General features: G+C 41.2%; 1 protein-coding gene across 2 annotated transcripts; it reads left to right on the forward strand.

Annotated features, from left to right (window-relative positions):
- Positions 1 to 5,480: 5,480 nt before the first annotated feature.
- Positions 5,481 to 59,099, forward strand: AP1S3 (adaptor related protein complex 1 subunit sigma 3). 2 transcript variants are annotated; one of them, XM_074963931.1, is made up of 6 exons: positions 5,481 to 5,564; positions 19,167 to 19,345; positions 20,885 to 20,993; positions 21,933 to 22,070; positions 46,127 to 46,224; positions 59,058 to 59,099. In XM_074963931.1, exons 1-6 carry the CDS (start codon positions 5,538 to 5,540, stop codon positions 59,068 to 59,070), a joined length of 564 nt encoding a protein of 187 aa, XP_074820032.1. In that variant the 5' UTR covers positions 5,481 to 5,537; the 3' UTR covers positions 59,071 to 59,099. The 2 variants fall into 2 exon arrangements, with proteins under 2 accessions (XP_074820032.1, XP_074820033.1); XM_074963932.1 differs by lacking the exons at positions 46,127 to 46,224; positions 59,058 to 59,099 and adding an exon at positions 23,275 to 27,255 and having other exon boundaries at positions 5,494 to 5,564.
- The last annotated feature ends 12,990 nt before the right edge of the window (positions 59,100 to 72,089 follow it).

Raw genomic sequence — 72,089 nt, forward strand, 5'->3', positions numbered from 1 at the left:
GCTCCTGAGGCCCAGGCCGGGGAGGGGGTTGTGAAAACTCCCCTTGGCCCAGCAGTCTTAAAAGTGAATGGTCTGGTCCTTGCTGTCCTTTGTATCTCCAAGATAGCTCCATTCACAGGTTGACAGTTCTTGTATTTTCATTCTTACCAACCCAGACATGCCTGCGTGACCAGCACCCTTCTCTGATTCCCCTGTCATTAAACCTTCAATCTGAGTTGGTGATAATACAAATGTGAGAGGGGATAACTGAGTCATGCATATTTTCCATAAAAATATTACAGAAGTTCTCCATAACAAACATTCCAAGGAAAATATCTTAAGCTCTTAGCTAGTGTTCAGTTTTCCATTCTAAGTTCTAGAAATGCACTTTCCTTTTGTATTAAATTTCAGCCATTGTAAACTCTCAGAACTACTAATTGGAGCTGTTGTGGAGTATGAATGACTCTCTATCTTATGGGAGTAACATCCCTACTCTGTCAACTCTCCTTCTCAACCCAGCCACTCCCCAAAAGCACTGCCCAAGAGGTAAGCCTTGTGGTTTGCCTAAAATTAACACTTCCAGGTCCTGACAGACCAAAAGGGTGTGTAAGGGATAAGGAACCAAACTCCAAAGTTGAGGAAGGATAGTCTAGTGGTTTTGGTGCTAGCCTGGGGGGCCAGGTTTGATTCTCTGATCTACCCCACACTTCCAGTGTCACTAGTCTCTCTCTGCCTCAGTTTCCAATCTGTAAAATGCAGCTAAACAATAAAGTGGGAGTCGGATTAGAGTGTGTTGCAGATGGAAGGTGAGAGGGGCTGTTATTTGATTTAGTTCAATCTGAATCTGTGCTTTTTAATTATGTAACTGTAAGATGTAAATTGAAATATCTCCTTTAACATGAAGAACTTTGAAACTTGTGTTAGGACAGAGGGTGAACTGGAGAAGGGAACAAAGGCACACCCTTCCCTGTTAGTCTCATGTCATGACTCATGAGGCTGCTGGATGGCTCAGAACATTCTTGTTCCACCAGACACTGATTTCCTCAGGCTGAAATATTATGCCATCAGCTGGGTGAGAAATCATTGAAACTTGATAGTTTTTAAGTGCCTCACATCCCCAGAACAACAAAGTGCTTGGTTTCCTGCAGGGTCAGAATCAGAGGAGGGTGCTGGGATTAAATTCCCAGGTAGCAGGGCTTTCCTTTGTGGTTGTGCTGATGCAGATAACCTTGGATATGCTAAAAGTTATGGGGACATTTAAATGTGCTGTGACAGAGTGCAGGGGCACTATCCGCCACCACAAACATGGGCTTAATTTCAGATCAGTTTCCCTCTCTGCTTGCACATGTATTCAGAGAAACAGCTATTAGAATAGCTGCCAGTGGGGTAGGGAGTATAGAATGCCCTGGAATTTAGGACTCTGCACTGAAGGTTGTAGGACTGGGTTGAACCTCTAGATATGGAATTTTGTGCTCAACTTACTTTAAGTTCTTGGTATAAACATAATTTCTTAAGGAAAAAGCCTGGCTGACCAAGAGGTTTTTTTCTTTCTTTTTCTGCTGAGTCATTTCTTCGTCATCTGTGGCCCTTTCAGATTGTTGTTCCATCATTCACCCTTAGCTTCTCTCCTTGTACATATGGTAACTGAGCAGTGGCTATTTTCAGAAGTGTACGGACAGTTACAAAAGCAGACCTCGGAGACCAGGAGGGCAGAGAGAGATGCCATTTTGTACTGACAGTGAGCGTCTCTGTGAAAGACTCTAGCTTGGGGTCAGACTGCCATTAAAACTAGTTGACTGGAAAAGAAGGGTATGATTGCATAGTTAATTGTTCTGAATGTCTTAAATGCTGTTGCTTCATGTAACCTAAGATAATCAATAGCATCACCAGAACCATCTAGGTTCTCAAATGCTGAGGTTAAAATTTATCACCCTTAAATGTCATCTTCTCAGATGTACAACAAATATCTCTCTTGTTTTAGCTAACTGGATTTGAACCCTTGTAATTCAGTCACAACGCATTCTATGATTGCTAGCCAGGCCAGTGTTCAGGGAGACTTTAGGCCTGATTCTCCTCTCACCTACACTAGTGTAACTTGGTTGGGAGTAACTCCATTGAAGTCAGTAGAATTATATAGGTGTAAGTGACAGGAGAAGAACGAGGCAATATTCTTGTGATACTTGGGAGAGCAGGCTGTGTTTAGTCTTTGAGCCTGAGAGAATTTCCAGGGACTGTCTTTGCCCAGCTATTTGAAAATAAAATCCCCTTTATATTCATTACAACCACATCCTGTCTCTTCTCTGTTGAAATGCTATGAACCCAAGCGTCTCTCTGGAGAGAGGAGACTAGCCTTGCTGCTTGTAGAAAGGAACATTGTGAACTGCCTGTATGTTCAGGAGGAGGTAATTAAGAGAGAATGTTATCAACTGATGAAGTGTGGGATTCGGTCGAGAGGACGGGGCACATCTAACCTGTCCTGGTACAGCTTTGGTGACTGAAAAAGGGCATAGACAACAGTGATGATAGCATGTCAGTCCTTGGATAGGGAGTGAGATTTAAACCCCTGAGGAATAGTTCTAGTCCAAGTTGTGGGTTCTGTAAAGTGGCTTAGAATTTGTAATGGTTTTCTTTTAAACTTATCTGAGGCCATTGTGGTCAGAATATTTTCTGAGCTGGTTCAATGTTAAATGGTGTCAACATCCTGAAGCCTCATCTAATAAATGGGGTTGACATTTGCATCAGAGACAATAATATAATTAAAATGACGATTGTGCATTATACTGTCCTCCCGTGTTACTAAACTTCTTGACATAGATTTTTGCCTTGTTATAGGAACTAGAGAGTTTGATCCTAGGAGCAAAAGGAAAAAATCACATCTATGAGAGAAAAAAAATGTAGTTAACTTTGCCAGTGGTTGTGTGTTTCTTGCTATTTTTCTGTGTATTTGTGTTTGAATAAAAGCAAATCATCCCTACTGACAAAAATATTAATGTAAATGGGGAAAAAACCCTTTCATGTCATAAGTTTTTGTCATTGTGGGTTGAAAACATTTCTGACCAGCCCTACTTGTTGGTAAATACAATGTTTATTTAGCATAGAAAATAACAAACAATAAAAGCTAAGCATAATGTGAACCCCACTAACCTGAAACAGTACAAAAAAATAGTTAGCTAGACTTCAAGTTGTGTTAAATGAAATATTTGGCTAAGCAAGATGAAAATCTTACATTTGAAAGAGACAAGTTGGGTGAGGTTATATTTTCTTCATTGGACCAACTCATGTGAACAACAGAAGTGGGTCCAGTAAAAGATGTTACCTCAACTACCTTGTCTTTTTCATAACCCTGGGACTAACATAGCTACAACACCTTGCAATTATATCTCAAAGTCATTTTGTCTCAGCCAGCTGTGGCCAGCCTGTCTGCTTTCTCAGTGCTCTGGCAATGTGTGTGTCATATCATAACAATGACAGGTGTGTCTCTTAATTTCTCCCACAATCTTTTATAGTATGTGAATTTGTATTATGTCTTTATTAGCATGTTGTATGTGACCTCATCCAATTGTTGTAACATCAGTACAAAGGTACAATTGTCATTGATAAATAAAATAAATATGATTAAGTTCCATCAGTCAGTCTATGTTAACACAATTTCCCCTTTCACCAGGCATACAATCTTTTAATTTCCTTCTAATTTGCAATGATGTATATCCATGAATTCCAGAAACCTTTCACCATTTTCAAAACTTTGTGGGATGAGTGAGGCTTTTAAGTTGGATGTGTAAATCTTCTTCCTAAAGCCCAAGTAAGGAGTCTAGAATTATGCTATTGAATGGCAGAGCATGATCAGGAAGTGAATCACACTCACCTGTTGAGGAGAAAAAATCCTGACAAAATGCCATGAACTCAGCAAGAACCTAGGGAGAGGAAGTAAAGAGAAGTTTGCTTTCTTTTCCACTCCTATGGTTGCCCCACCTCTGTTCCACCTTCTCCTGCACCATAGCCAATAATGATGGAGCTCTCCCATGTCCACACTCTTCCCACATGCGATGCCCTAGACAAAGGAAGTGGTGTTACTAGATGTTATGTGGCTGGCCTGACATCCTCTGGAAACAGTGCTGCGCTGGATGTGTATGTTGTGTGGGAGTGGGAGAAGCATCTCTGACATCAGCACCTTCATTCCCACAGCAGCATTAAACCCACATGCCCAGAGGAATTGCTCACAGTAGGAAGCACTACACCCTTTAGGTGTGTGCAGGATTGGGCCAGAAGCTTGAAAAATCAAGCTCTCAGAAGTCAGGATAAATCAGTTCAGGTGTAAAGCTCAACCTTAACTCTGCCCCCTTATGCTTATGTCTTCACCTATAGTTTCTCTCATTTTATATCTTCATCAATTGTTAGATCCTTAAGTCCATATATAAAAGAATATAGACTGGAATTTTTTATGCAAGCTTAAAGTAACATACAGTACATTCCTATGTGGCCAGGTTTGAAACTGTGAGATCTACAAAACATTCCAAGTTTGAAACAACTTGACTGATTTTCTGTGAGTTAGAAATGTTTGAAGTTGAATGGCTCAGAGTTTGGGTTGCCAAACCTCCCGGTTTCACCGGGAGTCTCCCGGAATCGGGCTCTATCTCCTGGAGGCTACTGAAGCCAAACTGGGAGATTTGAGGCCGCTAAAAGTCCGGCAGTGCAGCAGGGCTAAGGCAGGCTCCCTATCTGCCCTGTCTCCACGCCACTCCCAGAAGCGGCTGGCATGTTTCTGCGGCCCCAGGGAGGGACAGGGGGTCTCTGTGCGCTGCCCCTGCCCCGAGTGCCAACTCCACAGCTCCCGGGAACTGCAGCCAATAGGAACTGTGGGGGCGATGCCTGCAGGCAGGGGCAGTGCGCTGAGCCCCCTCTACCACCCGCAGGGATGTGCCAGTCACTTCCAGGAGCGGCACGGGGCCAGGGCTGGCAGTGGGCCTGCCATATCCCTGCTGCGCTGCTGACCGGGAGCCGCCTGAGGTAAGTGTCGCCCGGCCGGAGCCCTCACCTCCTCCCGCACTCCAACCCTCTGCCCCAGCCCTGAGCCCCCTCCCATACCCAAACTCCCTCCAAGAGCCCACACCCTCTCCAGCACCCCAACTCCAACCTCTGCACCCCTTCCAGCATCCAGACTCCCTCCCAGAGCTTGCACTGTGCACACCCTCCTGCACCCCAACCCCTTGCCTGATCCCAGAGCCCCCTCTCACACTCTGAACCCCTCATCTCTACCCCAGAGCCTTCATCCCCAGCCAGAGCCTTCACCACCTCCCACACCCCAACACCCCGCCCCAGCCCGATGAAAGTGAGTGAGGGTGGGGGAGAGTGAGCGACGGAGGGAGGGGGGATGGAATGAGTGGGGCAGGGCAAGGGTGTTTGGGTTTGTGTGATTAGACAGTTGGCAACCCTACGCAGAGTTTCAGGTATCTAAATCTAAATCATCAATCTATACCAAACTGAAGCTGGAGAGGATGTTGACTGTGGGAAGGAAACAATTAAGGTAACGAGGTCACACAAATCAGCACCACCAGATTATGCCAACGCCCCACAACCAAAATGAGGTAAGTGAGATGTGGTTTTTGTATCTTTAGAAAGCAGTAAAGGACCCACACACTACCTATTAATCTGTGTGTGTTAATTTTGAGCAAGTTCAAAAAATGAAAAGAAATGTTTTGATCTTTTCCAATTTACTGTGAGAACGTTTGGATTGTCAAACTCTGGGCCATTCCACTTTTAAACATTCATTTTTTAAAACTACTGCCATGACTTTCTTCCTCCAGGGTTGGGTTTGTAGATTTCACTGAGACTCTATGAACTGTAACTGCCTGCAAGACAGGTTATATAAGAAATTCTGGTTTGTACTTAATTATATATTTTATTTAATGGCAATAGATAAATTATAAAGATATGTGGAAACACCATATATAAACGTACCATGAGAGCAAAGTTAAACCTTAACTTTCTTTGTTCTGTATTTTCGGGTTTTGAGAGCTTAATTTTGAACCATAAGATTACATAAATTATAGGTTTCTTTGGACTAGAATGAAAATATAAAATCACTGTTTACAATATGACCTTTTAGTTTTTTCTAATGTTTATGGAGACCATCCAAATACAGGTTATCTATTGCTACATGTTATAAAATGGATCTGATTGACAAATGGCAATGTCAATAATTAATTTATTAATAAAGTGATAAAGCAAATATGTTTTCACTCTCAAAGAACACTGCATAGATAGGATATTAGTGTTTTGTCTACACATTTCAGTACTTCCAAGTCCATCGGTATAAAAAAATATTCCTTTACGGCAAGGGTCTCAAACACACGGTCCGTGGAGCACATAGCCTGCGGAGTTGTTTCCTGCTGCCCACCATAGGCACCAACTCCAGCGGCTGCCAAACTCCCTTCTTCCCCAAGTGCGCTGCATCCCCACTCCTCTGCCTACCTTCCAGCGCTTCCCGCCGCCAAACAGCTGTTTGGAGGTGCTTAGGATTTTCCACGGGGGAGGAGCGGGGATGCGGCATGCTCAGGGGAGGAGACAGAAAAGAGGAATGGCCAGGGCGGGGATTTGGGGAAGGGGTTGGAATAGGGGCAGGGAGGGGGTGGAGTTGGGGTGTAGACTTTGGGGAAGGGGTTGGAATAGGGGTGGGAAGAGGCAGGGCGGGGCGAGGCCTCATGGAAGGGGTGGAGTGGGGGCGGGGCTGGGGGCAGAGTGGGGCTTTAACCAAAGTAATTCTAAAAGTAAATGCGTGTTTTGTCATTTGAATGAGGAGCATTACTGAGTGTTTATATTTTACATTGACTTTTAATAGCATACTATATTCTTTTTTTTTTTTTCATTTTTGACTATACTTTTATATCGTTGTATGAAAAGGTTTCAGTGATGTGGCCCTCAGGCCAGTGTACTAGTCCCCATGTGGCCCACGCGGTGATTTGAGTTTGAGATCCCAGCTTTACGGTATGCTTTCATGAACATATTTGTGAGGGTGAGCAACATGCTATACTGTGTCAATACTTTTGAGAAGAGCAAAGCTGAAGTGAAGGAAGCAGTGTCTATCCAATAGTGACATAATAATGCCAGCTGCAGTTTGGGGTCTATGGTTCTGGGAAGTAGGACTGAGCTCTTGTGGATGTAATATTGCTGTTTGTTTCCCTGAGGATGCTCCAGATTGCGTGAAATTTGGAGACTAGGAAAAGGGAGGAGAGGGAATAGAAAGAGAAAAGACAAATGGTTTCTCCTCTTCTAAGTATAATTGTCTGCTGCTTTCTCAGAAATTGCTTCTGTTAGAGTAGTAGTGGAGTGGCCAAATCTTTGCAATAAGCTTGAGCTTAGTGTGTACTATTTTACTGCGAACTGTAATGTAGGAGGGGGACAGATGTAGAGACTCTCACCTATCCTCTCACTGGAAATCTTTTGAAAGTATAATAATAAAGTTAGTTTAGTTTGTATACAATTACATGCTGCATGCACACAATAATAGAATAATGGAAATATAGGGCTGGAAGGGACCTCAATCGGTCATCTAATCCAGTCCCCTGCACTGAAAAGCCATTCCTGATAGGTGTTTGTCTAACCTGCTCTTAACAATGACGGAGATTCCACAACCTCCCTAGATAATTTGTTCCAGTGCTTAATTACCCTTACGTTAGGAAGTTTTTCCTAATGTCTAACCTAGATCTCCCTGGCTGCAATTTAAACTCATGAATTCTGTCCTGTCCTCCGCAGTTAGGAGAAGAATTTGTCACCCTCTTTTTTTTATAACAACCTCGTTGGAACTTGAAGACTGTTGTCATGTCCTCCCTCAGCCTTCTCTTCTCCAGACTAAACAAACCCAATTTTTTCAATCTTTTCTCAAAGGTCATGTTTTCTAGGCCTTTAATTACTTTTGTTGCTTTCTTCTGGTCTTCAGTTTGTTCACATCTCTCTTGGAGTGTGATGCCCAGAAGTGGACACAATATTCCCCTTGAGACCTTATCTCACAACGTGTATGTATAGAATGAAAAGCCCAAATGTGCCCATACTCACACATTTAAGAGCATATATAAACCACAAGTGGTTGGGAATTTTTTTTGACAAAATTGTTTCAAAAAACACCGATTCAGTAAAACCAAAATTTTTCACTGGAAAGACTCAGTTTCAATGAAACATTTGTATGGAATGTTTCTCAGGTCCAGGGTGGAATTTCTGGGAGGGAGCCACCCAAGAGTAGCCAGTAGCCTGGTGGTAGGGCGTCACCTGCATGTCGCGAGATCCACGTTAAAATCCCTGCTACGAGGACTTGGCCTTAGGTATCTCAAATCCCAGGTGAGTGCCCAAACCACTGGGCCATAGAGTCAATCTCTGTCAATGAGTATTTAACTATTTATAACAAGTGGAACATCTCCAACAGGAGAGATTGCAAGAGACCACCAGCCTATAACCTGGTGGTTGGGGCACTTGCTGGGCATGCAGGAGACCTGGGTTCAAAGTCTCTGTTTCAAATCAGGCATAGCTGGAATGGTAATCTGGGTGTGTCTCTCTCTCTCTTTCAGGAAAATAATTTCCTGCCAAGCTCTAATAAAACATATTAGTTTGCTACAGAAAAATATACAATGTATTATTCACTGAAATCTCCTCAGATTGGAAAAAATCCAGTAGTGTGTGTTTAAAAATAAAGTTTACAGACACACAATCGTGGCTATAATTTTTTCAATGTTTTATATGAGAAGCAATAAGCTGCTGAAAAAGTAACTGCTTGAGAAGAAGGTTTCACATTTGAAAGCAGCTGATGAATGGAAAAGGAAAAGAATGGTCACAGTTACTCCAGGTGACTGGTTTAAAAAAAAAAAAGATTAATTTTTAGAGGTATTTTATTGTTCAGAGGTACTCGATTTTAAGACCCAAAGGAGATAAGTTATGTAAACAGCTAAATATAAAATAGAACCCCCTTTCACTATTCTGCCATGCTAAATTGCTCTTTCAGGCAACCAACTTACTTTTCTCCAGATATAAGAAACTATCTCATTGGAAATGGGTCTGTGATGAACATCAAACGTTAGGCTAGGACAAACACAGTAGTAAAGCTCATTTACGTTAAATGCTCAAAATGAAAGCCCTATCGTATAAGAAAATATAAAGAAAAAGAAGCAAAATAAAATAAGGAACAGATGTGAAGGAGGCTGATAAGGGGCAAGGGAACATTTAATAACGTGCAATCCTTTTGCCATGATGTATTATTGAAAACTGTTGTTAAATAATTTGGCCCCAATTAGGTTTGCTTCGTGTAGCATGAGGAGGACTGTCCTAGGGTTCTAATGTAAACTTACTTTTTGAAAGACCACAAAAACAAAATGTGAGCTCAAGCTGCTGGCTGTGCAGCAGGAAAACAGCTTAGAGCTGTGAAAACATCAGTGGGCAAGTGCACCCAACAAAAGAGGTTCACTTCCATTTCTTTCAAACATTTTTCCTACCCTTTGTTTGGTGAGTGAGTGAGTGAATGAATGTATAAGTGAACTGTCTTGTGGGTTTACCATTCCACTGGGATTTAGCAAGCAGTTCAAATACAGCTATTGAATGTGGGTAACTTAAAGGGTTGTTTAACACCTCATGTCTGATATACACAAGTCCTCACTGAAGAACGGGTGCTTTGCAATGTATGAAAAAAATGGTTGGCATATTGAGATGTTGCAGACTAGCTAATTCTATAATGAACATTTTCCATGTTGATTTGGTTGCTCAGTAATGTAGTGTGCAAGGCCACTTCTGGTAGGTATGCTCAGAAGCTGCCTGTTGGATCAGGTCCCGTTCAAAATTGGGCTGGGGGGAGGAAGAGGTGGTTCTGGTGCCTATTTTATAACTTTTAGCCGAACGGTTAGATCAGGGATCAATTTTCCTGAAAGGGGGCAGGGGAGCATTTAAACAGGGGTCTCCCACCTCTGAGGGGTGGGCTCCAACGAGCGAGCTATGGAATTCTCTTGCTGTGGGACTACTTCTATTGAAGCTGTTCATCTGCTGACCCAGTGCGCCAATTGCCTTCATCCTCTGAGAGTTAATGCTGTGCTTTTGAAAATACAAGCATCTTAACAAAGGCTGCAGAGGTAACTTGCTATGCAGATAGCAAAATAACCCTTAGCCCACCCAACCCCCGGGTCAGCAGACAACTCTATGTACAGTGAGCACTGTGCCTGAATCTCTGTGGAGGTGGCCTTTACAACTCTAGAGAACTATTATAACCTCATTATGTCAAAACAAGTTGATAGTACAAACAGAGCCATGCTGGGACATAGTTCTTTGATCGTAATTGGGCTATTCCTGCTGAGCTGCCAGAAACTTATTTTTTTACTTAGGTAACTCATTGGAACACCATTAAAACTATTAGATTTTCAGCAGCTACAAAATCCCGTTCATTTTATCAAGCAAACAGTCCAGTAGTAGCAACGGCCATTTCCTGGAGCTTTACTAATCCTTCCACAGGGAGAATAGAATAAAACCTTTCACCTTCCCCAAAATGATCACTTTTTGAAACCTTCCTGATTAATTCACAACTTTTAGTCTCCAGATAAGTCATTTGCCTACCAATATGACAGACACGTTATCAAGGTGTGAATGCAGTACAGTACTTTCAGAAGGCAGGAAGGGCCTAGAATCCATCACAGAGTATTTCAGGCCATTGATTTCTCATACAAAACTACTAAAAAACAAACTAGTTGTAGTTCAGATCCATTGTGAAATATGAATGCTGTGAATAAGATACAGTATTTTCTTCTGTTGCCAACAGAATTGTCTGTTAATGCTCTTAGAAAAGGATTTTTCATTCCATGTGGGGACATACAATGTGTGTGACTTGTGCACAGCAAGCCAATTTTTATTCTCTAAAGATTTACAGCTAGAAAAAGCAATTTGTTATATCCTGAATAATCTTAAACAATTATTTCTCTCTGCTGGTGCTACTTGAAATATTTAAACAAATCATTCTGAAATTAAGAAAACATGATCAAAGGTTTTTTTCTTCCCACTGAGCGTTCTTCAATGTGGAATATATAAATGTGGGCTTTTATTAGACACCAAGTAGTTCTGAATTATGAATAAATATTTTGTTTAAAAACCAGCTGCAGAGAGATTAGAAGCAGGGTGGTGTTCTCTGTTTTTTTTTTAAAGAAGCTTCACTGGTGCACTTCTGTTTGCTGGATGTATTTATAATTTACTATAGTGCAAGGCTTTCTTTGCAGAATCCTTAATTCTAATCCTGAATCTTAACTATCATCTGAATTTTAATACTTTAATGTGTTTTAAATTGTCCAGAGATAAGACGTGGGTCCATGGCACATCCTATTAGATCTTCAGCTGATGTAAGTCAGAGTAGCCCCATTGACTTTAGTGGAACTCCACAGATTTACACCAGCAGAGGGCATGGCTCAGCATTTACATCTGGAGTCTGAGCATTTCATATCTGAAATGTCCCTGTCTAGAGCCTGACTCTTGCATCCACTCCTGCAGTTTAAAGGAGTCAGAAACCCAGCAAATTCAGCCTCTTCACGATTCTCCCTGTATGGAAGGAATCCCCAGGTAGTGTAAAGCCACCTTGCACAACTGCCTTTCAAGTAGGGTGACCAGACAGCAAGTGTGAAAAATTGGGACGGGTGTGGGGGGTAATAGGTGCCTATATAAGACAAAGTCTTGAATATCAGGACTGTCCCAATAAATTCGGGACATCTGGTCACCCTATTTCCCAGCCCACAGCATGTGGGGATTCTTGTGACGGAGAAAAAGCGAGGGGTTGTGTGCTGTTCTGTCTCATCAATCCTCAGCTGACAGAATAGCCTCTTGGGGCTGTGGGCAGCTGGGCCAAAAATGCTCTTGACCTGTGATAGGGCCAGGTTGGTTCCTGGCTTGGCCCGTTTTCAGGGGGAATGCAGAGGTGGTGCAAAGCTGCCTTCTCCCTCCAGCTACTGAGTTCTGTCCTAGAGAATCTGTCCCAGCGAATCTGGACCCATTTGACTCACAGTAAAGATGGGACAGTTTATGGAATTCAGATATAGGGCCTGCTTTTGAACAACCCCAGAGTCCAGTGGTGTTTGGATCCAGGAATTTGGTTCTGGCCCATCTCTTTTTTTTAATGTGGAAATGAAGTTTTATCAAGGGGGGAAAATGATGGTTCTTAATTTGAACCAAGGTGCCATAGTCCAGTTTTTACACATGTGCTTGGTGTTCTTATTTTAAAACTAATAGTTTAGATTAGAGCTGCCAAGCGATTAAAAAAATTAATATTGCGATTAAACAAAATAGAATCCTATTTATTTAAATATTTTTGGATGTTTTCTACATTTTCAAATATATTGATTTCAGTTACAACACAGAATACAAAGCGTACAGTGCTCACTTTATATTTATTTGTGGTTACAAATATTTGTAGAAAACAAAAGAAATAGTATATTTCAGTTCATCTAATATAAGTACTGTAGTGCAATCTCTTTATTTTACATGCCAGATGCGCTAAAGATTCATATGTCTCTTCATGCTTCAACCACCATTCCAGAATACATGAGTCCATGCTGATGAAGGGTTCTGCATGATAACGATCCAAAGTAGAGCAGACTGACGCATGTTCATTTTCATCATCTGATTCAGATTCCACCAGCAGAAGGTTGATTTTCTTTTTTGGTGGTTCTGGTTCTGTAGTTTCCGCATCAGTGTTGCTCTCTTAAGACATCTGAAAGCATTCTCCACACCTCCTCCCTCTCAGATTTTGGGAGGCACTTCAGATTCTTAAACCTTAGGTCGAGTGCTGTATCCATCCTTAGAAATCTCACATTGGTACCTTCTTTGTGTTTTGTCAAATCTGTTGTGAAAGTGTTCTTAAGTGTTCTGAGACGGCTATAACATGAAATATGTGGCAGAATGTGGGTAAAACAGAGCAGGAGACCTACAATTCTCCCCCAAGGAGTTCAGTCACAAATGTAATTAACCCATTATTTTTTTAACAAGCATCATCAGCATGGAGGCATGTCCTCTGGAATGGTGGCCGAAGCATGAAGGGGCATATGAATGTTTAGCATATCTGGCATGTAAATACGTTGGAATGCCAGCTACAAAAGTGCCATGTGAATGCCTGTTCTCACTTTCAGGTGACATTGTAAATAAGAAGCAGTCAGCAGATTCAGCCATGGGTAGGAGAATGGACATAAGGAGGAAGGGCAGTGTGGATACAAGTCTAATGGGTCATACTGGCTGTAGAATGACCATGCCTAATCGGGTATAGAATGTGAGCGAGGCCAAACAGCAAAAATTAAGATGTTTGTACACCAATGCGAGGAGCCTAGGTAACAAAATGGAAGAACTAGAGCTACTGGTGCAGGAAGTGAAACCAGATATTATAGGGATAACAGAAACATGGTGGAATAGTAGTCATGACTGGACTACAGCTATTAAAGGGTATGTGCTGTTTAGGAAATACAGAAATAAAGGTAAAGGTGGTGGACTAGCATTGTGCCTCAATGATGAGGTAGAATGTAAAGAAATAAGCGATGGAATGGATAAGACAGAGTCTGTCTGGGCAAAAATCACACTGGGGAAGAAAACTACTAGAGTCTCCCCGTGATAGTGCTTGGGGTGTGCTATAGACCGCCGGGATCTAATTTGGATATGGATAGTGCCCTCTTTAATGTTTTTAATGAAGTAAATACTAATGGAAACTGCGTGATCATGGGAGACTTTAACTTTCCAGATATAGACTGGAGGACAAGTGCTAGTAATAATAATAGGGCTCAGATTTTCCTAGATGCGATAGCTGATGGATTCCTTCATCAAGTAGTTGCTGAACCGACTAGAGGGGATGCCATTTTAGATTTGGTTTTGGTGAGTAGTGAGGACCTCATAGAACAAATGGTTGTAGAGGACAACCTTGGTTCAAGTGATCATGAGCTAATTCAGTTCAAACTGAACGGAAGGATAAACAAAAATAAATCTGACTAGGGTTTTTGATTTCAAAAGGGCTGACTTTCAAAAATTAAGGAAATTAGTTAGGGAAGTGGATTGGACTGAAGAATTTATGGATCTAAAGACAGAGGAGGCCTGGGATTACTTTAAGTCAAAGCTGCAGAAACTATCGGAAGCCTGCATCCCAAGAAAGGGGAAAAAATTCATAGGCAGGAGTTGTAGACCAAGCTGGATAAGCAAGCATCTCAGAGAGGTGATTAAGAAAAAGCAGAAAGCATACAGGGAGTGGAAGATGGGAGGGAACAGCAAGGAAAGCTACCTTATTGAGGTCAGAGCATGTAGGGACAAAGTGAGACAGGCTAAAAGTCAAGTAGAGTTGGACCTTGCAAAGGGAATTAAAACCAATAGTAAAAGGTTCTATAGCCATATAAATAAGAAGAAAACAAAGAAAGAAGAAGTGGGACCGCTAAACACTGTGGATGGAGTGGAGGTTAAGGATAATCTAGGCATGGCCCAATATCTAAACAAATACTTTGCCTCAGCCTTTAATAAGGCTGTCAAAATTCCTTCCCCACTCTGAACTCTAGGGTACAGATATGGGGACCTGCATGAAAAACCCCCAAGCTCATTTTTACCAGCTTAGGTTGAAACTTCTCCAAGGTACAAACCATTTTAACTTTTGCCCTTGGACTTTATTGCTGCCACCACCAAGCGTCTAACAAATATATAACAGGGAAAGAGCCCGCTTGGAAACATATATTTCCCCCCATCCCCAAATCCTCCCAAACCCTACACCCCTTTTCCTGGGGAAGCCTTGATAAAAATCCTCGCCAATTTGCATAGGTAAACACAGACCCAAACCCTTGGATCTTAAGAACAATGAAAAAGCAATCAGGTTCTTAAAAGAAGAATTTTAATTGAAGAAAAAGTAAAAGAATCACCTCTGTAAAATCACGAGGGTAAATACCTTACAGGGTAATCAGAGTCAAAACATAGAGAATCCCTCTAGGCAAAACCTTAAGTTACAAAAAGACACAGAAACAGGAATATACATTCCATTCAGCACAGCTTATTTTATCAGCCATTTAAACAAAACAGAATCTAACGCATATCTAGCTAGATTACTTACTAAGTTCTAAGACTCCATTCCTTTTCTGTTCCCGGCAAAAGCATCACACAGACAGAGAGAACCTTTGTTTCTCCCCCTCCCCCTCCAGCTTTGAAAGTATCTTGTCTCCTCATTGGTCATTTTGGTCAGGTGCCAGCGAGGTTATCCTAGCTTCTTAACCCTTTACAGGTGAAAGGGTTTTTCCTCTGGCCAGGAGGGATTTAAAAGGTATTACCCTTCCCTTTATATTTATGACAAAGGCTAATGAGGATCTTAGGGATAATGGTAGCATGACAAATGGGAATGAGGATATGGGGGTTGATATTACCATATCTGAGGTAGAAGCGAAACTCGAACAGCTTAATGGAACTAAATCGGGGGCCCCAGATAATCTTCATCCAAGAATATTAGAGGAATTGGCACATGAAATTGCAAGCCCATTAGCAAGAATTTTTAATGAATCTGTAAACTCAGGGGTTGTACTGTATGACTGGAAAATTGCTAACATAGTTCCTGTTTCTAAGAAAGGAAAAAAACGTGATCCGGGTAACTACAGGCCTGTTAGTTTGACATCTGTAGTATGCAAGGTCTTGGAAAAAATTTTGAAGGAGAAAGTACATTAAGGACATTGAGGTCAATGATAAATGGGACAAAATACAACATGGTTTTACAAAAGATAGATCGTGCCAAACCAACCTGATCTCCTTCTTTGAGAACGTAACAGATTTTTTAGACAAAGGAAATGCAGTGGATCTAATTTACCTAGATTTTAGTAAGGCGTTTGATACGGTGCCACATGGGGAATTATTAGTTAAATTGGAAAAGATGGGGATCAATATGAAAATTGAAAGGTGGATAAGGAATTGGTTAAAGGGGAGACTACAGCGGGTCCTACTGAAAGGTGAACTGTCAGGCTGGAGGGAGGTTATCAGTGGAGTTCCTCAGGGATCGGTTTTGGGACCAATCTTATTTAATCTTTTTATTATTGACCTCCGCACAAAAAGTGGGAGTGTGCCAATAAAGTTTGCGGATGATACAAAGCAGGGAGGTATTGCCAATTTAGAGAAGGACTGGGATATCATACAGGAGGATCTGGATGACCTTGTAAACTGGAGTAATAGTAATAGGATGAAATTTAATAGTGAGAAAAGTAAGGTCATGCATTTAGGGATTAATAACAAGAATTTTCGTTATAAATTGGGGACGCATCAATTAGAAGTAACGGAGGAGGAGAAGGACCTTGGAGTATTGGTTGATCACAGGATGACTATGAGTCGCCAATGTGATATGGCTGTGAAAAAAGCTAATGTAGTCTTGGGATGCATCAGGCGAGGTATTTCCAGTAGAGATAGGAGGTGTTAGTACTGTTATACAAGGCACTGGTGAGACCTCATCTGGAATATTGTGTGCAGTTCTGGTCTCCCATGTTTAAGAAGGATTAATTCAAACTGGAACAGGTACAGAGAAGGACTACTAGGATAATTCAAGGAATGGAAAACCTGCCTTATGAAAGGAGACTCAAGGAGCTTGGCTTGTTTAGCCTAACCAAAAGAAGGTTGAGGGGAGATATGATTGCTCTCTATAAATATATCATAGGGATAAATACCGGAGAGGGAAAGGAATTATTTAAGCTCAGTACCAATGTGGACACAAGAACAAATGGATATAAACTTGCCATCGGGAAGTTTAGACTTGAAATTAGATGAAGGTTTCTAATCATCAGAGGAATGAAGTTCTGGAATAGCCTTCCAAGGGAAGCAGTGGGGGCAAAGGACCTATCTGGCTTCAAGATTAAACTCGATAAGTTTATGGAGGAGAAGGTATGATGGGATAACATGATTTTGGCAATTAATTGATCTTTAACTATTCATGGTAAATAGGCCCAATAGCCTGTGATGGGATATTAGATGGGGTGGGATCTGAGTTTCTACAGAGAATTCTTTCCTGGGTATCTGGCTGGTGAATCTTGCTCAGGGTTTGCCTTATCAATTGGCTGAATAAGAAGTAGGTCTGAGTGGACTTGTAGGCTCTAAAGTTTTCCATTTTTTTGTTATGTAACAGTGCAGTTATGTAACAAAAAAAATCTACATTTGGAAGTTACACTTTCACGATAAAGAAATTGCACTACAGTATTTGTATGAGGTGAATTGAAAAATACTATTATCATTTTTCCAGTGCAAATATTTGTAGTAAAAATAATATAAAGTGAGCACTGTACACTTTGTATTCTGTGTTGTAATAGAAATTAATATATTTGAAAATGAAAAAAAGTCCAAAATATTTAATAAATTTCAATTGGTATTCTATTGTTTAACAGTGTGATTATATTAATCACAATATTTTAAATTGAAGTTAATTTTTTGAGTTAATCGTGTGACTTAACTGCAATTAATTGACAGCCCTAGTTTAGATCTGACTCTGACTGCCCTCCCTTACAATAAGTAGAACTCATGAGTAATCCCACTGAAATCAATGAGACTGTTTACACAGTAAGGTACTGTGATGGGTTCAGTCACAGAGATCCTCTTGGGACTGTCACCTGTGTGCTGAAATTATCTCTGAGCCCATTTTCCCTGTCATCTTGGGACTCCAGAACCCTGCCTTGTTGAGCCAGACATGCTAGCCTGCTGCAACACAGACCCAGGGTCTGGTCCATGCCCACAAAGCAGCAGACTTTAACTAAAAACAGCTCAGCAGGTTACCTGTCTCCAGCACCCAGACACCCAGCTCCCAATGGGATCCAAACGCCAAATAAATCCATTTTACTCTGTATAAAGCTTATACAGGGTAAATTCATAAATTGTTCACCCTCCATATCACTGATAGAGAGAGATGCACAGTTGTTTGCTCCCCCAGGTATTAACCACCCACTCTGGGTTTATTAATAAATAAGTGATTTTATTAAGTGTAAAAAGTAGGATTTAAGTGGTTTCAAGTAGTAACAGTCAGAACAAGGCAAGTCACAAAGTAAAATAAAACAAAACACTCAAGTCAGCCTAATACATTAAGAAACCGATTACAGGTTATATCTCACCCTCAGAGATGTTCCAATAAGCTTCTTTCGCAGACTAGACTCCTTCCTTGTCTGGGCCTAGTCCTTTCCCCGGTAAAGTCTTTGTTAGATATTGCAGACATCTCAGGTGGTAAGGAACAATGATTGCCATGAGGGTTTGAAAATGCTGTATGTAAGAACCTGAAACTAGAAACAATGCAGGTAAGTAGGGGTTTTCTCATGACTGGCAGCCCCTTTTGTCCTGCTCCACTCCCTTCTATAGCTTTGGCACAAGGTGGGAATCTTTTGTCTCTGCTTGTTCCGACCCCCACCTTTTAAATGGAAAAATACCAGATTTAAGATGGATTTCATCCCCATGCCCAAGTCTTTCTTTAAGTACCCAAACAGAGAAGAATGGTTGGAATAGCACAGACTCTCATTATTTTGTCCACCAATTAGGCCTAATATCTGACACCCCAATTTTTGTTCATTAATTTCCGGACCCACATTTTCTTGTCTGCCAAGCATGATCGTAACACAGTCCTTGAGTTATATCAGTGGGCCTTTCTGTTTAGATTAATTTTAGTCTGTCTCCCTTTCATACCTTTTCCCATCAACATTTGTTGTTATAGGTTATTCTGACAACTTATGAATTTTTACATACTTTTTACAGTTGAGCTCAGAATTAGGGTAAATTTGTAGGCTCAATTATCAGAATATTCCTTCCCTCTAATTAGGAGAGGGGTGGGACTGTACTAGTGCCTTGGCACATCTGAAATATTCTAATATATATCCGGGTATCTTTCATTATATAATGCACAAAACTCTCAGAGATATTTAGATTAGCCCTTAAAACCTCTTGATAAAATAAAAATCATGCATTTGATTGCGTCTTCATTTCTTTCATATACTTAAGTGAGGAATGTGTTTTACTAGGGCAGACATTAGATGTGTACGGTAATAAGGAAATTCTTGAGAGCTTAGGTGCCATAGGCATTATATTGGTCCTCTGCACATGGGTGAATTGTTCTTTTGCCAGTTGCCATGTTCCTTTATAATAAAGTAAAGAATGGCAGTTGAATTGCTGCTTCCTGGAAAAACAATTGCATGTAACCTGGTATTAACATGTTGCTTTGTTTACTCTAGATACGCTTTATACTGCTGTTCAGCCGACAAGGGAAATTAAGACTTCAGAAGTGGTACATAACGTTACCTGACAAAGAGAGGAAAAAGATCACACGGGAAATTGTTCAGATTATTCTGGCTCGCAGTCAAAAGATGAGCAGTTTTGTCAACTGGAAAGACCTAAAGCTAGTTTACAAAAGGTGTGAGTAGTTTTATAAGAATAAAGTGTGTGTGTGTGTGTGTGTGTGTGTGTGTGGTATGTGTAGAGAGAGACACACACAGATCTCCCCACCCCCCATCTTATAAATGCTACTAGGACGAAACACATGAGGAACAATGAGTGCCATGAGGGTTTGAAAATGCTGTATGTAAGAGCCTGAAACTAGGAATAATGCAGGTTGATTTTAAACAAAATCAGCTTGCCTTTTCCCCATTCCATAAATTGACACAGTAAATTGCCATTAGAAAAATACTGGTATTGCTTACCACTGAAGAAAAATGATTGACTTGATTGACAGTTTAAATGATAGAAGATGCTATGCCTAGCTAATCTTGCTAATTTAAAGGTATTGTGCTGAAAAGCATGTTGTGCTTTGTCAGTGTATTGCAAGGTTACACGCACGGTATGGAGGAGCCTTCTGCCAAATCATATCTTTGAAGTATTTACCATTCTGGAACTTGTATCTTCCCCAGGTATATGAGCCTTAGTGATAACAGGCTTATCCCTGCCTTTATAGTTACAAGGGAGAAATGAAGGCCCTAAAACAGAAGTCCACTCTTATTCAACAGAGCACTAAAAATAAGTATGTTCTTAAGAGCTGCTTTGAAAAGGGATAGACGGACACAGGTTTAGATGCTTTGCTGAAATGGTGCTCTAGCCACTACCCTGGGAAGAATGCTCAGGTGGTTATTCTCCCCCCCGCCCCCCCATGAAGCTGGATTAACTAAATATAAAACTCTGCTACCAATCAGTAGAAAGAATTGATCAGCATGAGTAGTTACATGTAATCTGTTTCTTGAAATATATATAAATTACCCTATTAACCATTTGGTAGCCTGAATAGTGGCCCAAATGTTTGTTCTTTCTGTGCATATTTTTTTTAAAGCACAAAATTATTCTACATTCCAAAACAATACACCTACAGTAGGGGCTACTGCAGCATTTGGGGAGAGTTTTGTCCCTTACCAGTTGTTGTTTTTATGTGTAGTCCTGAAACTTAAACATTGAAGAGGTATTCAACAAATCCGCTCAGCTTTTTTACAAAAAGAATAATTCTTTCCTGTTATTAATATATTCCTTTTAAAATAAAGGTGCTGACAAAGGAAAATCAATTCACCTGTTAAGCCACAGCTGCACTAGAGAGTTCACAGCAGCAGAGTTGTACCAGTGCAGCTGCACCACCATCAGCTCTCTGATGTAACTGCTCTAAGCCAGTGGGAGAGAGCTCTCCCGTCAGCTTAACTGCTCCAGCCCCATGAGCAGCTGTAGCTATGTCGGCAGGAGAAGCTCTCACAATGACCTGCGCTTAGGGCAGTATGACTTATGATGCTAAGGGCGGATGGCTTTTTCCCACCCCTGAGCAACATAAATTATACCACAGTGAGTGCTAGTGTAGACGTAGCCGTACTGTAGCGAACAGACTTGCATAGGCAGGGATATGAACCAAATTATTTCTGTGATTGAGTTATTACTTCAGGTTTTACCAAGCACTAACCCATTTTCATTTTTATTTTTGTAGGTATGCTAGTTTATATTTTTGCTGTGCAACAGAAGACCAGGATAATGAGCTGCTGACACTGGAGGTTGTTCATCGTTATGTAGAACTACTGGACAGGTATTTTGGAAATGTAAGTTTCCTTTTCTTCCTTAAGTTAGTTATGACGATTTTTGCCCTTTAGTTGTTTACCACAAAGTCAGGAGTGAAAATCTCTGTAGCTGCTCTTACTCATCCTTTCCCTCTGCCTTGCTTGCACCATGTCCACACATCCAGCATTAGGTGGATGTGACAGTAAAATAGTGCCCAGGCTATTATAAGCAGTTAACGTCCCATAATATGCCCGTCCCAAAAGAGAAGCCAATCCTGACATTTCACATGCCACTTCTCTTTCCAGGGGAGATGATATCTAGAAAGTTTGGGAAAAATCAGCAAAAGAATTTTAAAATGGTGGGGTGAGAGGGGAGGATTGTTTTTTGTTTTGTTTTAAATTTTCAAAAACGACCTGACTTTTTTTAGCTCATATCAAGCAACAAAAAACATTGCATGAAGGCAAGAGATCAGCAGGGTCGTGGTGGTTGTGGGGGGCATAATGAGGGTGATATGAGCCAGGGGACATGGAGATGGTCCATTGGAGGCATTAGGTGCTACAGGAGACCCCCTTTTATGAATGTTTTCTACCATGTTCTCTTGAGCAGTTGATTTATCTGACTCCTCCTTAACATAAGTCATTGTGCTGTGTCTTCCATTGTCTTTTTGTTTTTGGTCTGTCAGAGACTGTAAGATGTTTGGGGCAGGGAATATGTCTTACTCCATGAAACGACTTTTTATAAGTATTCTGTAACAGAGTGTTTAAACAAATCTGTTTATACTTGGTCTCTGTGCAGAGAAGAATATGATTTCACTAGAGCTGAAGTTGTGATATCATTTAATATTCGTATTTCTATTTCTTTCTTTACTGTCTGCCACAAGAGTGCATACGTTGAATAGGTTTGGCAATCTGTATGCTCTAGGAATGCTAATACATATAATTCTATAATATTGTGCCTAAATGTGTATTTTGCTTCATCAGGTGTGCGAGCTGGATATTATCTTTAATTTTGAAAAGGCTTATTTTATTCTTGATGAGTTTATAATGGGTGGAGAAATACAAGAAACATCAAAGAAATCAGCAGTGAAAGCCATAGAAGATTCTGATATGTTACAAGAGGTAAGGCAGAGGCAGACAGCAGAGGCGCACACCTCACTACAGTTGTTTTGTCTGACAGGACTAGTGTTTGATATCCCAACATGTCTGAAGTTTAGTACTATGAGGTACAAAATGTATAATTACAAAAGGTGGCAACATATAATACTCTTAGTTCAACCCTCTGGCATCCTGTGATATGGTGTTAAGTTATTCATATGCTATCCCTGGCTACTTTGCAAGGAGAATGGTTGTTAATCAGTCATGTCAGTTGCTAGATATTAGACACTGCATTAAGGATTTGTTTTATATAATTTTTAAATGATGTTTAACACGTCAAGGTAGAGAGCCTGAATGTTTAAGTTTATTTGGTTTTTTTTTTAAATTGTTTCACTAATAAATTGACAGATGACCTACATGGTCATATCAAAATCAGCACAAGTATGTGCTGGTAACCTCCACTTTGCCCACAACTAGACCACGTAATGGTTCCTACAAGGAATAGGTGTGAGACTTGTATTCAAAAACCTGCAGGAATGAACTTCATTTTCTTACATTGTAAATTATCTGAGGAGCCGAGAATGGTAAGAACTGGCAAACGCTATGGGTGATTCTGTTTTCAGGATGATCATTAGCGTGGAAAAAATGAGGCTGGTAGAACTAGTTAGGGAAATACTAAGTGAATAGGCCCTTTGCAGTTTTTTCCCTGCCGGCTTTTTTCAGTACAAGCTGGTATTTGCACATGCTCATGGGGTAACAGGGTGAAACAGCAGGAGAGGGTTGAGTGGCCTGTGCATAACTCAGCATGGATTGAAAGGGGGTGGGGTGAGAGGCAAGGGGAAAGGCGTCTGCTTTGGTCAAAGGAAAAGCTTTTTTTTGTGTTTGAAGAATACTCTCTGCCCTGGAGCAAGGGCCTGAGGGAGGCATGGGCAAGACACTGGTTCTTTCCTGGGCTGTTGAGGAGCCCACCAGCTTGCAGTAGTGGCACGTACAAAAGGCCAGCTAGATATGGCAACTACATGTGCAAGTTAGATGTTCAGTCTAACTGGGTTTTAAAGTATTATTATTGTAGCTATTTAATTGATTAGTGTTTGTTCACAGGGCCTGGATCTGATGGAAATCAATAAAAAATTCCAACCCTGTTCAATGGGAACAGGTCAGGTCCTTACTGTATTTCGTAGTATTTTACAATCTGTAATACCTCACTTGCTATTTTTTTTTTTTCCAGACAATGGAGGAATATATGAACAAACCTGCATTTTAACTTTAAAATCTCCTGGAGGGACAGAGATGCTGCTTACTATCTGTAAAATTCACTTGTTGAAATTGCTTTTCTATGTGCCAGATCCTCTGAGAAATACCAAAAACCAATAACTAAAGGGATTTGTGTAGTAGTCAAAATGAAGGTCAGCTCCAGTAGTGTATATTGTTCTACATAGGAGTTTCTTAAAACTGTTATTACACTTAATCTAGCCACTATCCTCCTCCTAGACTTAAAAACTAGTTTTATACAATGGCTTTTAGCTATGAACTTTTTCAGTCTCAGAAAATATTTGCAAAAGATATTTATACTAGTTTTGATCCATCACTGATTGCATCAGTATACTTTTGTAATAGTATATTTTTTGAATGTAATGATTATTCTGGTCTAATACTAATAATTTTTCTTAAAAGCTGAGTTGTTTTTTTTATGGAGTCTGCTTTGAAGACGTGTTAACACTTAAAATGCATATGCATCTCTTCAGCTCACCCTCTCCTGCCACTTCCTAGTAGGAGTACTATCTTCCTTCTACCACCGGCTCTTCCACCCAATAAAAGGAGAGCTCTTCCACCCCCTAAGCACACCACCTCCACTTAGTACTAGAAGCCCACATTCCTAGTCTAAGTAGGATTCTGTGATCTTCTATGCCCTTCATGTTTCTATGTGGCTGTTAGAGCCCTCTCTGCTGTTATGTTCTGATGGCTTATTTATTTCCATGTTTTTCCCCCACCCCAGCCTGACCTTCTGGTATAACCTTCCCCCTTGTTAGATCCTCGGACCAAAGAAGAGACTGACTGATAGACCCCACTGGGAGGGCAGGTCTTGAGAGGGAGAGATTAGTCCTGGCAAGAGGGACTGTTGGTGTCTGGTGGAATTTACTCCTCCCTCGAGTACCAGCTTACTATACCTTTTAGTGTCCAGAAATGGCTACTCCTCTCCAGCACAGTCCCCTGAAAACTAGCCTGTCCAAAGTTGACATACACATAGAGATTAGCCTGTTTCTTAAAAGTTGCAAGTGGCCTAATGTTGATAAGAATGGACACTATAATAAACCCCATTGTAATTTTGCAGACTACACAAAGATGGAAGAGACCAAGAATAACAAGAGAGATGAGAAGAATCAAATATTTGGACTAACTTTATAATAATGTTTTGATAAAGCATTTCAGGAGAGGGGAAAAAAATAGCATGTTGCCTTGTCTAGTTTCCTTCCAATGATGTATTTTTTCCCTTTGGGTTGATCTTGAGTGCTTTGACCTGTCTGTAGTTTGACTGAACTCTCATCACTTGAGTGATTATTTCATTCTAATAGGCTTCTAAGTTAAGAGACTTTTTCCTAGTTATTAAATTTTCTTTTCTCTATTTTATCACATTATTCCTCTCTAGAGCCTTTCCAAATTATGAAATTGTCTTCTATATAATTTAGGGAATTCTTTAATCTCTGTGTATTTGTCACCAAAAAGTACAGGTTTGATTTCCCCAATAATGTATGGTTTTTTTCTCCTTCACTTCTAATCTTCTTGGCACTATGGTAAAAGCCATATTTCAGTTCCTTTTTCATCATTAAACTTCTTGAATTATTATTCTAAATATTTCACTGCTACCCCCTTCAGAGTCTATTTGTATCTTACTGGTTTTCTAAATACTTTGACATACAGCACCAACTTTGTTAATTACCAGCCCACTTCTTTTCTGTCTGTTATCTAATTTGTTAGTCAAACTTGTGATTAGTCAGTTGGTAGTATCATACTGCTCACTTGTTCATTACTGTAGCCATCTGTTTTCTCCATATTGATGTCAAAGTGATACTTCCAATACCATGGAAAAAATGAAAACACTGAAGGCTTTAAATAGCTTCAGAACACTGGTTTTAACATTCAAGTACGTGAAACTGGGTGACTGCATATTATTTCATCGTGGTTTGAAATGCAGGAATTTAACAATAAATTCAGTATTTTTAAATCAGTTCATACTGTATACAGATCTTTTAAAATACTGGCTATTCAGATTAAGTGACTTTAACTTTGAATCATAATTAGTTTCCTTTCTTCTCACTTATTTTATGCCAATTTGTGATACTCTTACTCACATTGATTAGTACTTTATTCCTCAAGCAGTCTCAGTGAGATCAAATGGAGCAGCTAAATGGCTAAGATACTCTTACACTGATTCAGTAATATCAAAATCTGGCCCTTATGGTCATTCTAAGAAGGAACATAAGGCTTCACCTACTGCTTTACTTTATCCCGTGTAGCAATAATAATAAGAGACCTGGAGGGATGCTTATGAAGAAGTATTAATCTCACTAGTAGAGAGTTAGGTGCTTGTATAGCCCATATCATCATCATATCTGAGTTAAATAATGTGGCCCAAATTCTCTGCCATGCCCAGTTTGGGGGACTGCAAGAAGGCTGTTTGTGGCTCCCTTACTGTCAGGTTGCATCTACCCTAGACATGCTATAGACACTGCATAGATTAGCACTTCATGAGGTGCTGGGGTTTATGCTAGCTAACTGCAGCTCCCCAAGGGGCCAGCTGAGGGTTGCTGAAGTGCAGTGTGCTCCAGCCTCAGTCCCTTCCCACCAATATACCCTGTACACAAGGCCTACAGAGTGGGAACAATAGAGGCTGCAAATGCCTAGCTCTCTGGCCTGCTGTGAACTCATCAGCAGATGGAAACCAGCTACTTTCCACTGGTGCTAGGAGCCGAACTTTGTCCACATGGTGTGGCTAAGTAATGATTAATGGGGAGGCACAAGTCTACAGCTATCAGCATATGAAGGTTTTAAACAACAAAGAGGACGAGACCCTATTTAGAATGGTATAGGTGGGTTACAACTGGATGGAATTGGAACACGTTATTTTTCAGAAGGATTATGGAACGTTAGATTTATTTCACTTTCTGTACAGTGTCAGTAACTCAGATGACTTAATTCATATTGTTACATAATAGCAAAAAATCCCAAATACATTGTAGAATCACTTTTAGGCCCTATGCTGCAATGCTTTGTGGGTAGGGGTGTCCCTCTTCCTACAGAGAGCCCCACTTCAAAGGGACCCTATACAGATGCAGGGACTGGGCTGCACTCAGTGTATTGCAGGGTTGGAGCCTTAATATCTCGTATTAGATTTGATCTTGGTTATTCTTAAAATAGCCAAGGTACAAAATTACAACTGTCTTAGTGTTGCCCAATTTGACAGTATTGGTAGTTACCCTACTAAATTTCAATCTCTCTGTACGTTCCATCCAATAGAAAATGTCCGATTTAAACTTTACTAAGTCTATGAGAGACTGTTTGGTGTCATTACTGACTGATTATCAAACAGTTATCAATAAAACAGGAGATAAGTAATACAAATACTGCTTGTAATAACCAGCCTAAATACCAAGATAAAATGCAGTTATCTGAATTCTCCATACTGAAGAGCTTAGCGCTCATATAGCTTCAAAATAACCATTCAACACGGGCATGTTTTAGCATAGATTTCTTTCTTTGCTGTTGCTGGCTGTGTTGACTATAAGCTTTTCCATTTTCTTATTAGCATTCTCTGCCTGTGGGATTCTTCCTGTGATCTGTTCACCTACCAGTGGTGACAGGGCTGGTTCTCTGCTATGCAGCTAATTGTGACTGGTGGGTTGGGGCATCAATGAGTGTAGCAGGGCAGTTAGAGTTAGATATCAATAACAGATATATTTCCGTATTAACAACTGACAATTAAATGCAATTGGGTGCGGGGGAGGGTGCCCAAGTATTGCAAGACCTCATGAAATCTCATGGATTCTTATTAGTTGTCACTGAATTTGTGGTTGGTATTTTGTTCCTCAGTTTCTAGCTCATTGAAGTATATTGACTGTTTACACATATCTGGGTGGGAATCACCTTGATAGGCTACTTCCTACAAAGCATGTGTTTAACAAAAGGCCCTTTCAAATGGAGCTGCACCCCCCCCCCCCCGCAAAAAAAAGAAAAAGGCTATGTGAAACAAAGTCTATGAAATGTGTACTCTTTTAAAAAAACAACCAACAACCAGGAGGGAAAATATTTAATGTTTGGGTCCAGTTTTGGCTTTTGAAAATATTTGTTGGCGAGATGAGTATGAGGACTGAATTAATGGTTGGTTATTTATTTTATGGTCCTTCCAACAGGAAATGTATGGCTGAGCACTATCTTGTATAGAAGAAATACAACACAATAAGGAGATCAGAGGGTGGGGGAGAAATGATTTATGAAGAAAGAATAAAAGCTAAATACTGTAGCTGAGATTTTCAGAGCTGCCCTATGTGATTTAGATGCACCATTCTCATTGAAAATAATAGGACTGAAAACAATTCTTCAGGAGCAAAAATCCCCTGCCTATGCTGGTCATTAAAATTCTACTAGTCTTCAACAAATATGTTTTGAATTTTTTTTTAAAGCACAGCTTCAGATGCTAGTGGAGATTTGGGGGCTCTGCATGAGCACAGGGATCCACCCAGCTGGAGCTCATTACAAAGTGAATGCCTGACATGGGGTGGGGGAAAGGGGGCTAACTGCTGCCAGAAATCTGTGAGGTAGAACCAGGTAAAAAGCATCTTTCTGGAAAGAAAATGTGGAGAATTTGGCAACCTTTACTGAATTCAATAGTGTATGTTTTCTTTAGCAATATCATGTATAAATAAAGTCCAGTTGTTGTATTAAATGACTTTTGATAAAGGAAATTTTTATAAGGTCGAGGTTGAAATATATCAATGGAAGCGAAATAAAGAATGAATTGCTGCATTGCACAGAAACTTGCTGTCATGGAAACCTATTGACTCAGACTATGACTAATGGGATCCAGGCTAAAAGAAATGATGTAACTATTCAGCAAACCCTAAAAAAGACCAATGTTTATGATGATACAATGAAGTTACATTTATTCTAAATTCCACTGGCTTATCTATTAAAAGAAAGAAGGATAACAGCTTTCATAACAGGATGTTTTAATATACAAAAAATTAAAAAAGTTAGAAAACAAGAATTTCCAACAAAATCATTTCTGTATTTGATCTTTATAAAAAAGACATGTTCATACACACAGGACAGATCCTCAGCTGGTATAAATTGTTCCACTGAAATTAACAGAGCTATGACAATTTACAGCAGCTGGAGATCTGCCCCTTACTAGAGCTAACAGCATAGGTGACCCCTTTAAGTAGAGCTGATGTCTTTCTAGTAACAAGCTCCATCTCTGCTACTTGACCCCGAACATTTCAACATACATAAGCTCATACTGAGTACTCAGTTACACCTGTATCAATCCAGGTATTGATATTTTCCACTGAATGCATCCGATGAAGTGAGCTGTAGCTCACGAAAGCTTATGCTCTAATAAATTTGTTAGTCTCTAAGGTGCTACAAGTACTCCTTTTCTTTTTGCGAATCCAGCAAGAATTACTTTCCGCTAATGCTGGATAAAGGAGAGTTATTGAGAGGCTAAAGCATTTGAAATATATTAACAGGTGAGTCAGTTTATAATCCCAAATGGTGATACTGATGTAATAAATAGCCAGTTTCCCAAAAGTCTTTTCAGGGTTCCCAGATTGTCTCTAATGAACTCCACTTTGCATCTGGTACACTTCCCTGTAAGAGGCCAACTAGTCCAGAGATGAAGGCTCTTTGAATCCATTCTTCTAGCTTCTCACAGAAAACAAGCTGATAGTGTCACTACCCAGGTGGGCTTTTCCTTGGATGACAGGTTGAGGAGGAATGCTTTTTGAATCTTTGACCTCCAATCATCACACACAATGACCAAATGTTTTGAAATGAGCACTTCTCTGTTAAAGTTCTTCATTTGTATTCCACAAGACTTCTTTCTCCTTTGATGGGGTTATTTAACTACAGGAGTAAACACAATGTAAATTTTTACTACTATACTACATTATAACAGGATATAGATTTAAGTGAAAACAATGCAAATAACATCTCACTAGTTTTCATGAAGTTTAAACACCAAATATACTCTTATGAATGTAACAATCACTTTGATCTATATTATACACAAGTGAATTGGCTTTGGCATGAGCTGGCATCTGGCCTGTCACAGTCACACTTATTACTTTGAAGAGGTTGGAAAAGGGTCCTGGGAGAACAGTGTGCTGGGGAGTAGCGCTGAAGGAAATAAACAAAAGAAGATCTCAGTTCAGGAACTTTCCATGAGAAGAGCTAAAACAAGAGTGCCAGGTGAGGCTGTAAAATGATTGCTGATTATGGAATCAAGACAGAATATTTCCAGGAAATATTGTCCATGACTAAGGGATAACAGGGATTCTGGTCTTTGGAGTAGGGCTCTCACAATCCGTTTCCTGCTGGCTTTAGTGGATGCTGTTCCCTCCCATCATGTCTCTTGCAATTGATGGGATAAATTTAAACTTGTGGAACTGATATTTTGGCCTTATCCAAAACACTAGGTAAAGAATGGATTGTAAATCTACTGCTGTCAGAAAAGTGAGTGTGTGCAGAGGACTGAATGAAACATGAGAAAACAGATTTAAAAGGTAACAAACAAAAGAGCAAGTCATTTTAATGGCTTCCCAACTGGATTACGCTGGGGAAAATATGACAAAGTTTAGGATAACAGCACTGTCCCAATAAAGCTGAAAAATAATCAAAGCAAACCTAATCTGGTTGTACTCTGAAACAGCATTCTAAAGATAGCATTGTGGGATTCTGTGCTTAATGTCTGATTTCCATGTAATATGCACAGTGTTGAAGTATAAAGAGATTTCTGTGCCTGCCCCCCCACCATCCAAAAGCCCCAACCCTGCAAACTTACCCTAGGAGCTGATATTCAAGCCATGTTCACTGTTGGCTAACTAATAGCGCTGGTTAGACAAGGGAGATGAAGAATAAATTGTTGGAAAACCAAAAATGCAATTCTAGAAAAATTCTTCTCCTCCTCCATTTTCTAGCTATATCTAACTGCTAATAACAGCCTGGCAGTAAGGCCAATCTCTTCAGTATAGGCTTACCTTTAAACATATGAGTAGCCCAGCTGACTTTGATGGGAATTAATGCAGGCTTGAAGTTAAACGTGATTATGTGCTTGGTTGAACTGGGGCCTTGGAATTTAGGTCCATCATTTGATGTGTGAGGCAGCAGACTTCAGTTCACTCTCCCATAAGTGTTGATTTTAGAGTGATAGGAGTAAAAGTTTACTTAGAATTAAGCAGGTAAAATAGTGAATACAGGGCATAGATTTGTTTAGACAGTTCCATGGTCATTTTTTTCCTGAACATAAGGCAGGAGAACTGTTTGCAGCAGCAATAGCCTGGGGAGTTGATTGCGGGGAGGGGAAGAAAGCTAAAGCTTTAAAAGTGGCTGTATTTTTGAGTGATACAGTAGGTAAAGTGAGACATGGTCAAGGCAATGATAAGCAACCCATAGCTAGTCAAATAAATAAAGGCAGAGGCTTCCTAAAGCTAGGATGCAGTATAGCAATGCTGAAGCTCTTTTCATAGCCAGGTGTTTTAAATGAAATCAAGGCTTTGTGCAGCCAAAGTTTAAAACATCTCATCCATTTCTGGTAACCTCTTTTTAGAAAATACAAGGGGAAATCTATGGTATTTTCTGGTGAACTTTCCCCTTCTGCACAGGGCTGGTCTGGCTCCTGTGACTGGAAGGGCTAAGTTAAAAGATTCTCTAGAGCACAGTCCTTCTGGGGATTCAGTAAAGCACTCCAGTTGAGCTCAGTCATGTTTTCCTTTGCATTGGGACCCTGGCGATCCCTGCACTGCGGCAAGCAGCAGTGGGAATTACCATGCTTGAAGATCAGGGAGAGACGCAACCTTCTTCCTGCATCCCCACTCCCTGCAGCAGATATTTGTTTCCTTCTGCTGTGGGGAATGGAGATTGCACACGGAAGTCAAAGCAGGAGCAACGTTGTCTCTGAATGACAGTCCTGGTGGAGAAGTGGGGTTCAGCACCAGGACAGCTCCCTATGAGTGTGGCCCACTTCATTTTACTATGCTAGATACCTCAGTTCAAGGAAGAAGTCATCCTTGCCACCGAAAGCTTGCTGACTTACTTCAGCCATGCCCCCAACAAAGTGTGTGTGTGAATAGCAACAAGAGAGCTGTGATGTGTCACGAGAGATGAGACAGGGCCCAGATTGTGTGACTGCTCAGTGAAGGCTAGTCCACAGAATGAAGGAGTGACGGCTGTTCTTGATTTAATAATCAAATGTCTTAAGCAGCTAATGTCTAGTCAGCACTACAGAAGAAGTAGACTCACTAGAAGGAGGTATTTGACTAAAGAGAGGCCCTGGCCTTGTGGTGAAGCTCTGGAGGGGCGGTTCATGAGTAGAAATTTAACTCCTGCTCCCTTCGTTTTGCAAAGTGATGTCCGATCAGCCACAAAACAAGCAAAGCTGGGATATCACCAATCATAAAAAACAATAACACTTCTGCTTAGGGGAGATGTTGGAGCTAATTCTGTGGTACACCAGCACTCCCCTCTTCCCTGGTCACATGGCAAGGAGAAAGCAAAGCCTGATCTCCTGGGGCTGGTGCTAATCCCCAGAAGCAGCAAGTTCTTCCTTAGCAACAGACCTCTGGAGGCATCCGCTTTCAGGGTTCAACAAGTTTCCCCACCACCTGGGATGGGAGAAGCAAAGGAGAACCTGTCCCAGGAACAGCAATGGTGGGGGGGAAGGGAGAGGTCCCATCCAGGGACACCAACCTTCACAGCCCTTGGAGGTGAGTGAGCTCAACAGGGAACTAAGGATGACTTTTATTTGTTAGCATATTGTTTTCTCCAATCTCCTCCTGCTTCCCCCCACCCTCCTAAGTCCTTCCTTGGCTGGTCTCCCTCTCTGCCCTCCATGTTCCTTTCCATCCTCCCTCTTCCTCTTCAGTCATTCTCTCCCCCCGCCCCCAAGTCCTACTTACTCCCTCCCTCTGTCATTTCCTACTCAGTCCGCTCCCCCACCAGAAAAAAATAAAGATCTGGAATCAAGTATGCATGTGCCCCTCCTCCCTCTGATTGCTTGGTTTGTATACTTACCCCTTTCCTTTGCCCTCCTAGAGATTAAACGTTTTATCTCTTTCACCTGTAAATTCTGGGAAGGGGCTTGCCCTTCTGAGTTTTCACGCTTCCTAGTATGGTTCCCAACCTCTGATACCGTATTATGAGTAATCATGGAATCCAGTCTACTTCACAGGCATACAATGAGATGATTAACCTTTTAGTTATCAGATTAGCACTTCGTGCAAAGCATATGTTAGGTGAACGGGCCGATGGTTTCATGATTTGATGCTTAATCACACTTTTTAAGTACCAAGTACATGGTTAAAATTAAGCACATGCTGATCTGGGACCAAGTCAGTGACCTATTTGGTTTTTATTTTCCTTTGGGATTGCCATTACTAAAGCATTAGTGGAGACTCTAGTGTCCATGGTTATGACAGAAACCTCCAGGGAAAAGCCTCATATCCTTTCGGAGTGAGAAAACAGCACATTGACCTCTAGGGATACAAGTGCTCCAAATGCTGCTAGGAAAATAGCATTGTAGAAAATCTATGAGAGGATGGCACTAAGAATGAAGTTAGTGCTTAAAAGGTCAGCTTGTAAAAGCATCTCTGCTAAGTGACCAAAAGACTGGGGGAGGTGTGCATCAGTTTTGTTAAACAACAACTCTTGGTTCTGATGCCATGTTTTCTGCACTGAGTATTAAACACATCCTGATACTGCCATGTGGTTGGGCAATTATCCTTGGTTCTTGCATTTAAACACTAATGCAATTAACCTGAGCAAGAAACACTGGAGACAGACTAATGCAGGAAAAAGCAAATGTGTGCATATCAGGGCATTTGCGTTCTGTTACAGAATGTGACCGTTAGTGTACCACTTAACTTCTCAGTGCCATACTGCCTTTTCAGACCTTCTCTGATCTTTCCAAACCTATTTGACTCCCTCTGAAGAGACTGAGCCAGTAATTCCAGTACTCCTGCTTCTAGCATAACTGTTCTGAGGAACTGGTGAATTGCTGTTTATAAGCAATACTACCTTCAAGGCAACCCTGAAATACAACTAAATTCATCTTTCAGACAGAAGCTCTCTCTTCTCGCCTCCCACCCCGCATTACAGTTACATGTCTGAAGAAAAGGGGAAAGCTTTCTAGTTGTGAAGGACTGTCTAAGGGAGCTGGGGCTCAAATTATCTTAGTGAGGCTGAGGCTCAAATGTGGTGGATACACGCTCTGTTTTCAGACAATTTGAAGTCAGACAACACAGAATCCTATATAAAGGCTGAATCTCATTTGTTTCTCTTTCCACGGCTTTATCATCTTTGTATGCAAAACGCCCCCACTCTTATTCAGGAAAGCAAGCCTTTCTGGCAGAAGAATCTGCATCTTACATATGCTGTTCTTTGCAGTACCAGTTTTGCTGCTGACTTTTGATGGAAACAGGATCAAAACCTAATGTTTGCACAAGAGGCTGAAGTAATGGTTGTGCATTCAACTGTAACTCCCATTTTTTGAGTTAATATTGCACTAGTGCAGGGTAGGTGTTTTGCATTTATTATGAAGCATTTGTTGATCCTTCATAATATTCTTGTAAGGGCTCCCTCACTTGTGTGTATTTTGAGCCTGTAGAACTACTTACTTGAAATCTGTGATACCTGGTATCCTGCAACCATCTTATGAAAATTCTTTATAAGCACACAGCGGTCACTATATTCTGCTTTCAGTCTTCCTTATATCAGTTTCTTCTGTTTGAGTTATTCTCCCTTGGAAGACACTGAACACTACTTAGAGATGAAGCATACACATGCAAAATATGTATGTGGGTTTTACCAAGGGGAATAATGCTATTTTGTAACAGCTACTGTGTAATTAGCCAGTTTTTGTGAGGAAAGATGTTTTATCAGCTGACACTTTAATAGAAAAGCAGTCTCCCACTCAAAAGACCAAACTAGATGTGTGTAGTCTTCTTTTGCTGGATTTTTTTTTCATGGCCACTCGGATGATATATGACCAAAGCAGTGATTGTTTGGGAGGAAGTTCAGGCTGTTTTGTTCCGGTGCCTTTTTTCCCCTTTCTTAATTAAACTTCATTTATTTATTTATTTATTGCCATTTCAGAAGAGTGGAGAGTTTGACGTCATGTGTTGATGAGTCACTGCTTTTAACAGGGCAGCCAGCAGAGATGGTGTACTCTGTGTGCACCAGCTGCTCTTAGTCATTCACAAAAAGATCAGAGAAAGCTCAAAGGACATGCCTGTGAATAATTAAATTTCTATTTTCATTATGAGGATGTGGTTGATTTATGGGAAGGATCTGTGCGAAGCCAGGTATTGACAAAGAGAATTTTCAGATAGTTCTCTGTTGATGCTTTTATAAATAGCTTCTGGGTTGTCATCTATGCCACGTGCAACTGTGCACGTGAGTTACCAGATTCATACAAAACAGATTATGTAACTTTTATCAGCACAGTTGTCTTGCTTGTAATGAGCACTTTATCCATACACATACTTGCTAAGAAAGAGCCACAGGATGAAGGTGTTGGGGGAAACTAGTAATTGTACTCTGTATGAAAAGAGATCAAAGGGTTTCTTTTAGCTGATAAATTGGGCTGGCCTAGACTAGAAAGTTAGGTTGACCTAGTTATGTTGCTTCGGGGTATGGACAAACTCAAACCCGTGAGAAATATAGTGAAGCTGACCTAAGCCTCAAAATAGACAGGGCTACATCAGTGGAAAAATTCTTCTATTAACCTAGCTACTGCCTCTCAGGGAGGTGGACTTACTACAGCAACAGAAGAACCCCTTTCCTCGCTGTAGTAAATGTCTGTGTGACAGTGACACAGCTTCAGTGCTGCCGCTGTAGTGTTTCTAATATAGACACACTCTGACTGGTATTTATAGCCTGCAGCCATACAACCTTGAGCTCTCAAACTAAGTAAGGTTGGTCAGATTTGTTTGTTGGAGGGCTCCCTTCCAAAAACACCCACAGGTGCTCCAGGAAGAGATGTTGCTCTCTGAGTTAATACTGAACCAATGCCCCAGTTATGGTTTTAGGGGGCACCATACTGCTTTCTGCTGGATGAGAGAGAAAGAGGAGGTGTTGACCACTTGTGATCATTAGAACCCATCCTATGGGGCTTCTTGGAAGAGTGGATAGAACTGTTATTCCAACCTGGTAAGAACATCCTGCATATCTAAATTCCACTGATGGTCCAACCATATATAGCATTATCCATCTCTTTGTCTTGTCTCTGGGTATTCAACAAGAGCTGGTGCATTACAATTGTAAGTAAAGTGATTCCTATACACTGACCTTACTGACTTCTTCGGGATGGTGGGAGTTGTATTGAAACTGAAACCAATCAAAACTCACTTTATTCTGAAGCGAGAGCAAAGGTCACTGAAGTTGAACAACAGGCTGGGTGAATTGAAACAAAAAGAACAATTCAAATAACTTATTATTATTTTAAATAAAAAAACCTTTATTTAAATAATTGGTTTTAAACTTTTTTCTTTTTCGCAGTTTTGATTTTTACTAAGGAGAGGTTGATTCTCATTGGTTGGTAACTATGACAACATGTTTAATTGCAACTAAATATAGTATTTATGCTACTTATTACTACTTTTTGCTAACTAGGAGGCTACATTGTATCTATATGCTTATTTAAGCAATTATATAGCTTAAAATACTTATTTGAATTTTTATGTTTACATGTTTATGTTAGAAAATAATGAGTGATGCATTTCTTACTAAATTAACATTTTACTTGTGATTTGGGTCAAGCTCTATTTGCATTAAAATTGGAATGCATTAAAAATGCACACTTTAAAAATCACCTTTAAATGGACTGATAAACTTCTGTATCAAAACATATTTAGCAGTAAAAATGAACTGATTTTATTAAAGGAGGCAGTATCTGTATTTAGCTAATTGAACTGATTTTGGTCCCCATATCTTTCAAGATTTTAGAATTGGTAGATTTCATCCTCACACCTCATTTTTATTCACAAGTTGGAAGAGGAAAAACAAGCTTTCCTGCCTCTTCAACTCCTAATCAGTTTGCTAACTTTGAATGAATTAGTCACTGAACTGAACAAGTATAATATTTTCTTCATTTCAGCTTATTCTCTCTGCATTTGCAGAAGAGACTACTGCTGTCAAAAGTTGGTTCCAGGTGGTTAGCCAGTGGCTTCCACCAATTCAGTAGTCTGACTTTCTTTAAAACTTTGGCAGCAAGCATGTACTGATTAATTGAAATTACTTTTAATTTAAGAATTTTGTTAAAAAACTACTTTAGTTTTTGAAGTGATGGAAACCTTGGTAAGGCCTAAACTTACTATGCTCTATTCAATCATTTACATTACATAAAAATACCAAACCATCATTTTTTATCTGCTAGACAGAGTCAAAGGATGTCACTTTCCTTCTGTAGTTGGCTATCACTGCTAAAATACAACAGTTTCCAACTATAGAAAAGGAGACAGAGGCTGTTAGGCCACATCCACAGAAAGAGTAAACTAATGAGGCTTTGTGAAAGAAAGGGATAGAATTTACTTCCTTCAGCATGGTGGCCAATTACTGTAGATTTACCACTTCTAATTGCCTAGTACATCAGTTTAATTGGCAATATAATCTTCTGAATATCAAAATTGTCCTGCCCTCACTCTAAAGCTTTTCATCACGTTAAAATGTATTCTGTAAGTACTTAGCATTTTCAGTGATAGAACTGAAATGTGTGGCATTCTTTGGAACTGAAGTGGAACAAAAAGACCTACTCCCGGCCCTAAAAACCATCTTAAAAATGTCATTCTACCTGAAAAACACGTGAGAATGGCCGTGTGGTATTCCATATTCATGATTTGCTGATTTCCCTAGCAAACTTTCCTCAATTTGCAAGTACAAAAATACTTACTTCTTTCTAACTACCAGGCCTGCAAGCTCACCCTGGGCTTTGATATAGTTTAAAACTGTTTCTCCCACTGCACCCCCTGCCAATCACACATAGCAGTAAGGAGTCTTCAGGCTGAATATAACTCTAGAGGTATGTCTCCACTGCAAAAAAAGACCTGCAAAAGCCAGTCTCAGACCCCAGTCAACTCACTATTTTTAGCCAGGTAGCGCTAACCCTGCATGTCTGTCAGTTGACCCGAGCCGTGAGATTCACTGCCAAGGGTCTTTTGTTTGCAGTGTACACACACTCCAAGATACCAGTGCTACTCCATTGTCTCCCTTCAGATTGTGCCTTTAGTGACATCTGTTCAAACCTACTTGGGGCATAATCTGGAGACAATGGGGTTTCATAGGTGTCATGTCACCAAAGGTCTGACGTTGACATATTGAACGTTTATTATTGACAGCCGTATTGAAGCCCAAGTGTTCAAAAATCATGAGCCAGCCCAACCACCAAGCCACAATATTTTAAAAATAAGAAATTTGGGTGAAATAATTGAAGTCAAATTTCACTCTTGGAGTTTATTTGCCTTCTGGCTTCTGAGACTTTTGGGAGTGTATTTTCAAGGAGTTCTTTTTTTGTCTCCCCCCCCCACCCCAGCCCCCGGCAACCATGAGAGCTGGAACTTTTTTTTAAATGGAAGCTGAGATTTTGGTGTAATTGTGTGATGCCAAACTTCACAAACACCAAATATTGTGAGACTTGCTATAAAACCAGCAGGGTTGGCAAATCTGTGACATGTCAATAGAAAGAGTCCAGTGTGACTGTGAATTGATTGGACTGGCAGGGGAATGTAAATAAGCTAACTTTTTTTACTTGCAAATGGGGCAAATTTTATATAGAGTCCAATAACATAATTTTACAAAGTGACTTTTCAGGGCAAATTGAAGTTAAAACATTAAAGAAAATGGAAAAGGGGGGCATTAAAGACTGAGTAAGAAACATATTAGATATAAAAATGAACAGTATCAATAGTGGGAAAAGATTTTAAAACTTAAAAAGCACAATCTCCCTGAAGCCTAGCATCAAGGAGACACTCAAAGGAAATATATTTTGTAAATTCAAGTTTCATATCTATTTAAAAGGTCTTACTGAAGAGTTGTTGACATAGGGAAAATTGTAAACTTATTAAGAGCCACCTGGAGTAATTGGCCAAGGGAGGCCTGTTATGAGACTGAGCTGCAGCTAGATAAAGACATCAACAAGAGGTCTTCTATGGCAACAAAAGCTAGGAGGGATGTCCAGTCAGACTGTTATGCAAGCCATGAGAATGAAAGAGCTTCAGAGAAGGATAGTAAGATGAAGAACAGTGTGGTGGATGACAAGAGCTGAGGTGAATATAAATTCCCCGTCGTGATCATATTTGTACTGACTTGCATTCGCTAGGGCTGGTCAGGAAAAAAAATTAAATGGAAAATTCCAAGAGAACTGTCTCAGTTTTTCCCAACCACATCTATTTTTTTTTCTAAATGAGATGTAGCCCTAGCTTAGTTTTACATTAACTGCTGTTCCAGCAATTCTCTAGACCAGTGGTTCTCTAAGCTGGTCTGCTGCTTGTGCAGGGAAAGTCCCTGGTGGGCTGGACCGGTTTGTTTACCTGCTCCATCCGCAGGTTCGGCCGATCGCGGCTCCAGGCCAATGGGTGCTGCGGGAAGCTGCGCGGGCCGAGGGACGTGCTGGCCGCCCTTCCCGCAGCCCCCATTGGCCTGGAGTGGCAAACCGCGGCCAGTGGGAGCTGCGATCGGCCGAACCTGCGGACGCAGCAGGTAAACAAACCGGTCCAGCCCGCCAGGGGCTTTCCTTGAACAAGCAGCGGACCGGCTTTGAGAACCACTGGTCTAGACTATTTTCTGGAAAAACTTTAAAAAATAAAAAAAAGGCCTTTGAAGAGAGAAACAAAACATTATCATGAGGGACTGGAACAACCTGGGCATTAGTAAAGAGATACACAAACTTTCAGCTATTTGTTTACAGGTCCAGCCTAGGTCAGTAGTAATCAAAAGTTGTTAACCCTCCGATGGTTGTTTAATGGTTTATACGTGAAAAGAGAGTAAATCTCAATCTAATTCCCAAGGGAAAGGTAAGGATTACCGCCTAAAGTTGGTATTAATTGGTAACCTTATAGTTTGTATCAGCTGACGAAGCAAAGGTTAAGTGGACATGGAAGACCAGCTATAGGACTGGTAGTCTATAGAAAATGGCCTTGATTCTTCACTCAGTCTGAGCTGTGGTTGTATGTAGCATGGGGCGAGGAGGACACAGGGCAGTGACACCATGACTGTTGCCCTGTTTTGAAGTTGGGGAAGGATATATATGTAAGAAAGAAACTCATGAGCACAGACAAATCTGCTTTTCCCTCTATCCCAAACTGCACCATATCTGTGAATTTTATCATCTCTTAAGGGTTCATCAAAGTACAACCTGTCATTTAGTCAAATATTCTAAATTCTTTGCTCACCCTTGGCCCTTCATTTTAAATCAGGTCCTGTTCATCTCGGAGATGCTGCCTGGATTTATTGCCTCCATTGCCTCTTTTATACAGCAGTTGATATCTACCCACTCAGCAAGGGGATTTCTTCTAATGCCACAGATGTTAGGTGTAATATATCATTATTAATTATTTACAGAATACTTAAAGGCTAGATCATACAGTTTTTATTGCTTGTCTTTTTTTATATGACTATGAATAGCACCTACAGTTATACTAGCTAGGTTTTAGTTACAAATGACACTTATTCTCACGCTCCTGGGAATATATGTGTTCTCCTCATAGGGTAAGTAAGGAATTTCCCTCCTTGCATCCACACATGGTGTAACATCACACAGTGTGACAAGAAGTATGTAGGTTTCCTATTCTGATGTTTCCTCTATAGATTACTGCTAAAGGCAGGATCTCAGACCCAACAGTCTAGCGGTCTCTTGTGGAATGACAATTATTGTAATCCCAATGCTTTCAGTGTGATTGTAGCCCTGAGGTACCCTCTGGATCTGTGGCAACACAAGTGATAATTCCATATATATAAGGGTGCAAATGTTCTGTAGCAGAGTGAGCTGAGGCTAGGAAATGATCAGGGCTGACTGGCACCTCAGGGTGTTTCCCACACAGCGTAGCATGGTCCGTGTTACATTCATTTCACTATGTGTTTGTGCTTTAGATGAATGTTCATGGATGTAGTTAGAATTCTAGTGAGGAAAAACATGAAGCCACAGTCTGAAGGCATTACATGCATGAGTTGGTTTCTCTTACAGCAACAGTTAATTCTGAATTTTCAAATGAATAGGGTGCCTCTCTTCTTACCACCACTAGATGCCTGTCTTCTAGGTTCAAGTCCATGTGAAAAGTCTGAACTCGATTCCTTTTTAGCAGAAATGGCTTAATTCTAGGTAGTAGTCGCTTACTAGTCATGTAAAATTCTAATATTGATAAAAGGTGGCCGCACTTGAAAAGCATGCTGGGATATACGGGATTAAATATGTTCAGAATGTACAGCTGGTGCAAAAATGATAAGTATGTGTCATAAAACACTCCTGAAATGTTTTGGCTTTTAGATTTTGCATGTTAATGTTTCCCTTTTAAAATAAGAAGTGGAGGGAGATTCTGCTCCAATCCAGTGCCTGCTGGGACAGGTATACAGGAGGGCAGCAGAAGATTAGAAGGCCATCATCTGAGAGGAGTTTGAAATGGAATGTGCTGGACCACCTTATGTTGAAAGGAGATCTTTATTCATGCTGTTGGGATTCCAGGGATATTCTATTTGAGCTCATAGAAACCTAGATTGATTATTGAAATAACAGATTGATGATCATGGTTATCCAACTGTAGGCTAGAGTGAGCATAAATGAATAAATTGGGCATGTGAATAGCCCAATTCCTGTAGCCTTGAATAACTATGCATTGCTGTCACTTTTACACTATTGATGTATCAATCTATGATGAACTTAATAGACTGAGATGCTATATGATTATATAGCTGTTCCTGATCTTACTTTGCTGGAATTTTGAATATCTATGGGCTTAGAGACAAAAAAAACAAAAATAAAACATCTGCCTTATACAGAGGACTGTCAGTCCACGTGTGTATGCCGCATGCAGATATTGGAAATGCCGCAGACAAAAATAGAAGACTATTTCCCCTGTGGAATAAAGGATAAGAGTCAGAGAGCCACAGTATTGTATAATGAGACATAGCTTTTTAAAGATGAAATGTATAGTTATCAGGTTCCAAGCTTATTTCATTAGCTCTCTTCAGCAAATACAATATAAATACTATCCAGTCGCTTAGGCTTTCACACAAACTGGCTAAAAGAGTCGGACACTCAGATTTTTTTACTAAGCACACTTTTTTCATGACTCATTTCCTTTAGTTAGTCACTGAGTCAGAGCTCATGTTTATGCTTAAAAACTCCATGAAAATGTCTCAGAATGAGCTCCTGGGCAGTTCATGTTCTTTTTTGGGGGAGGAGGCATTTTAAATCTGTCTTTGTTTCTTTCAGCTGCACTGAGAGAGATCAATCAGAGGTGTTATATTTGGCCATTCCTTTAAAGGGATTATGCACTTGCCTTTCCTGTGGCTTACAGGTAGAGATGAGTCCAAACTCAGACCCTGCAGCCAAACATCCCACAGACTTTGAACTAGATCTAAATCTACACTGGGCCTTTATCTGTAGCAGACCTGACCTAAAATCCTGATTGCCAACTCCAGCAGCCTGTGAGGAAAGTTAGGCAAATTTCAAGGCTAGGGCCTATTTCCTGTTAGCATTAGTTCTCAGCCAAATGTGCTTATACTACAAAAGCCAATCACTGAAGGAAGATAATAGCCCTTTAGAATCCTCCCTGCCCAGTTCTAAAGTGTTTCATTGTTCCTCTTCCCCTGGCCCTTTCTTCCCCAGGCCTGCTCCCTGGATGCTGACACTTAGCACTTCATCAGTTTCTCTCTCACCTTGTTATGGTGCATGAGCTTCAAGTGAAAGCAGCTCCTGGCATGGTTTCTGAGGGGTCTTGCCAGCTTGATGAGGCCCCATAATTGGCTGAGCTTGTGAAGGCCTTACATTCAGCTAGAGATGTTTGTCTGTATGTAATGCATTGAATTTGAATGTCACAGCCATTCCATTCCAGAATTTCAGGTAATGTTCTAGGCATAATGATCAAAACCCTATTGACTTGGGGGAAAGGTGTGTGTGTGTGTGTGTATGTGTGTGTGTAAAAATCCTCACCAGGTCTTTAGTGGCACCAAAACTTAAGACACCCATTAAATGCCTTCCAACATAACCCCCCTATCTAGTATCCCAACAGAGCTGAAAGTGCTGACTCCCTGAATAACACGTCTCCCAGATGGAAAGAATAATGGGGGGAAGGGGCATGCACAAAACTCCTGGCATGGAGGGGGAAAAATGGGGGATCCTGGTATGGGGGAGGGAAGTGGAGGGGCAGGCAGAGCCCCTAGGATGGGGGGAAGTGAATAACTGGGTTCATAGAGCATCTGCCATGTGGGGGGAATGCAGGACCTTGGAATGGGTAGAGGGATGGAGCGGGGCAGGGGGAGACACAGAACCCTTGATGGGGAAACCTGGTATGGAGGTAGGGGGTATACAAAGTCTCAACACGGGAGGGGGAAGGGAATGGAGGACATGGAGAGGGGGGGACTAGGAATGGGGATATACGCAGAGCTATTGGAATGGGAGACCCTGGCATGTAGTGGAGGGGGAAGGGAGGATGCACAACTCCAGACACAAGGGAGGGCAAAGCTGAAGTTTCAGGGAGTCCCTGAATTAGAGAAGGATGGGAGGGTTGCACATGGGAAGCTTGTGGGATGGAATGTTGGAATGCAAGAGGGCCCCGGTGTGTGCAATTAACTCAGCCTGCAGAAGCTGGGAAGTGTGAGATCCCCTAGTTAACAGCTGCACCTCTTTCTTCTTGATGATCTGAATATTGGAGCTCACTACGCCTTGTTCCACAAATGCTGCTATCTCCTCACAGCTTATCTCTCATCCCTGGTGTGTTTCATGACCCTTCCAGGGCCTTCCTGATCCATTCTGTAGCCCAAGAAATTGAGCTGACAGTAGATTGAAAGCTTCTTCTGCCTCTCTTCAAAGGCCAAAGGATCCTATTTCCTTCACATCACACTGGGTAAGCTATCCCAACAATAGCTGGAGAGCCAACTGTTTTAAACCAAACCAGGTTTATTTTGAAAATCAAGAAAAGGCCAGTTAGCAAATTATTTCTTATATTTATTTTAATATAACATAATCTCTTCTTTATTGTTGCTGTACTCTTGACCTTTTATCAGTACAGCCACCTTCTCCTAAAAGATTTTAATTTTCTCTTTTGAGAGCAAACCAATTTCTACTTCCCAGTACTGTTGCCAAAATGGCTTGCTCATTTGTCTTATCATAAGCTCCAGAGAGCAAAGACCAGTCCAGTAAAGGGTAAGCATTAACAGACTGAAAGAAAACCAAATGCATTATCTACCCCTTAATGAAAATCACAAGAAACAAATTAAAAGACTTGTCTCAGAGCAATCACGTACTTTCACTCAAGCTTGTACTTTGTCCCAGTAAGTTCAAAGCAGTGCTCCCAGTCTGCTTTAGGGTTCTTTGCTGGAGGAAGACCTCTTGATAGCCAGATGATCTTCCTTAAGTTGATGCCATCTTAGCTGGCAAATAACAGCAAACAAATAATTATGAGAGATACTGAGTCAAGGGTATTGTGAGTGTTCAGCATCTTTCTAGATCTGGCCAGCATTTGCCAGAATAGTTATTGTGGAATTCTTCAGCTGTCATTTGAGGACACTCACATTCAGGATTGCTGGAACAATATGTATAGTGGGGGTGCTGAGAGCCATTGAACCAAACTGTAAACCCTGTACATGGCGGAAACCACTTCAAGCTGGGGGTGCTACAGCACCCCCAGTAGCCCTAGTTCCAGCACCTATGCTCACATTAAGCAAAGAACACACTCCAAATGAATATGAATAGTTCTCTGAATAAGATGAGGAAATAAGAATTTGGCAAGAAACGTTGGCTATTGATGAATCAAGACCTAATAGTAAGGCTGCTCTCTCACAAAGGTAGCGTTTGGTTCCTGGGTGGATAAACAAGATATAGTGGATTCTGAGGAGAGAGGTGCCTTATAGCTGGGAAAACCCTAGGCACTTCCTTTTCTTTTGTGATGTGCAGCATCCCCCAAAGTGTCCAAATCCAGGTTTTTGGTTCTGCTTATTATTGACCCGATGTGACCACCCTTACTCAGGCATCTATAAAATAAGTGATTATATGCCCTATTCCCAGGGAGGGGAGGGCCAGCTATTAAGTTTGAATCCAGATCAGAACATTTCCAAAGGTTTGAGAGGTTCGTATCTGGGGATTTGCTTTGGTCCATCTCTACTATTGTTATTTTGAGAGTCATAACTCAAGGTGCATTAATAACAAAATTCTAGATGTCGCTGAAATCCTTTTAGTAGTCCAAAAATGGTTGTTGGGTGGTGCTCTCTGTCATTTTTTTCAAACATAATAATATGACTTAAATAGATTTTGGTCATTTTTGAGTCGAATGTTCAACAGTTTCAAAGGCAATTAAAAAATAATGGCTTTTAGTAGCTAAACATAACTACATGAGCAGGCTGGAAATCTAATTCCATGGCAGAATGAGTTTTTTCATAAAACTCTCCCCGTAAGCAATAGGAACGTTACATCACCAGAATAGCCTCTCATTGGCAGAACATACCACATGAGCAGGCCTTTATTGCCTAGCAACCACCAAGAGCTGATTAACCCTTTCCCAGATGTCACACAGTAATTATATAGAACACATCTCGACACCTTTATGCATAAAAGTAACAATTAAAAATGAAGGAGCTACAATTAGCGTAATAAAGATGGTTACCAGATCTGATTTTTATGCATGCTCAACTGTAGGAATAATAAGGTGTTATTTTACGTAATTAAAATAGAGGATGGACTCAGGAATGATTTTTAACTATTTTAGCTTTTTCTCCTACATAGATTACTTTGTCTGAGTTAAAATTTTGAGAAATAAACCAGTTTGTAGTAACTCTTACATTTTTATTAAAAGATTTAAGCAAGGAGTTATATAAAAAGTTTTAAGTAAAATGTCATTAGGTAAGTTCAAGTCTAGTTTTCCTAACTTAAATTACAATACACTGGTCAAACTGAGGTTATATTGAGACAGTCAGTAAGTCCAATGATTGGATTTATCGGGTTCACCAATTACTGTACTTAATAACGGGATCAAACAATGAGTAAATTAAACAAAACTATTATTTTAACAACTTACAATAAGGAGAAGGGGAGAATCTGTTTCCTTTCATGTACACTGTTTAGTTCAGTGTTTGTCAGCAGCCAAAGCTGTTACTTGCTTTAGTTTTAAGGAAGTACATCGCTCCAAATAATTTCTTGGTATCTTCCTCTTTGGCTGTTTTTCCCCTGTTAAGCTTCACTGTTTGCAAAGATTACATTAAGCTTGATTTGTTTCATATATTTCCCTCCCCACTTTAACACAATGCCTGTATCCTGGCAGATTAGCACAGACACAGAATGATTTCTAAAATCCCAGACTTCTAGCAGCTCTAGAGCAACCCTGGTCCAAAGATCTTATACTGTTTTAACAACAGATTTAGGGGTTAGTGTCTAAATTGTGGAACAGTAAGTAACAGACACACACACACACACTCTTACAATTGTGGTCATTGGCATGATTCAAGCATCCTCGAGTTATCCTACAGGATGTTCACACTGTCTAAAAATCTATAGTCCACGTGGCTGGTCTTGGCTCTTGGAACAAGTAAATGTTTACCAGTATCTTCATCGATTATAAGATTAGCTTGTGCTTTTGCATTCAGTGGGCTTGATCTGTCCTCTCTCTTAGTTGCATTTCAGGCTTGTCTCAGCTGATGGTCAGAGTCCTTCAACTTTCTCCCTGTGGGTGGCCAGTCCAAGGAAGAGGAGAGCAGGATACAACTTCAGGTATTTGATGCGAGAGAAAGACCCCTTCCCCTACTCTGCATGGTTGGCATCTTTTGTAGGAATCAGGGACTCCTCTACTGAGCCCCAGTTAGGGGTTCCAGCATGTTGGCGATAGCTCATCATGGATTAATGACCTCACAGTCTGAGATTCACACTGAAGATTCCAGTTTGGTACATACGTGTCATAAACTGAGTCCTTGCTATTAAAACAGATGTGTCTCAAAAATCAGATGCAAAAAGGTAACATAAGGACCTGATAGGCAAACTTCTGCTTAGATCCCAGACATGAGTGTCTTGATTGTTTCAATATAATTGCCCAATCAGCATCATCACTCATTCACTTTTACACATTCTCATGGCAATGAATTAATTATGACATTGGAAAAGTAGTCTAAGAAGTGGGGGCAGAGTGAAGGGCAAGTGAGTGACTGTTCTAATCATCTTTTGCCTACACACCTAAAAGCTGATTCAAACTTCTCTTAGCAATGCTAACTTTCATTAAACATTGGGCCAACTAAAGTCACTCAGGCCCAAAGCTAAATATGGCAAGTTCCTGACATAGTGGATGACTGTCTTAGCTCCTTGTCAAGTATGAGGCGGAAGGAGACACTTAAAATACCGCTTTCTCGAATAACAATAAGAATAACACAACATTCTCACAGGTGGGATATGGACATTCCAGAGACTACTCCAGCCTGCAGTAAAAGGAAACTATCCCCTTAAACTTGGGACTAATCCTGAGAGCTGCTGGGCTATACAACTCCAGTTGGTGTTGTTTCAAGTTGCCAGATGCTCAGTGACTCATGGGGGCGGGGGGGTCCTGTGTGTGTGTGTGTGTATTTAAAAATTCATGCTGCCCCTCTTCTGTCTGAAATTTTGCTACTTAGTATTGCTCGAATTTAAAGCTATTAGGGGGAAACAATTCTTTATTTTTCCAGTTTGGTTACTCTGTGAATTCACCAGGATGTAACATTTGTTTCATTCTAGTCAGTTTCCACTGTGTGATTCTGTTGCACAGTAATGGTGAAAGGAAAAAATGTATTCTAAACAGGTGGTGGTGGTAAAACCTCAAAAACTAATAGGGGAATTCAGGGGCAGATACAGCACCGGATGCTACAGTTAATTCACTTTTAGAAATTGACTAGATTTCAAATTGCTAGTGTTCCTTTAACGTGTGAAAGAGCTTCTGCATTTTACAGCTCTCCTTCTAGGCATCAATTAATTCCTCCTAATATCTGCCTCAGTGCTATAACTCACTGCACAAGCACAGCAGCTTGACCACATAGAACCCAACTGACACTCCATGTGCCTGCAGCAAACTGCAAGATGAAGAATGAAATGCACAAACTTCTTTCCACTTTAATATCTTGGGGCTGTTGACTTGCTCACAAGCAGGGGAGCATTGCTGCATAGATATGAATGTGAACAGCTCCTCTGTCAAAGGCATCAGAGAATAGACAATAGCTTCTTGCCCTGCGCTAGTCTTTTTTGGAAGTATTAGTTAAGAGAACTCTGCTGGCATGAGTCACCCTCAACACCTTAATAATTAAACACCAGTAGCTTGTTAGAATCAATCTAGTATAAAATTGCTGCGGGCACAATCTGTTTTTTTTAAATCTGTCCTTCAATGTTTTTAATAGAAACATAGATGTTCCCTGCAGACAAATGCAAAATCACAGAAGCATCTTGTTTCACACACGTCTTCTCATATGTGATGAACAGTGGCAGCATTCAAGGTCTCCTAATCCAGAAGTACTGGACAGCAGCTAATATGGTAAACAAGTTGACTGCAAGCTGCTGGATGTTCGGCACGATCGCTTTCCTGATAAATCTCAGCTCCCCTGGCAGATCTCAAGAGAGGCTGCAACTGCAACACAGCCACAAAGTAATAGGATCAGCTCTCTAAAATGCGATGCACAGTATTCACTGCTGTTCCATACACACTTCTTTTAAAGGGGAATAAAGGACAGGGAACTAAAACTGTCATCCATCACTGTTTGACTAGCTTCTTGCAGCAGCTATTAATATAGTTTTGCAAATCAAAATGTTTTGGTATTTAGCTAAAATGGAAAGATACATCCAGCTGGGTTTCAAATATGACTCCAATAAAAGCAAATTATGAAGAACTGCACATCCACCTAGCTTTATATTTGCACACTATTTGTTTAATCTAACAGAACATATATTAAGGGGCAATTGTACAGCTAGCCTTCTGGTGGCTTTTATGTGCCTGTGACTGCACAGATAGAATGACTATATGGTTATGAGTATTTATTTGACAAATGTACCCATGCTTGTGCATGCAGATTGGTATCTGTTCATGAAACTTCCCAGTTTATGGGTGACTGTGTATCAAAAAGCATGTGCAAAACTGGAAGTCAGAGCTAAAATATCTGGCCCTTATGATTAAATTGGGGAAGGGCGGGGGAAGAGGAGGGGAAAGGAAGAGAAGCATTGAAATAATAGTATCAAGAATCTCAACTAAACCTACAAATGCAATGAAAAGAAAAATAGCCTGCCTCTCAATCCTCCTTTTATCCAGCTCCGCCCATATATTGCTGCCTGTGTAAGACAGATCCCCAGCTGTTCTCAATATTTATATGCACCACAAAGGAGGCAGTAACATTTAGACTCTAATTTCCTCACATTAATGATCTGACGTCTCAATTTCTATCTTTATTAACATCAGTTTTTAGGGTGGAGTTTTTAAGAGAGTTCTAGGTAGCATAACTCTGCTGCTGTTGAAATTACTGGTAAAGCCTTTATTCAACAGGATCAGAGTTCAGTCAGTGCTGAATGTTTCTGAAACTCCCCCCTCTTTAAATTGGTCTCCATCAGCATTTTGTGGGGCCGCAGAAGGCCTGAACGAATCTGGCAGCCACTGGAGAATGGGCAGTTGCCTTTTTACTGCCTTTCTTCCCTCAAGTGGATTTAAGTAGCAAAGGGCCTCATGATTTTGAGGAGTAGAGTAGCTCTCTGGTTCCTGTGGGAGAGTCTTAATACTGGAAAATCTCTAACTTAAAAAAATGAGTTGAAGTTTTGCATTAAATTTACCATTCTAATTTGTGTGTGTTTATACTTTGTGAGGAATCTAGATCTCTGGATCAGAGAGGAAGTACCATCCAGTGGTTAGAGCACTAGCCTGGGCTGTGAGAGCTGAGAGTTAAATTTCTGCTCTGCCACAAACATCCATGTATGACACTGGCCAAGTCACTTAGCCTCTTTGTGTCTCAGGTCTCCTATCTGTAAAATGGGCATAATAGCACTGCTTTACTACGCAGGAGTGTTATGAGGATAAATACATTAGATTGTGAGGCTCTCAGATACTGTGGTGTTGGAGAGTCAGATAAGTATCATAGATAGAAAAAAGGGTGCTGGAAAAATTAGGAAAATAGACAATGTGCAACTAGTTATTTGAACTAGCTGTATGTTAGTCAGCTGAAACTATGCATAGAATAGGAACACACCAAAGAGTTGATAGTGGAAGTGATGTAAGACTGCCTGAGGAAATTAAAAGTAACTACATTTAAAAATTGTTGATCCTTGATATTTAGCTATCAGCAGTGCCGTGTATCAGAGTCACAGTTGGAGCCTAGAAATGTGAACCTGGCAATAATGAACAGCTGATTTCATTTCTGTTTTGTTTAATAAGTGGCATGTTATCCAAATCTGAAGCAGAGAGTTTCCAGTCCAAATTGTTCACCAAGATGAATTAAAATGTGATTCCAGGTGAAGCTATTTCTTTCAATGCTGTTAACAGTGAGCCCTGGGGAGCCTGGCCTTTCAATATAGATGACAGATTTCTCAATATTTATGTTACACCCTTAATGCCTTTCACTGTACAGCACATCAATGGAAAGTGCTCTGAATAGGCAAACCTGGACTCTTTCATCTCATGTTTTGTTTAGGGAGACGCTTTGAAAATGTGAAACCTATGATGTGAGGTTATCATCATTTTTAATTAGACGGGTAAAATGTGCCACATTAAAATTCATTATGCTTCAGAACTAGAATGATCTGAAGGCAATAACCTTATAAAGCACAGGAATGTTGTCAGAGAATCATGCAACTCTAGAAAATTCTGAAGCACAAGAGTGAACATTCCACCACAAAGTTTCTCTTAAACATTCACAGTTTAGTTTTGGGGCAATCTTGTGCCCCACAAACTTTACTTTCCCGCAAAGTGTGTGTGCAGATGGATGGGGGCTTGTGTGGTGTGTGTGAGAGGGTTTTTTTATGGTGATGATGATGAAGATACTCTTAGGTAATGAGTGCCATACAAGTACCTTACCATAACGTCTGAGCACCTCACAATCTTTAATGTATCCACCCTCACAACACCCAAATCCTAGGTTCCACCCAAACCACTAGACTATCCTTCTTCTCAAAAACTCCAACTGATTCGTTCTGACTTGAATTCCCAAGCTGTTGACTATTGAGAAATTGATTATTTTTGTAATGAAACAAGGGGTCGGTGCCCAAACAAATGCACTCTTGAAACATGACAAACTTTGGGGTGAAATGGGAGGAAAAACAAACCCAACGTTTTGGTCAATGTGCCTTTTCATTGTAAATAAGATCTGGCGACCCACCTGCTGCTTGGCGTCCAAACAGCTGCTGAATCCCCACTGCTTGTGCTAGACTGGGGCTTGGCAGGTGGGGGTCACATGATGTGCTGCTTCTGTCTCTCCTCCATACAGCATAATAGAGACAAACATAGCGACCCAAAATCTCATTTCAGAAACAGTAAACATGTTTGCTGTGTCTGGAGAGCCTGAGTGTTTGTTTATTTCAAATGACTTGAGTGAATTTATGGCTTAATTTTCTGTTATAACAGAGAACCTGCTGTGTCTTGATACTGGGTGAGCTGCCAAGCATTAGAAGGAACCAAGCAGATGGTACTGTCTCTTTGCAAAAAAGTTGTTTGCATTGAGGTGTGGAAAGTTGCTGAAGAATGTTGTAATATGTACATGCCATAATCTGTTCTGTCTCTGGCTACTAAACGCTCTGCACAGGCTTGAAAATTGAACGTTGCTGCTTAGTTTTTTGAAAGAAATGTCACCAGTGTGTTGTCTCAGTCAAGATCAAGAAGCCAGGGGGTATGGGGTGGGAGGGAGGAGGAGGAGAAGGTGATGATGAAGTCTGTGTTCTACATGCTTTGTCTCAAACTTTTAGGTAACTATTTCACTCTTCTAAAACACTTCACAAAGTCATTGTCTCCCAGCCTTGTATAATATTCACCACACAAAGGTCAATGGTAGACAGTTTTCCAATAGAATTACTCAAGTCCAAATTCTGTAATCTTTATTCCAACTGAGCAGTAATTACTCATGTGAATAGTCCCATTTGAAGTCAGTTCAACTTAGGCAAGAGCTACAAAATCTGGCACCAAGAAGTTAATAAGAATAGGCTAGAAATGGTAGTTGGATGACTTGATTCTAAATTTCTAAACTAATTTCAATAGTTAAAAGAACATGTTAAGGAGGTATTGCACAGATTCAGGAAACTAACAAATCAATTTAAAACTTAAATAGGAGGATAACTGTATCTGATGATAAGGAATAGAACACATTTTTTACATGGCGAAGGGTCAGGAGTAAATCACAGAAGCACATGCCTGAAAAGTCACATCATGTTGAATATAGAAACCAATAAAAATAGGAAGCTGTGTCATATAAAACCTGAGGTGAGTGCTACACTTGCTAACTTGAAGTAACCCTCCCATACCTTTAGTGTTGGCCTTCTTGAAGGCTTACTGACCCATTCTTCCTGCAGGAACCCACTTCTAATCTTGATTATGAACCATTGATTACTACTCTCTGAGCATGGTTTTCCAGCCACTTGTTCACCCATCTTACAGTAGATTCATCTACGCTGTATTTCTCCAATTTGTCTGAGACTGTCATGTGAGACAGTATTAAAAGCCTTACTAAAGTTGAGAGATATCACATAGATTGCTTTCCACTTATCCACAATGGCTTGTTACCCTGTCAAAGAAGGATATTAAGTTGTTTTTGTCATGATTTGTTCTTGACCAATCCATGTTGATTGTTACTTATTACTTTATCTTCTAGGTGCTTACAAATTGCTTATTTGCTCCATTATCTTTCTGGGTACTAAAGTTAAGCTGACTGGTCTGTAATTCCCTGCATTATCCTTATTCTCTTTTTATAGACAGGTACTACAATCTCTTCAGCCAGTTCCTTAAGTAACCTAGGACGTATTTCATCAGGCCCTGCCAATTTGAAGATATTTAGCTTGTCTAAGTAATTCTTAACTTGTTGTTTTCCTATTTTAGCTTCAGATCCTACCTCATTTATACTGATGATCACTATGTTAATTGTATACTCAATGCTAACCCTTCTCTGGTGAAAACTGAAACAAAAATTGCATTCAACACTTTGGCCATTGCTGCGTTTGCTGTTATTGTCTTTCCTTCCTTATTGAGTAATGAGCCTAGCCTGTCCATGGTCTAACTCTTGCTTCTCATATATTTGCAAAATGCTTTCTTTTTGCCCTTTATATTCCTCACTAATTTAATCTCATTTTGTGCTTTGGTCTTTCTAATTTTGTCCCTACATGCTTGTGTTGTTTTTTTTTAATATTCATCCTTTGTAATTTGACCTAGTTTCCACTTTTTGTATTTTTTTAGTTTCAGGGAATTGAAGATCTCCTGGTTAAGCCAGGGTGGCCTCTTACCATATTTCATATCTTTCCTATACACTGGGATAGTTTGCTCTTGTACCCTTAATAATGTTTCTTTAAAAAATTGCCAGCTGTCCTGAACTCTTTTCTCTTAGACTTGCTTCCCATGGAATCTTACCTACCAATTCGCTGAGTTTGCTAAAGGTCTTGAAGTGCTTTGTCTTTATTCTGCTGTTTTTTCCTCCTATCATTTCATGATCACTTTCACCCACTCTGCCTTCATATTCTCAGCTAGTTCCATCCTATTTGTCAGAATCCAATCCAGAATAGCCTCTCCCCTAGTCACTTTCTCCACCTTCTGTAATAAAAAGCTGTGTGCAATGCATTCCAAGAACTTGTTGGATAATCTGGTTTTAGATGGATTATTTTCCCAGCAGATGTATCATTAGTCAAAATCTCCCATCACCACCAAGTCCTGTGGTTTGTTTTTTTTAATGATCTTGTTAGTTGTTTTTAAAAAAACCCTCATTCACCTCTTCTTCCTGGTTACGTGTTCTATAGTAGTCACTTACCATGACTTCACCCTTTTTTTTAACCCCTTCTATCTTTACCCAGGGACTTTCAACAGGTCTGCCCTCTGCTTCTATCTCAACCTCAGTGTATACATGTTTGATGTGCAAGGCAAGATCGTCTCCCTTTTTTTCCATTGTACCAGCTAGTTCCAAGCCCTGCTTCCAAGTCTCCAAAAATTGGGAGTGAAGGTTAAGCGTTTAAAATCCCTTTGGTAGCTGTCATCTAGATGACACAATTGCAAACATCTTAAATAAAGTTCTGACAGTCAGTGACTAGAGCACATGAATTGCACAGAGTTCATGAATTTGCATAGAAAAGGAAACTGAGGGATTGCCAGCCTTCACAATATTGTTAAAAAGAGAAGGGAAGGGAAATTGTACCATGGCCTCGTTAGCAAAGAGAATCACCTCTGCTCAAAATCCAGCCAGTATTGTGCCATCTTATAAATCATGCCAGCAGAGCAGAGGTAGGATGGAGGGGAAAGAACATCTTGTCTGCCCAAGAAAAAAATCAGCAAATTGAGCCTTTCCAGAGAGAGGGTGAGTTTGATTAGCTGCTATAGCGCTTAACTTAAAATGAAAAAAGTTGGCTAATTATAATGCAATACCAAGGTTTGTTTATAGCACAACACAAAGTCCCCTGCACCATTTATGGTTGTGATTACCCTAATTAAAAATAAGCAATTTCCACTCTGTTGGGGTGTTTATCGCATGATATCCTGAAGCAGTTAAATACAATTAAGCAACTCATCAATATTACATCTGCAACAGATGGAGAAAATCTCCATGCATGGATGAGTAATCCCTTTAGTCCTCAAAACAAGATCTTGGAGTGCTAGATTTAGTATCTGGCTCTTTGGTATAACTGTAAGACATAGCAATAGAAAACCACAGATAGCTCCCTACTGACATACTCATCTATGCAGGCACATATGCAAAGCTTATTCCAGGTAAGGCTGGCAGTGACTTGCCACCCGATCGATTTTTAGACAGTAGCTAATGAATCATTTTTGTCTTGGGTTAAAAACACACATTTTTGGATGAACAATGTTTCTTCTAAGGGATCCCTCATTGCACAAGTGCAGGAGATAAAGATGCAGAGATTTGCCCAATTTGGAGGATGGCAGAATACCATCATACCAATACCACTTGGTGGTCCAGCTTCACAAATGCAAGCATAACTATGCTTTTCAGAGGTGCATAAAGGCAGATCTGATTGCAGACATATCGAATATTAATTAATGGAGCAGGTGTGAGTGATTGCAGTATCTGTTCGAGAACAGTCGAAGGAGTTTAGGGGTGGAGCCAAGAGAAGACAAGGGTCTAGCACTGTATCATCTTTGGTCAGCCTCTGCTACCCTTACTCACCATGGGTGGCTTCACTGAAGTCAGTGGAACCTTTTGTGAATTAAGGTACTACTCACCATGAGTAAGGGCCCTTTGAGTTAGTCTAGTTAAATTAAATAAAGAGTCTAGCTGAATCCTATTGAAAACTTGTTTACTTCCACCAAAACATAATGGTGGATTCTGGCTCCTGGAATTTAGGCACCCATTGCCTGAGAAGTTTTATGCTTTTTGAGTCTGATGCTCATTTTTGAACGTGTCATGGGGGAAATCACAGAAGTAGGAACACGGCAGATTTGGAGAATGAGATTCAACTGTGTGTCTGTTTGCTTTAAGAATTCATACCCTCTTGAAAATGAATCATCAGACCAACACTCTGGCACTTAGCTTTATGACAAACCTTCTGTTGTCTCTGACAGGTTTCAGAGTAGCAGCCGTGTTAGTCTGTATCCGCAAAAAGAAAAGGAGTACTTGTGGCACCTTAGAGACTAACTAATTTATTTGAGCATAAGCTTTCGTGAGCTACAGCGGAGCCACAAGTACTCCTTTTCTTTTTGCTGTCTCTGAGGATCCCTTGACGTAAACAGTTTGTTTGAGTACATTTTATTAGACTGGGAAAATAGCATATGTCTAACGTTTTCTAAACCATGTTGTATATTTCTTTTGTGTTACTGCGCAAATGACAATCTCTGTAAAAACTTTCAAAGTTTCATGAAATTCTCTTGTTTGGGAGCAAAACCATATATTGTTCCCCTCTGCCCTTTCCTCTGGCTTTATGTTTAGCCTGAGGGAGGCTAACATGCTCACCTGCTGCTGCTGTGGTGAGCAACTAGCCAGCCAAGAATCCATCCCCTATCATCTCTGATGACCTTCCCCCAGTTATATACTATAATTAGGTAAAAAGTTTTGATCCTTTCCAAATTCTAAGGAAGATGGAAACTTCGTTTTCCTTCCTCTCTCTCCCCCTTCTTCCCCTTGTATGGGAAAGACTGTTGTTTCAGGGGGAAAGCTTTTGCCAAATCCCCTCGTGATCAGTGTATCAATAGCAGAACTAGCAAAGATCACTCCAACATCTGTCCATCCTGACAATCTTTCCTGCTGTCTGCACCACTGTGTGTCTACAGTCAAAGTGTATGTTTCCGACTTCGTCAGAAAGGGAGGGCAAGGAAGAGCTCAGCAATGCCTGTGAAAGAACACAAATGCTCTCTCCTTCCATTGGTTGCCTTTACCCTATGGGAGGGTGTTCAGTCCAGTCGGTAAGGACTGGTAGGATTCAATTTGTCCAACCATTATCTCAACTTCTAGTACATGCCCACAGAGACTAACTGGTAGTCTAAGGGGGGATTCCAAATCACTCCTACTGGAGCATTCCAAAGCAGAATCCTTGTGGCTAGGGCGGGCACTCTGCTGGTCTCTAATACTGGTGGGTACTGTGTGTGACCTGCACGTGAGAGAGCAGGCTGTAGAACAATGTATTACTGTAGTGTAATGGATAATCACAGTACTTTCCCCTAATTATATGTACTGTACCTGCCAGTCAAGACCCTTTCACCTGACAGAGAAGCAAAGTAGGGATTTTAGAAGACTTCTAGCTAAAGCAGAGCTGTCTATCATTAACACGCTACTTTTCATACATCAGGGACTATCTGGAGTACAGTTTGGAGGTCTAAGTCAATTTCTCTCTTCAACCTGCAGATATATTATTAGTTTTCATCTATCTTGCAGCTAGTTTGGGGGAATAATATTGATTGATTTGCATTTTGACTTTTGATGGATAATGTGGAGTGCAACCTGTCTGTTTCATCTAGCTCAAATGAGCTTTTCTAGATTGAGTGGTATTAAGCAACACAGTCTAATCAATAACTGAGTTTTCAAAATGATAAAACATCACAGAAATAATTTCTGGTTCTTCGCAGCCTCTGAGAACTGTCAGACTTTTGTATTTCCCTGATTTTAAATTATTTTTTTTTAAAAGCAGCAAGTCAATCATTTTCAAAGGCAGCCAAAATCATTTGCAGCCAAAAAGAGTATGGAGAAATGTCAATAATAAATGGCAGAGAACTGTAGCCTTTGTCAGCTCCATTGTGATCTCAAATAATTCTCCCTTCTATTCCCAATTCTATGTTAGGTTTATGGATTTCATATTTCTGTGAGAAATGTTAAAGGTACTGAACATGCTCACATACTATCTATTAAGTTTGATGTAGAGCATCTTGCAATATTGGTGAACAAGTATTTTAAGTACCAGTAGGTTCCTGCTTGTCTGGAGGTAGCTTATTAACCTAGATCACTTCTGTTCTCTTTGCATATTTGCTTGAGAGTTGTGGCTGCAGTTGTCCTGATTTTACCTTCAGTGGGATTTTTGCCTGAGTAATGAAGTCTGATGACCTTTTTGGTGACTTATATGTATTGAATTATATTTTTAGTGGATTTTTTTTGTGACCAAATTTACTAAATTGACGAGATTCACAAGCACTTTGATACATATTGCACTAATGACAACTGCAGGGTGCATTGGGCAAATAAATATGTACCCTAAGGATCCCATAGACACAGGCCTGGTGCTATTAGAGTAGAGGTGGGCAAACTATGGCCCGCGGGCCACATCCGGCCTGTGGGACCATCCTGCCCGGCCCTTGAGCTCTGGGCCCCTGGCCCCTTCCCCGCTGTTCCCCCTCCCCGGCAGCCTCAGCTCGCCATGCCACCAGCGCTCAGCGTGGTGGGGCTGCCAGCTCCTGCCAGGCAGCGTGGCAGCATGGCTGGCTTCGGCCGAGCAATGAGGCTCAGTGGCAGATTTACCAGTAAACACAGGGGCCCTGGCACGGGGCCCCCCCAACAACAGGGGGTCCCAGGGCCGGGCACTCGGGCAGCTCAGCACCGGCGCACCCCCCGCTGGGGCGGGGAGAGGGCTGCACTGCGGGGGCAGGGTAGAGCAGGGAAGGAGGCTCATCTACAGCCTGAGGTGTGGGTGGCAGGAGAGCGGAGAACATGGGCCGAAGGACTCAGGAGGAGCACCGGCTGGCTGCGCAGCCGGCCAGAGAGAAGTGGCGCTTTGAAGGGGAAACCGCCCCTTCTCTCTGGCTGTGTGGCTGCCTCTCCTCCCCCTGAGTCCTCCGCCCATGTTCGCAGGGCTGCATTCCGAAAGGGGCTTTAGAGGGGAGGGTTGGATAGGGGGTGGGGTCCCAGGGGAGCGGTTAGGGGAAGGGAGTTCCGGGACGGGGCAGTCAGGGGACAAGGAGCAGGGGGGGTTGGATGGGTTGGGGATTCTGAGGGGGGCAGTCAGGGGGCGGGAATTGGGAGGGGTTAGATAGGGGACGGGGGCCAGGCTGTTTGGGGAGGCACAGCCTTCCCTACCCGGCCCTCCATACAGTTTTGGAACCCCGACGTGGCCCTCAGGCCAAAAAGTTTGCCCACCCCTGTATTAGAGGGAGGGGAGGAAAGCAAAGGAGACATTTGCCTCCCCACTCAGATGATCTTCAAGGGGCTCCAAATTATTGTCTAAAATGCCAAAATATGTACAAAGTTATCCAATGTTTAGCAGTGGAACAGCAGCAGGTTGGTGAGTCTTCATCCTTTATATAAATTATAAAGCACAGCAAAAATTTTAAACTCCTCGACCCTAGAAAACCTTGGATTTGAACTAGGCCCTGGAGTCCTGGAAAATTGTTCGTTTTTCTTAAATAGTGACATCCAGGGGTCCCAAAATACTCATTTCCCTCTAATAATGGGATCCTAGAACTGGTCCTGCATAGAAAAAGTGGGGCCAATTTTCAGCATCCTGTGATGCAGTTTTCCACAATCAAGATGTTGGGCATGAAATTTGGATTTGTGCACATGTTTGGGATATGAGATGATTAACTCCCTAGGTCTTGATTAGAGCTGGCTGAAAAACAAACTTTCTATTTCATGGGAAATTTTGACACATAAAAACTTGTTTTCCTACTGATTCATAATGAAAATGTATTTTTGAAACTTCCCACAAAACAAAAAATCCAAATTTTCCATTTAGAAATGGAAATGTTTTTGAAATTTCATTTAAAAATGAAACTCTTTTTGAAATGATTTTTTAACTTTATATTTTATTTTACATTATTGTAGTACATAATGACATGACATGGCAAGCATATTATGTGCTACTAACATGTTACAATATGCCATAATAGTAAAAGTATTCTATTTTATTTTTAAAATCATTAAAGACAGCTATTTAGTGAAGCTTGAAACATCATCTTCTCTCTTCTTGCTCAAAGTGTCTCCTGTTTTTTGTTGTAGTGAAATAATTTGACACTTTGACATGACGAACAAGAAAAGAAGAATGAATGCTCAGCGTACTGATTAGAGGAGCAGCTATTTTCAGGACCCTGATAACATGATTCGAGGCTACCACAAGGACAGTGATAATAAAAGTAAAAATATAAAATGAAATTTCATTGTGAAATGAAATTTCAAAATTTTTCCAAAATGAAAACTCTGGAAATAACTAAAAATAATAATTTGATTTTTGTCACTAGATATTGATGAAATCAATATGATTTTTTGAACATAAGAATGGCCACACTGGGTCAGACCAAAGGTCCATCCAGCCCAGTATCCTGTCTGCTGACAGTGGCCAATGCAGGTGCCCCAGAGGGAGTGAACCTAACAGGTAATGCTCAAGTGATCTCTCTCCTGCCATCCATCTCCACCCTCTGACAAACAGAGGCTAGGGACACCATTCCTTACCCATCCTGGCTAATAGCCATTAATGGACTTAACCTCCATGAATTTATCTAGTTCTCTTTTAAACCCTGCTACAATCCTAGCCTTCACAACGTCCTCAGGCAAGGAGTTTCACAGGTTGACTGTGCACTGTGTGAAGAAGAACTTCCTTTTATTTGTTTCAGAGTAACAGCCATGTTAGTCTGTATTCGCAAAAAGAAAAGGATACTTGTGGCACCTTAATTGGTTAGTCTCTAAGGTGCCACAAGTACTCCTTTTCTTTTATTTGTTTTAAACCTGCTACCCATTAATTTCATTTGGTGGCCCCTAGTTCTTATATTATGGGAACAAGTAAATAACTGTTCCCTATTCACTTTCTCCTCACCACTCATGATTTTATATACCTCTATCATATCCCGCCTTACTCGCCTCTTATCCAAGCTGAAAAGTCCTCGTCTCTTTAATCTCTCCTCATATGGAACCCGTTCCAAATCCCTAATCATTTTAGTTGCCCTTCTCTGAACCTTTTCTAATGCTGGTATATCTTTTTTGATATGAGGAGACCACATCTGTACGCAGTATTTAAGATGTGGGTGTACCATGGATTTATATAAGGGCAATAAGATATTCTCCGTCTTATTCTCTATCCATTTTTTAATGATTCCTGACATCCTGTTTGCTTTTTTGACTGCAACAACAAAAAAATCAGTTTTACAGAAAAAGCATTTTCCAGTTGAAAACTTTCAACAAAAATGTTCCAGGCAGTTCTAGAGCTGATCCTGCAACCCCACAGAGCAGCTGTCAGAGTGTAAGAATGTGGGATGTGGCTGCAGAGATCAAAGATCACCCTCCATTTTGGAAGGTGGAGTCCAGCACTCCAGAGAGCAGGGGGGTCATGAGCCTACAGCAGGCTCATATTGCTGTTCTGTCACGTATGGTTTAAATAAAAATAATGTAACTGATAAAATACAAACTCTCTGCTAAGTATCAGAAGGGTAGCCATGTTAATCGGGATCTGTAAAAGCAGCAAAGAGTCCTGTGGCACCTTATAGACATGCATGCATCCAACGAAGTGGGTATTCACCCATGAAAGCTTAACATCTCTGCTATAATAAAAAGAACAAAAACTGGTCAAAAATTGATTTCAGTGGAATAATTTCCCAGGGAAAGACACGGCTTTGTCTAAACATTTTGCTGGATCATGTTTCATCAATTTTGATGAAATTTTCAATGGCAGAAAGTCTGTTTTTTTCCACTTTATCATTTTGATTGTTTTGATTTTTATATTAAACATATTTTAAAATTCTATTTTATACAATACTATAACATTTAAACATGTAATATGAAAGTCTAAATTAAATTAATTGAAGTTATTCCAATTAAATGTTTTGTTGGTTCCATTTTTGGGTGTGGTGGGGCTGGCAGGGAAATTTCTGTTCTGCAGAAAACTTTGAAATTTTGGCTTTTTTTGTTCTGACTTAGAATGATTTTTAAATTGAATTTTGGAAATGCCCATGGAATATAAATTCTGGTTTCTAACTATCTCTAAAGAAGTGCGAACCAATGTGGACATATGTCTACAGCCCATGCTTATGTGATCAATCCCAACACTACTGGCAGGTGTGATGCCTTCCAGGGACACCCAAGGTTGTGAGGCACCTCAATACCACCTGCCTTTAGCATGCTTTTCCATACCCCAGAGAGATGTAGTTATACAGCCCTAACCTCCAGTGTAGAGAGAGCTATGTTGTCAGGAGAGCTTCTCCTCTTGACATATCTACTGCCTCTCAGGGAGATAGAGTACCAACACGAACAGAAGAATGCCACTGCAGCACCGTATATGTACACAAGCCCAGGGCGATAAGTGTCTGCTATCTTCTGCCGGAAAGGAACATGTCTGAGGTATGTCACCTGCCTTAATTCCAAGACCTTAAGAACATAATTTTCAGTGTAGAGCCATGACTTCTTAAATATTATCCATACAGACATTTCACAGCAATCAGTGAGCTACTGGCTTCTGGTAGAGACCTTCTATGCCACGCTTCAATGAACAATTATGCCTATATTAAACCCTATGTTCCCCCTGTGCCCTGCATGATTAGCATGAAGGGGTCCGTGTGTCACAGTGGGTTAGTGGCATTAATGAAAACAAACTTGAGCAGTTGAAAAGGGTCCCTGGCAGCTCCAGTCACCACCACTGACCGGGCCATTAAAAGTCCAGTCGACGCAGGCAGCCTACCCAGCTCCGTGCAAGTCCTGGGAAGTGGTCGGGATGTCCCTCTGACTCCTAGGCATAGGGGCAGCCACAGCTGCTCTGTGCGCTGCCCCACCCTGAGTGCTGACTCTGCAGCTCCCATTGGCTGGGAACCATGGCCAATGGGAGCTGTGGGGGCAGTGCCTTCAGATGGGGGCAGCTTACGGCGCCTCCTGGCCACACCTCCACCTAGGAGCTGGAGGGACATGCTGGCCGCTTCCCAGGAGCAGCCTAACATAAGCACTACCTGGAGTCAGCACCCCTCACCCCCTCTTGCATCCCAACCCCCTGCTCCATCCCAGAGCTCCCCCTGCACCCAAAGTCTGTCCCAGCCCTAAGCCCCCTCCTGCACTCCAAACCCCATGGCCCCAGCCCAACCCCAGAGTCCACACCCCCCATCCTGAGCCGTCACCCCCTCCTGGACCCCAACCCCCTACCCCAGCCTGGTGAAAATGAGCACGTGAGTGAGGGTGGGGGAGAGTGAGTGACGGAGGGAGGCGGGATGGAGTGAGTGGGGGCAGGGGGCGGGGCAAGGGTGTTCAGTTTTCTGCTATTAGAAAGTTGGCAACCCTCGCAAGGGATGTATAATCAGTCGCCTGCTGAGTTTTTTGGTGAACAAAAACTTGGTCATGTACTAGTGCTTCTAGTGCTTTAGAAGCTGAGTTCCATCTAACTGCATTGCTAAAGCACATATCATTTTAGCATCTTGGGGACAGCCGAGGCCCGTTTTGAAAATTTGGCCTCTATTCTGTAAATGAGCATGTACTTTGCTCTGGTCACTGTGCTACCCTTTGTGAATTATTTAATATCTCAAACGATGAAATAAGTTGTATTAATAAATGGCAAATGTCCTACTATAAACTGGTGCCCCATATTCCCAGACAGACCTGCTGATAAAAATGTGAGGGTTTGAATGCTAGCGACAGATCCAAAATCACTGAACGTTCTTCAGGTTTGTGAATGACTAATGTACAACTTCATGAAGTTTTAGTGCCATTACGGGCTACAAATGGCTTAGCCCCAAAATCTCTTGTGGCATAGAGTTTCTGCAAGTCCTTTATCAGAATAAGGATTAATGTGTAAATAATCCTTGTCCATAAGCATTCAAACAATTTTATCCACTTGTTTAAAATGTAGCAAGCTCAAACCAGTGATTACTGTGAAGGTGTCTAATGTATAGATCCTTGCTGAGCTAATGTGAAGCCACATTCCCACACGTGTATTTGTTCATTCATGAAACCCTCATTCAAGGTAAATTGTTAATGACATACACTGTGAAAGTGTATGTTTTACATCCTAAAAGCACAATAGACTGTGAAAGAAGTTCATTAATTCCCCTTGAGCTTGCCAATGCCTCTTGAAAGCTAGGGAGACAGTCTATCATCTCCAGTGCCAGCCTTAAAATACTTTTGCCAGGACTCTGAACCATTTTGCCAGATATTTCCCACCAAACCATCACCATCCTCAAAATTACTGATGCCTGATCCACTTCACACACCCCGAAACTAGCCTTTGTCCATGATGTTCACACCCCCATTCTATATGAATGTGAATGAAAACCACACCCGCCATGGCTATAAAGAAATAAGCTAAGCACATGTCCCTAGAAACCAGGTATGTCCCCAAGTAATGCCCATTCCTTTTTCAGCAAACAGAGCTGCTGGTTTTTGTTAAACCTATTCATAGTAGCTACCTCATAGAGCAGCCAGCTGAGCTGGTGAATTGACGGGGGATGGGAGGGTGGAAGGGAGGACTTCAGGGACTACCCCCAGGTCTGTCTTTCCGTAGTGACGTCACCTTACTCTCCACGAAGTTCCCAGAGAACAGCCCTCTCAAGCCAGCCTTCCCCCACATAGTGTCTGAGCCATGTTGAGACAGGTGTGGGTGGAGAGCCAAAAAGCAGCTCAGCTTGCTCCACAACCATGTGCGGGTGGCTACAGACTGAGGCTAGGGCCAGCATCCATGCTCCTGTTCACCTCTCCCTCATCACAAGTGCACAGCAAATTGTGGTAGGGGGAAACCAAAAGAGAGTAAGGGGGAAACATAAAGGAATGTGACCAAGAATGAATAAACATAGCAGAGCGAGAGGGGGCACTAAGGAGAGACAATAACACATGGGGAGGAATGAGAGATGCAAAGGGAAGGAGAAAGGCATACAGTACACAGGAGAGAGTAAAGAAAGGAAAAATTTTAGAGGGCAGAATGGGCATTCCCTCCCTCCATGCCTTCCCCACAACTTTGGCAAGCCCCTTCTATGCACCCCTTCCCGATCACCTCTCCCCTCCATCTTGTTTTGTGCCTCAAAAATCTGAGTGCCTTGTAATCAGACTTTTACTGCAACTATTTTTGACTCAGACTCAAGCAGCTCAAAGGTGCAGATTGCCCTTTCTGATTTTTTTTTTTTGCATATGAATTCCTCTATTACAGTGTCTTACATGAGCCTTTTTGACAGCTCAAGTCCCAGTGAGTTCATCACAGATCCTGAGATCATTGTCTGTCTTGACGCACCGAAAACATCAAGTAGGTATTGATCAGTGTGGGTGTTTTTTTTAAGCTATGTTCTGCTTCAGTCCCAGTACGGGGCACAGAAAATGTGCAATATAACCCGTGTGTTAGTAACTCCAGCCTATTCTTCATACTGAAGTAAAGCCTGTCTAGTGATGAGGGGAGGCCAGAGCTGTACCATAATTTCATTGCCTTTAATGTTGCTGCATTGTTTTAGACCAGATGAGGTTCTAGACCGTAGTCTTTATCATTCCAGCAAGATTTTGTCGTGCGTTTGTCTGGGGGAATTCATCAAAGGCAGAATGGTTGTTTTCTCAATTGGTATTTCTGTGGTGCTCAACACAGGAGCCAAACGTTGCATTCTTGGGTGGGCTTGCAAATCAGTTTTTTTTAATTGCTCCCTGGTCTAAAGGATTTAACTACAACAAGCTTACTGAAGAGTTAGGGGTGGGTTAGCGAACTAATTCTTTGGTATAGTCCCCACCTGGACTCGTTTTATGTGAAGCACATGGAGGTTCTGTCCCTCGCAATCCCAGCCTCCTGCTGTGGGAGAAATGGAGTTCAGTACCTTGTGCTGGGAGCTCTGCTTAGCTGCTAACTTTTTGGAAAGTTTTGCAACTGTCTAAATAAGGTGGGGTTCTGAGGCCACTAGAGAGATTTAATGCATTGAGGTTAATTCAAGCCCTGACATAGACTTGCTCAGTGGCCTTGGTCTAAAGTGACAAATGGAAGGCCACATTTTCGAATTAACCTTAAGCACCTACATTCAGAGGGAATTCCAAAATTGGAAATAACACCACTGAAGTCAATAGAATTACACCAATGGGAGTGAGAGCAGAACCAGGCCACCCGGTCCATTGTCTTTATTCTGAGAAGCAGAAATAATGGGGCTTCAATAGCTGATGTTGTCCTTTGTGACCACTGCTGTAGTGAAGAGGTCCGAGGTTTGGTTCACGTCAACACTTGCAGTAGGTGGTTCTCCAGTGACCCAGCCTGTGAGGATGTTCACAGCCTTATTTTCTTGAAATTATTTTATTTTTCAATTTTGGCTGAACTTTTGGTATGTCTGCAACTTGTTTTCCCGTCTGGCTGAATTGACGGGACAGGACTATGTCATGCTGCACCCTAACAACATTGAAAGCTCCAATAAAGGCAATTTGTGCTAAAGTTGATGGATGAAGAAATATCATTAAGCGTTAATAGCAAACAGCAGACCTTTTCTGACTACACAGAGCCACATTCTGATTGGTGAAAATGAAATCAGAGTCTGGCCCACAGTAATTAAAATCTTTTCTAAATTCCCTTTGGCAAGGTGCAAAGAAATCCTCTTCATTCCGGATGACTAAAAATAAATCCTATTTTGAGTTTAAGAAGTGGCAGCATGACTGAAATGAGACATTCACTTTCATTCATGTTTGCTGTCTATTAATCTCTTCTCTTCACCCTCAGCAGAGTATGAGTCAGAATTGCTCATTGTCTTATTCCCTGAAACTGTGTGTTTTGACTTTAAATTCAGCTGTCTGACGCAAAGCAGTGCTGAAATCATGACAGTTTGATCCAGCAAGCTCCCAGAAGACTCTTGATCTTTGTCAGCTGGTAAATGTAACTCGCTCATAGCAGTCATGCAAAACAGATATTGATATTTTTACACCAAACGTTGGGAAGCCGATGTCATATGCCTGTAAAGGCATCTAAACTACTGGGGGGGAAAAGGGGGAAGAGACAGGAAGGGGATAAAAATACTTTGCTAATAAAAAGAAAAGGCACATTTTAATTTGTTAGAATGTTCTCTTGCCTTAGTACACATTACCCACCTCGGGGGCTGAACTGGAAAAGCATAGTGGAACTCTAGTCATGCTGGTTTTGCTCTCTCCTTTACATTCTCCTTCCTGTGGTGGGTTCTGTCCCCTTCTCCATTCTGTGGTGGCTGCTGACGTCATTTTGGCTTCTCTGTTCAAGGCAAGGGGTATAAGTAAGAGGCCAGGCAAAAAATCATGAATTGCTTCCAGGCACCTTCGACAGTGTGGAAAACTATCCCAAAAGAGTTAGTGGAAGCCCCACAACTGAAATTGACAAAGCATTGGAGGGAATAATGTAAGAGACAAAACCTCCACTGGCAGCGGGCAAATTAAGGGCCTAATTTTGCATCATTTAAGTCAAAAGTAGCTTTGCTACTCACTGAAATGGGCACAGGCTCAAGCCGTCGATGAGCAAATAGTTCTACTCCATCTCTGCATTCTGCGATCTTTAACCACATTGAACAATGGTGAAATAATTAATAGTTGGCTCATGACCTGAAAAATTTGCCATCAGAATTCACCTCCTGCTAAGATGAAGGGGATAGTTCACATCTCTCCGAACCTGGCCTCAGATATGGCCCATTTGCAATGCTGTGGTGATTCATTGTCTATAGGGAGTTAAGGACCATTACCACCTGGTGTAAATCAACTCTAACCTATGCCAGGGGCTGAGGCAGCTCAGTTGGATCCGAGGAATAGGCTCATTGTTTCTGGGTGTCTGCAGACTCAGGAAGACAGTGCTGACCTGGTCTCTGCTAAAAGTCCTGATAGAGCCACCAGAGGAGGCCTGGAGTAGTTCCCAACACATTCTGCTCACTGTTAGGTCTGATTTGAGTTGAATGTACAACTGTAAAAATATGGACTGACTCTTGGGAAGATGTGATATGTATTTACTTAGTTTTTGGGTTACACCAGGTTCCATGTAGATGCAGTTTCGGGGGCGAGGGAGCTGTGAGCTCAACAAGCAAGTTTTCTCTGAGTCCTGGTATCTGATTAGAGTCAATTCCTGAGGCAGACCTGCTCCCTAGGAACTGGAAGAAGGGATTGCTGTGCATGCTGTTTGATCATCTCATTTCAGGAATGGTGTATAGGTATAAACGAAGCAAGTACACTCAGCGTAAAGGAAGCCGACTTGCATAGCTTCAGATGTTGGCTATCATGCAGCAGAGGGTTGGTACTAGTGTCAGAGAAAGGAGCAACACTAAAATCATGAACGATGCTTCCCACACACACTCAATAGAAAGTTACTTTAATTGACAAATGCTTAAGTTTTTGATACATTTGAATCTGATGGGGATTTGGCATGGTTGGCTAAATTAATTCATGGTGTAACTGTATTAATTTTCTTGTCTTCAAAGGAGTCACACAATCATGAACTTGACACATTGACTTGACTTCAATGGAGCGGGGCAGATTTACACCAGCTGAGGATCTTGCCCATTGTCGTTAGCATTTGCACCTTATGTTATCGCAGAAAGCCCTGTCTGTATAGCTGGACAAATTGAGAGGCTTTGGCACCACCCCCAGGATGGGTGTTCCCCAACTATGAATACAAGAGAAGCATGAGAGTCTTGAAGTGTTACAGGAGGGGGAAATCTAGGCGGTCCAGATTCTGATCCATTATGGTAGTGAAAAACATCCTCAAATTCAGTGGGATTACTCCTGGCATACACTTCAGTAACCTCAGATTAGTATCTGTTCAAAGCCTTTTGAAAACAGATACCCTTTCAAACACACTGGGTTTGAACACATTTTTTCTGGAGTTCAAACTGATACAAAGAAGCCATAAGGTAACAACCAATTGGGCCCCAAGAGGCAGTATTGTCTAGTGGATCAAGCACTGGACTGAAACTCAGGAATACTGGGGTCCATTCCCAGCTCTGCTACTGGCTTTAGGCAACTCATTGTGCCTAGCACAATGGAGCCCTGATCTCTATTTGAGTCCCCCTAGGTGGTAATGTAATAGTGCTCTAACTACACAATAATAGTCTTATCCCAGTCTCCATCTGGGGTGGGAAGGTGCTGAGGTTTCATTGTGACAGTCCCTAGCATATGAAACACGTCTCCTAGAACTCTACCTTGCCTGAATCCTCTCCAATTCTTAAAATCAAAATAATCAGGGTCACTCATTGGTCATGGCGTCGGACCTCTCTTTCCAATAATCTTATTCTATCTATATTTGGGTTTGAATATGTTAGTCTCTTGTGTTTGCTTTTCTGCTCAGCTCCCCAGGCAAGTTGGTGCCACAGGATGGGGTTGCAGGAGCAGGAGCAGGTGCTATGAAGCTATTGTTATAATATGCAAATGCTCCATCTTGGCTAGTCTGTTATGGTTTTGTAGATTCCTGTTGTGGGAGTGATCTTGGTTCCTAAGCAACATAGGCAAGGAAGCACTGAAGAAATCAAGCTCTTTGAGCAAAGCTCTGAACTAAGCCATTGTGGAGAATAAGTGAGAGAGCTGTATTGTGTTGTATGACTATTATACATACTCAGTTTCTCTGCCTGATATTATTCTGTCTGACCACACAGAATTAAATCAAAGGATGCTAGGAAATGAGCAGGAAATGAAACAGTGAGAGAGATAAGATATTGCCAGGGAAAATACCAAAGGGCCTTAAGAGAATAATGGAGGAGCTCTGAATTCAGGAATGCCCAGCTGCCTGATCTTAAGATTAAAATCAAAACAAAAAAGTCCCTCCTAAACGAAATGGTTAGACCCCTTCCTAGAAAGGAAGGGTGGTGGTGAGTGGGCAGCAGCTGCTCAGGATAGAGACTGAGGGAAATGCAACGTATTCCGTAGTGGCTGCCAATATCTCCCAGCCCATGAGTAGGGGTGTCTGGACTGAGTGGAACTTGCCAAAACTTTCCAGGAAAGGATAATGTCTAGGTGAGACCCATGTCTGTAGGCCTTTAACTGTTTTAACTCACTTCTCTGAAGGTATGTGCCTTTGGGTGACTCAATCATGCTGTGTTTTGAAGAAGCTGTTTTGAGTCCCTTTAATCAGCTACTGATCCTAGGATCCCAGAAGGAAAGTTCTTGCAGGTGCCAAATATAATTGAGCTTGTTGTTTTTCTCATAGGGGGCTGCAACCTAGAACCTCAGTCTAAGAGTGGGCTTCCACCCAAAACCTATCACCACAGGAATGCACTTGAGAGGGATTAAAAGGGGTCTAAAGCACAACTTGGCCTGTAACAGTCACAACCAGACAAGGGACGAGCCCACCGCAGGTAGTGGAAATTACTAATGTGTTTATGAGGACAGATTTTTCTCATTGCCTTTGGGACACGAGCGCTTGCACTTCACACAGGGCTTGATTTTCTGATCTTGCTTACCCCAGTTTACCTGATGTAATTCCACTTAACTGGAGTTACTTGTGATTTACACCGGAAGAGCAAAACAGAATTGGGTGCTCAGGAGAATATCCTAGTGGAAAGGAATACGAGGTCAGCGCAGTTGCTGTAAATATTCACCCATGTGTCAGAAGTCAGAGTTAGGCTTCTTTTTTAAATTCAAGCAGAATAAGATCCTTAACACGTAAATGTTGGGTGCAAGTAGATTTTGCTCTTCCTAGAGATCTGTGTTCTAGAAGTGTCCCTGTGGAATGAGCGCTAGCTGATCAGCGAGGCATGTTGGCCAGGTTGGTTTTGAATCTATTGAATCCTGTTGCAATGTGGAATTTCTCCCATTAATCTAGGACCCCCACAGACTCTTGCCCTACAATCCTTCAGGATTGTCGTTACAACCTGAAACCAGCAAAGCACCAACTTTTTCCTTAACTTGTTCTTGTACTGTTTTTCTGTATAAATCAGACAATGAAATGTGAGCCTTTTATTCTGAACTAAGTTTATTGAGGTCAGAGAGATTTGCATACAAATACATTTGATCTTTCGAGCACCAACCACACGCAGGAAATAAGTGGTCCAATATAGCACTAAAGTTTGATGTCAAATGTATATATTGAGTAAAATATCCATAGCTGCAATTAGAGAGACTAGGTGGATGAGATAATATCCTTTATTGGACCAATTTCTGTCTACAATGACAGTCATTTTCTGAGTTAAGGAAAAGCTCCATTTCCCCTCTCCCCAGAGGAAAAGATGATATGGATATTGATGTCAGATAAGAAAGCAATTTCAAAATGTTGTGACTGCATATAAACTATGCATTTATAGTAAATTATTTTTAGTTGCCAGCGGGAGAGAATGACAAAAAAATCCAATTTACTTCAGTATTGACACAATCCCATTTTATTTTTAAGCAGCACTGACCTTTGTTGACACCAATTATATGAACTAGGAAATAGACTGAGGTTAACTCTTCACAAACTGCAAATCACTTTGGTGTTGGCAAATATAGTTACAGCAACAAATGAGCATGCTGTCAATTGTTGTTTATTACTTACACCACCCCAGAACAGGGCCCCATTGTGTTACAGGTTGTGCATACACATTGTGAGAGACATCCTACAACTAAGAGCTTAGTCTGAATAGACAAATAGAGAAAGGGTGGGAAAGGTAACAGGAACACAGAGAGAGGAAGAGCCTTGACCAAAGTCAACTGGCAAGTCAGGGGCTGAGATGGTAGTAGAACCCAGATGTTCTGACTCCCAGTCCTCTAATCTAGACCATGCTGTCTCTCACTTGTTTTCCAGCAACAGCTCTTCCAAATTTTGATTTTTTTCCCCTCTCCATTATTACCACATTGATGGTGCTATAGAGGACACTTGCAATCTGAAGTCATTTTGGTTTTGTTTAAAAAAAAGAGAGGGTATTTTTTTTCCTAACTTGTGACATAAAATCTCTCTCTAAAATTTACTCTCAAACTCATACACAACGTTCTGAGTCTCTTAGCTTTTACTTCATGCAGTAGGATGGAGACTTTACTTACTATATTAATGGTTGTACATCTGGGGCTCTCACTTAAATTTCATCTACGCTACAAAACACGCCATATAGACACAGCATTTTTAAAACATTGGATTTATCTATTGTGGTTTTGCCCCAAGTGTAGTGGAGAGCTTAATGTGGCTAAAATGTTTTTGAAAACCACTGTCAAGACACGATTACTTAGTAAGGGACTGCAGGCTGGTACAATGTATGTTTATCCTACCCATGTCCATAGAATGGAATGGTAGTCCTGTAAGCCTTGTTCATACATGTAGTGCCATTGACTTCAGCAGAAGTGGAGACTTCACTGTATCTCTTTAGAGACACTCGGCATCCTACGACACTGGGGCCTCAGGCCCAGATTCACAAAGTTTCTTAGCCCTGGTCTACACTAGGACTTTAGGTCAAATTTAGTAGCATTAAATTGATGTAAAACTGCACCAGCCACACGATGAAGCCCTTCATTTCGCCTTAAAGGGCTCTTAAAATCGATTTCCTTACTCCACCCCTGACAAGTGGATTAGCGCTTAAAGCGCCCTTGCCGGGTCGAATTTGGGGTACTGTGGACACAATTCGACGGTATTGGCCTCCGGGAGCTATCCCAGAGTGCTCCATTGTGACCGCTCTGGACAGCACTCTCAGCTCAGATGCACTGGCCAGGTAGACAGGAAAAGAACCGCGAACTTTTGAATCTCTTTTCCTGTTTGGCCAGCGTGGCAAGCTGCAGGTGACAATGCAGAGCTCATCAGCAGAGGTGACCATGATGGAGTCCCAGAATCGCAAAAGAGCTCCAGCATGGACTGAACGGGAGATACGGGATCGGATCGCTGTATGGGGAGAGGAATCCGTGCTATCAGAACTCCGTTCCAGTTTTCGAAATGCCAGAACCTTTGTCAAAATCTCCCATGGCATGAAGGACAGAGGCCATAACAGGGAGCCGAAGCAGTGCCGCATGAAACTCAAGGAGCTGAGACAAGCCTACCAGAAAACCAGAGAGGCGAACGGCCGCTCCGGGTCAGAGCCCCAAACATGCCGCTTCTATGATGAGCTGCATGCCATTTTAGGGGGTTCAGCCACCACTACCCCAGCCGTGTTGTTTGACTCCTTCAATGGAGATGGAGGCAACATGGAAGCAGGTTTTGGGGACAAGATGATGATGATG

This window comes from Natator depressus, chromosome 9 (genome assembly GCF_965152275.1).
Source record: "Natator depressus isolate rNatDep1 chromosome 9, rNatDep2.hap1, whole genome shotgun sequence".
Taxonomy (NCBI): Eukaryota; Metazoa; Chordata; order Testudines; family Cheloniidae; genus Natator; species Natator depressus.

Coding starts and splice junctions, on each gene's coding strand:
- AP1S3 (XM_074963931.1), top strand. CDS start 5,538: ATGCCAACGCCCCACAACCAAAATGAG. Junction 19,346..20,884: donor CTAAAGCTAGTTTACAAAAG/GTGTGAGTAGTT, acceptor TTATTTTTGTAG/GTATGCTAGTTTATATTTTT. Junction 20,994..21,932: donor TGGACAGGTATTTTGGAAAT/GTAAGTTTCCTT, acceptor TTGCTTCATCAG/GTGTGCGAGCTGGATATTAT.